This window comes from Enoplosus armatus, chromosome 6, assembly GCF_043641665.1.
Source record: "Enoplosus armatus isolate fEnoArm2 chromosome 6, fEnoArm2.hap1, whole genome shotgun sequence".
Classification (NCBI taxonomy): Eukaryota; Metazoa; Chordata; class Actinopteri; order Centrarchiformes; family Enoplosidae; genus Enoplosus; species Enoplosus armatus.
Window position 1 is genome coordinate 13,030,120 of NC_092185.1, and position 56,101 is coordinate 13,086,220.

The 56,101-nt window shown below is 40.8% G+C and overlaps 6 protein-coding genes across 6 annotated transcripts; 5 read left to right on the forward strand and 1 right to left on the reverse strand.

The window, feature by feature from the left end:
- Positions 1–2,282: 2,282 nt before the first annotated feature.
- Positions 2,283–15,224, forward strand: LOC139286397 (potassium/sodium hyperpolarization-activated cyclic nucleotide-gated channel 3-like). The gene is made up of 8 exons (XM_070907158.1): positions 2,283–2,938; positions 6,959–7,382; positions 8,136–8,297; positions 9,000–9,218; positions 10,306–10,452; positions 11,237–11,477; positions 12,580–12,744; positions 13,675–15,224. Exons 1-8 carry the CDS (start codon positions 2,283–2,285, stop codon positions 15,222–15,224), a joined length of 3,564 nt encoding a protein of 1,187 aa, XP_070763259.1.
- Positions 15,225–18,563: 3,339 nt separating this feature from the next.
- pkmb (pyruvate kinase M1/2b) lies at positions 18,564–25,480 on the reverse strand. The gene is made up of 11 exons (XM_070906684.1): positions 25,462–25,480; positions 24,123–24,301; positions 23,888–23,979; positions 22,426–22,557; positions 22,105–22,291; positions 21,719–21,989; positions 21,482–21,632; positions 21,241–21,393; positions 20,107–20,273; positions 19,038–19,219; positions 18,564–18,924 (listed from the first exon to the last, which is right to left on the reverse strand). The coding sequence occupies exons 2-11, from the start codon at positions 24,271–24,273 to the stop codon at positions 18,818–18,820; spliced, it is 1,593 nt and encodes a 530-aa protein (XP_070762785.1). The 5' UTR covers positions 24,274–24,301; positions 25,462–25,480; the 3' UTR covers positions 18,564–18,817.
- Positions 25,481–28,800: 3,320 nt separating this feature from the next.
- LOC139286285 (protein mono-ADP-ribosyltransferase PARP6-like) lies at positions 28,801–36,489 on the forward strand. The gene is made up of 23 exons (XM_070907027.1): positions 28,801–28,866; positions 29,059–29,121; positions 30,379–30,456; positions 31,363–31,457; positions 31,552–31,612; positions 31,719–31,809; positions 31,918–31,984; positions 32,104–32,253; positions 32,346–32,475; positions 32,619–32,750; positions 33,898–33,993; positions 34,111–34,203; positions 34,287–34,412; positions 34,517–34,582; positions 34,715–34,782; positions 34,912–34,960; positions 35,132–35,244; positions 35,347–35,419; positions 35,656–35,725; positions 35,851–35,930; positions 36,022–36,085; positions 36,173–36,257; positions 36,381–36,489. The coding sequence occupies exons 1-23, from the start codon at positions 28,801–28,803 to the stop codon at positions 36,487–36,489; spliced, it is 2,025 nt and encodes a 674-aa protein (XP_070763128.1).
- A 2,049-nt stretch (positions 36,490–38,538) lies between these two features.
- On the forward strand, positions 38,539–39,210 carry rpp25a (ribonuclease P and MRP subunit p25, a). Its single transcript, XM_070908166.1, has one exon. It carries the CDS (start codon positions 38,539–38,541, stop codon positions 39,208–39,210), a length of 672 nt encoding a protein of 223 aa, XP_070764267.1.
- A 1,231-nt stretch (positions 39,211–40,441) lies between these two features.
- On the forward strand, positions 40,442–44,245 carry LOC139286566 (cytochrome c oxidase subunit 5A, mitochondrial-like). Its single transcript, XM_070907409.1, has 5 exons — positions 40,442–40,574; positions 41,448–41,564; positions 43,369–43,490; positions 43,601–43,718; positions 43,825–44,245. The coding sequence occupies exons 1-4, from the start codon at positions 40,502–40,504 to the stop codon at positions 43,712–43,714; spliced, it is 426 nt and encodes a 141-aa protein (XP_070763510.1). The 5' UTR covers positions 40,442–40,501; the 3' UTR covers positions 43,715–43,718; positions 43,825–44,245.
- A 1,687-nt stretch (positions 44,246–45,932) lies between these two features.
- On the forward strand, positions 45,933–55,887 carry LOC139286975 (AT-rich interactive domain-containing protein 3B-like). Its single transcript, XM_070907927.1, has 9 exons — positions 45,933–45,986; positions 46,645–47,250; positions 51,847–51,921; positions 52,030–52,102; positions 53,249–53,432; positions 54,259–54,509; positions 54,686–54,952; positions 55,046–55,135; positions 55,748–55,887. The coding sequence occupies exons 1-9, from the start codon at positions 45,960–45,962 to the stop codon at positions 55,885–55,887; spliced, it is 1,713 nt and encodes a 570-aa protein (XP_070764028.1). The 5' UTR covers positions 45,933–45,959.
- The last annotated feature ends 214 nt before the right edge of the window (positions 55,888–56,101 follow it).

Sequence of the window (56,101 nt, forward strand, 5' to 3'; positions counted from 1 at the left end):
CGAACTTGAGTGTGGTTGAAGCGACAGTAATAAAATCCTTAGAGCTTCGTATGCGATAATTTTCTCTTCATTAAATTCGGCCAAACCCGCATATATGGTATATCTCTATTAAAGTTACAGGAGATACAAGTACCAAGAATAGAGAGATCAACCTACAGCGTTTTGCTGCCTGCAAACATAATGGAGAGTGATGACTGGAGTGTACTAAAATAAGGCACAGAGTGTGAAATCCTAATCTGAGCAATTCATGATCAGAAGACTGAAAACTTGAAGTGCTGATGCTGAAACACAGATTATTTTGGGGCTCTGTAGGATGATTACTGATGGAAAGAGCCACAAATAACAAGCAGCAATAAAGAAAACAGTATAACATTTTCTTATTTTAACTTCTATGGTATTTTATTAGATCCGTGCCATTTTATGCCCGATGTTACGTGACCACTGGTGTGAAAATGAAGAGAAATAAATGAGGTGACAGAAAAGTAGCCTCTGTTGCATAAAGTACCAGACTATCAGCATTGCAGGAACTCTGATAGATTAACATTTGCATTCGTTTATCACTGTACCATGAAAGTATTTTGGCAGAAACAAACTGTTCACTTCATGCTGTATGGCATTATGCCATATGAAATTGCTGTTTGGTTTAAATCAATTCGGTGGACTTTGCATTGAATCATACAACAGTAATGCAAACCAGCTGTCAACAACCTCTCACCAAATTAAGTTGCCGAGTTTGTCAGTGCCAGTCAAGTGTTTCATCACTTTTCTTTATGACTGGAAGTGTCTTCTTCAGGGAATAAAAATGAAACACTGCAGACACAGAGTATTAACGCATCTGCCATAATATAAGGAAGAGGTGGCCAAACAGCTTATAGCTCAATGTAATATCATCACAGTAAGTGACGAAGGTTCAAACAAAATCCACCATTAACAAGAAAAGTCTTGTTATTAAGTGGTACTCACTTTGACCTCTCTTGAGTGCTCAAACTGTAGGTTCAAGGGTTGGTCAGAAGAGGTGGGGATGTTCAATTTTATACAATCAGTTCCTCTGTTCATTGTAGATGTTTCGGGCCCCTGTCTCATATTAGTGAGAAAGCTCGGTGGCTAAAGGTGACTGGAAGGAGGCAGTGTGTTGGCTTGGAGGGCTGATAGATTACTGGACATTTATTCTATAAAACCCATGTCTCTAATGCAGTCCTACATACTGTAAATGCTTTACCTGAAGCTTTTAATGAGCTCTCATAAGACCTCAAGAAGGACAGTTTTAAGCCTTTTTGTGTAACTGAAACCATGATGATGGACAATATGACTTCAGCACCTTTTTATGCAAAATTATAGAGCAATTATAAGCAATTCTGAGAGTATTATGGCCACACTTGTATTGTCCTCTGGCTGTTGTTTGTCTTAAAAGTGATAAACAACTCTTATAATATAGGGTATCTGTCTGTATCTTTCATCAGGCCACATGTATAAGCTTCATAGAAAGTGCCTGTCAGAATTTCAGGTTTCAGCGTCCAAAGTATAGATTCCAACAGAAGTTGGCAGAGTACGACACAGTACTGTTTCTTCTTCAGGCCCGTCCACAAACATTATACGAGGGTGCATAAATATTAGATTCTCTGACATCCCGTCGCTTTCTCCCAACTAGTGAACCATCAACTCCAAGGCTGGATCGCATCCTTGAATCATCCTCTCCTGTTGTCCTGACTGGGCGGGGTGAGCGCATGTGCCATCCTGGCTCCTATGGCAACCCCGATAGATCAGCTCCATCAATATTCACGTTATTAGAAAGCGGCAGGCTGATGGATCAGTGATGTCAGCGCTGTTTGGAAGCAGCTGCCGGCTGCGTGCATGTGTGTCATCACCTTGCACTGACAGAGAGCTCAGATATTTTGGGGAGGTGGAGATCATGCTTTGTCATTGAGGAGCTCAGCAGCAGCAGCAGCAGCAGTCTTCTCCCACTCCGACACGTCCGACGCTCAGCATGCTGCATCCTGATGCGCTCTCGTCTGCACGCTGTGGGGTTACCTGGATTTACACGCATTTCCCGTTTGCCGCTTTTACATGACCGTCAGATTGAAGCGGACACGTATTGTTGACGCACCTCAATGTTTGAACCGGGGGAGAGAGGCACGTCCCAAGTGTCACACAAGATACAACCTGTCCTGCGGATGCGCCGTCACTGTTTTGCCTCCAGTGGCACCCCAAGTGTATGAGATTCATGATTCATCCCTCTGTTTTCACGGGCTATCCTTAGAGCGCATCTCTTCTCCTTCTTCAAAATGGAAAGATTCCAGTCTTCCATGCGCAAACGGCTGTATAGCTTGCCGCAAAACATTGGGCAAAAACCCTTCGTGATTGACGAAGGAGACAACGGCGACAAGGACACTAAGAGGAAAAGTATTCGGCTAAAACATTTGTCCTCTCCGTCTCCTGCAAGCAGTTGCAAGAGCATTGAGGAGGCCAGGAGCGAAGACTTGGAGAGGGACGTTATTGTGAAGACCAACTTGAACGGGGACTGTCGCTTGTTTAGGGGCAGCGTCTCCTCCATCACCGGGCGGCATCCTCCGGGGTCAGATCCAGCGGAGCAGCGGCGCCTCATCCCCGAGGCTGATGCCGGTGTCAGCGAGAGTTTCCCCGGTGAGCACGGCCCCGGGGCCCAGCAGCGGGCAACGGGTGGTCTGAGTGGCGCAACCGGGCAGGCGTCTATGTTTGACCAGTCAAGTTTCATCAAGTTGGAGGGCACCGAGCAAATAATACCTGAGGACGACCGGCTGTACCAAGCCGGCTTCATGCACCGGCAGTTTGGGGCGATGCTCCAACCGGGAGTCAACAAGTTCTCCCTGCGGATGTTGGGGAGTGAGAGGGCCGTGGAGCACGAGAGGGAACGAGTAAAGTCCGCTGGCTTCTGGATAATCCACCCGTACAGTGATTTTAGGTAATTAGTGTGCAGAAACCCTTTCTTTACAAGCAGTGGTGTCTTACAGGAAAGTGCAGCGGCGGTCCTGTCACACGTCTGGCTTGTCTGATCATTTTAGAACAGCTTCATCTTAATGAGACATAAAATGCCATCAGATATGATAAGGTCACTGTAAACTTAATATCATAGACGCACACTAATCCCCTATATACCAGGAGTGTTTTTTCTTTGATCGCTATGATGATTGATGATAACACCATGATAATCAGGAGTGTGAGCCTGTGCAGAATATCACAACCTGAATGTGCCTCAGTAATCCACACATCTTGACAAGATAAATGGCTTCATTTCTGAAAATGATCCTTAAAGATTTAAAAACACATAGGCTACTGTACAGGCCATTCTTACAGGGAAACATTTGGTGTATCATAAAGGAGCTGACTGGCATACAAAGTCCCCTTATAAGCACAAGGGAGAAGTGTATATGGTTTCATTGTGGTAATCTAACCAACCAATTTTCTTTGCAGATTTCTCCATCTATAAATTGAATTTGTGCACCAAACTAAGCCAACCTGTAATTCCCTAATTTGCCAGCCATGCTGTTCCATGCGCACATGCACGCTCTACATTTCATTGCTGCATGCAAACCAGCATTCTGTTCATCACCGCCATCAAGGGATTTTCATGACATTTAACCTTGAGGCTCACTGTCATCATATTTTCACCGGCCAGTTGTACGCCAATGTGTGCCACTGCAGTTTTTTTTCCACTCATCTGAATTACACTTTTTTTTTTTATCATTTAGTGAGCGCAATGGATTACAGAGTGCAGCAGGGGCTTGGAAATGGGGTAATCAAAATAGGGTAACATGACCATTCAAGATATTAGAAGCACACATCAGTGGGGATTATTACAGTACAATTAGTCTAATGGTGCAGAGATGGTGTGGACGGGGATGGGACACACTGCAAAACACTGAACACACACAGAAAGAGAGAGAGAGAGAGATTGAAATGAAAATGATGTGAGGAATCAGGACACCCAGCTGTTAACTCTGTGTAAGAGGTACGAGGTGTCATTACTTCATGCTCGGTTTGGGTCACACTTTGAGCAGGTGCCTGGCATGGGCCTTTTTAAATGAACACTTTATCCTGCTGATCCCATTTCAAGTTACAGGTGTAAACCTTTGCACCATTTAAAGATAATTTGGGTTTATGTTGGGAGACACTGATGAATCCCATCCTAATCCTGCAAACAGTCAACTTCACTCCCTGATATCTCTAACTGTTGAGTGTTTACATGACCACTGTGCATCAGTACAACTCTCTTTGTATCTTTTTTTTAAAACACAGTTTCTGTGTTGTTTCTACCACAAGTAACTGCTGTCTTTTATTACAGCTTTCCGTGGATACAGCAGCAGACATGCTGAACTGGCACGCTGCGTAAATATGGTTAATATGATTGCTGGTGGGCCTGAGCCACAGTACAGGTGTGTGTTAAGCCACTGAGCTGCATGCAGGCTGTTGTGCTTCAGCTGCGCTCTGGCAGCAAGAGATAAGTATCTCTAGTACAAATGTGATCCCTTTTTCAGCTGTCCTGATTGATCTAAGCTCCTTTCACCATTTTAAGCCTTTTTGTGTTCACTTTGCTTGTAACTCCCCTCTCTTTGTGCTCTCATGCTCTTTAACGTAGTTGCACTCTGACCCAAATAGTGCAAGATTCCTCTCTCGACCAGTAAAGGTCCAGAGACCCCACAACTGTAAGCTTTATTTTGATGGTAGCACCAGATTACACCCACAAGTTGTCTGATCTTTGTGGTCTGAATGCTGCGTGCACAGTCAGCTGATGAGCAAACAGGATGGTCTGCAGGGGACAGCAGTAATGCACTGTCCCCTGCAGACCTTTTTTTTTTTTTGGTCCAGCTGTTCCAGTGTTCTGCAGCACAGTGACGTGTGCAGAGCGGTAATGCTAACTACTCAACATCTGGCTGATGGGAGCTGACTTGTGGAGATGACATGGATTCCCAGGAGATAACGGTGGATTTAGCTAGAGAGGGGAAGTGCAATTAGGACCAGTGTGTCACCGCAGAGACAACAGGCAGATGAAGAGGGGAATGCAAATGCTTTGTTTGGCAGAGAACAACAGAAAGCTGATTAGAACAAATGGCCAACCTGCCCTCACTGGTTCCTACTTTTTGTAATGTTCTCCAGTGAAGGTTTGGTGTAAGTAACTAGAACAGGTAAAACTATGCTTGTAGGTTGTGATGTATCCTGGTCTCATCTCTACTGGTGGTCACCTCTTTCCTGGACAGGAACACAGTTTAGTTTATGGATTTTGTTTGCAACATCCATAGATGTCCTCCTCAGCATCACATACTACTCACATTGAGTCGAATACTCCTCTTTTCTCTTTTTTTGAGTTGAGTTTTGATTGATACCTGCTGACAAGATGGAGAGGCGTTGCATTTCTAGTTAATGTATGCTGCCTCACATGCCATGAGTACCCCTAAGTGGTGTAATGCATGCGCCCTCATAGCCCCCCCCCCCCCGGTGCTGGCCCTGTAGGTGTGTCAGGCTCCTGTTGGATCGATCAGTGGTTAATTAGGACTCTGAAATGGATTGGACATGCAATCACATGCATGCATGCTTTCTCATCTCACATAAACAGGCACACTCTGGATGGTGATTGGTTAATAAACACTCTCCATATCTTGGCTGGCCTTTGTGCGGCCAAGCTGCACATTACTGTATGTTTCCTGTGGATTGTAAAGTGATCCGATATTGTCCTTTGTTCTACATCAGCTGCTTGCCATGACGATTTTAAAGCAGTCTGTAAAATCAAGGGAATAAACACATCTGACGACATGATGGCACACAGAGACCGAAACTAGAAGCTAGATATGGTGTCAGACAGCATGGCTATTTTATATTTGGCTTATAACAGTTGCCTGTAATTTGCCAAATTTGTTAATGAAGCTGTGAAATTTAATGAAAATATTTTGAAATACTGGTGACGTTACTGTAAACAACAACTACAGCAGCTAGTTGTGAAAATCAATATTTCCTCATGAGCAATTCAGATGAATTCCAATAACCCATTTTCCTCTCTGTCCCTGTGGCCAGAAGCCCAGTATTGAACTGTATTAGGGAACCACTGTTGTTTTCTAGAATCAATGCATTTCTTGCTTTGTTAATGTTTATGCTCAAGCAGTTTGTTTGCATTGTTTCTGCTCGTTTGAACATAAATCTACTGGATTTTGAGTAACAGTGTGAGACTGCAAGTTGCAGAGATTAATTTCCATTTGAAGTTCCTACACGTCCAGAACTGCTTTGAATATGCAGCACATATTCAGTAGACACACACACTCAGACTCTTGCTTTAAAAGTCCTCTGTGTGAACAGAAACCATTGATAAAATTGATATCTATTCATAATCTGTTCCTGTGTCTATGATTTATTTTCTTACTTAAAGAAAACAGGCCAAAAGGTTTAGCTGCAATAAATGATTATTCATTCATTTTTTTATTGCAGATTATTTTAATTTAGCGTTTTGTCTGTAAAATGTACCAAAATAGTGCAAAGTTATAATCCCAGAGCACAACATAACATATTCAACTTACTTGTTTTAGACCAAAACTCAAAGATATTCTGTTTAATATCATATATGATGCCATTTTTTCTTTAAAAATAACCTAAAAAGTAAATTAAATTATCAAAATAGCTGCTGATGGGGTGCTCTGGTCACTTAAGGCTTTGAGGCAGAACTTCTGCGTCCCTGGTTCGGGTCCAGCTGTGGACCTTTGTTGCATGTCATTCCCCATTTCTCTCCCTTCATTTTCTGTCGTCTCTCTGCTGTCAGGTCTCTAATAAAGGCACAAAAATGGCAAAACAACTCACTTATGCATCCTGACATAAAATATTCAGCTGAGTTATTCTGTCAAAGGTGTGAGTGAAGTTTATGATGATTGATCTAAAGACTGTCTGGGCAGAAATTACTTTGGCCTGCTGTTCTCAACAACATGAGTTATGTGTGTTTCAGGTTCTACTGGGATCTGACCATGCTGCTGCTGATGGTGGGGAACCTCATCATCATCCCCGTGGGCATCACCTTCTTCAAGGACGAGCACACGCCGCCCTGGATTGTCTTCAACGTGGTCTCGGACACCTTCTTCCTCATGGACCTGGTCCTCAATTTCCGCACGGGCATCGTCAAGGAGGACAACACAGAGATCATCCTGGACCCGCAGCAGATCAAGATCAAGTACCTGAAGACCTGGTTCGTGGTGGATTTCATCTCCTCTATACCTGTGGACTACATCTTTCTCATCGTAGAGACACGCATCGACTCAGACTTTTACAAGACGGCCCGAGCCCTGAGGATCGTCCGCTTCACCAAGATCCTCAGTCTGCTGCGGCTGCTGCGCCTCTCCAGACTCATTCGCTACATCCACCAGTGGGAAGAGGTAGATCCTGCAGGGATAGGTTCTTCATATAAGACATATAAGAAAAAATTGATAATAATTTAAGTTATTTTTAGTCATTCTCTGCTTCCAGCTTTTAAATGTGAATATTTTTACGATAGTAAAGTGAATATCTTTGGGTTTTGGTTATACAAAACAAGTCAGTTAAAGACACCACCTTGCTCTGAGAACATGTGATGGGCATTTCTCATCATTAGTTGCAGTCTTACCCTTAAATGTTCCTCTGGCTGAAGTGCTGCACATAGTGAGATTTCTCTTGCATTAGCAGATTTCTCCGAACTCATAACCTTGTCTGCATTACTATATTTTTTTTATATCAGGGAAAAATACACAAGACTGCTTATTGTAAAAAAACAAATGTTCATATTCTCAAAGCTGTAGAGTTAATTTGTTGGTTGCCCTCCGAGGCTCACACACAATCAACTTACTTAATAACTGATTATATCCTGCATTATCTTATTTTTATAAATCCAACTGGGGCTGCACTCCCTATAGGCCATTAATGTTTTCTGCAGATGGTTACGCAACCCTGAAACAGCCTCTAGTAATCTATAGAAGATTAAGAACAATGTGGTCTGGTATAGGACCCCTGTACCCATCAGCCCACACAGCACCTACTGTATATTTCAAATCCTCTGATTGCATGAGAGAGAATTGAAATGTTCTAGATTTATTTACAGAGAGATGTGTGTTTCATTGTTTCAGTTGCATTAATGCTGATAATCTGTGTCACAGGTTTTCCATATGACCTATGACCTGGCCAGCGCCATGGTGCGTATCATGAACCTGATTGGTATGATGCTGCTGCTGTGTCACTGGGATGGCTGTCTGCAGTTCCTGGTTCCCATGCTGCAGGACTTCCCTCCTGACTGCTGGGTCACTAGAAACAAGATGGTGGTAAGTGGGTTATTTATGAGTCACACAGCATCTGCAGGTGTTCCTCTTAAAGGCCCTGAAAACCCATTTTAAAACCTAACCTTCGTGCTATGAGTGATGGGGTCCTCCATGAACACAAACCTTTCTGCCAAAGTTAAAACAGTTCTGGTTGTTTCACAGGAGAGATTTTCTGTATTTTTTTTCCTCTCACTAGTTTGAAGTCAGCAGGTCTCAGCTGTAAAAAGGTGATCAGCCTCTCAAATGTGAGGATTTGAATCTTATTTGATAGTAAACTGAACATCTTTGGATTTTGGACTGGACCACATTTTATCGACCAAACAATACGATTGATTAAGTGAGAAAATAATCGGCAGGTTAAGCGATAGTGAAAATAATTGTTAGTTGTAGCCCTAATCATATTCAAGTATATATATATATATATATATGTATATATATATATATATATACATATATATATATTAATACGTATACTGGTAACTGAAATAAACGTACACAAAAAGAACCCAACCAGGACAGGAAAGTAAGTACATAAGTCAGCAGGTTATAAGGTGCTGGTTTATGGCAGACCCTTCAAAGCCAACAAAGCTGGAAAATAAAGGCATCATCTATTTAAATCTACAATCTTAAGTAGATAAACACAGATGTGCTGCAGTGTTGTGGATATTGATAAAGTTTCTCTTTCCTCCTCTTCTTCCCTTACAGAATGACACTTGGGGTCAGCAGTACTCCTACGCCCTGTTCAAGGCCATGAGTCACATGCTGTGCATCGGGTACGGTCTGTACCCCCCTATAGGCATGGCTGACGTGTGGCTCACCATCCTCAGCATGATTGTGGGTGCTACCTGCTTTGCCATGTTTGTGGGGCATGCGACTGCACTCATTCAGTCTCTGGACTCCTCCAGGAGGCAGTACCAAGAAAAGGTGGGTGTTTGTTCTCTGCTGCAATTTTCTTCAGTTACACAGGAGCTCTATTTAAGTCCAATTTTGAGCTACTTGTGCTTTACTGGAGTATTTCCATTTTATGCTACTTTATACTTTTTCTCCACTACATTTATTTAACAGCTTTAGTTACTTTTCAGATTTTATATACAAAACATATGATTAGTTTATAAAAAACGATGCATTGTTATAGATTAAACTACCCAACTGTATAAATTAGTTATAATTACAGTGAAATGCTACTGGTACATTAATGCATCAGTGTTAATATTCTAATAACTTAATACATAATAATATAACACTCAGATGGCCCATTTTTCTGCATAATGAGTACTTTTAATACTTTAAGTACAGTTAGCTGATAGTATTTGTGTACTTTTACTTAAGTAAGATTTTGAATGCAGGACTTTCTTGTAAGTAACTTTACATTTTTCCATTGTGGTTTTGTTGTTTTTGATTGAGTAAAGGACGTGAATATTTATTCCTTGACTTTTAAATGCTGTTTAAATGATGATAAGTGACATTGTGACAAAGTACTTCATCCAGGGATGATGTGAGGACTTTTTAAATGCCCCGCAGAGGGAGACTATACGTACATGAGAAGGGATGAAGGTTTTTGAGCTGCTGTTGTGAATTCTTTTAACACATAAAAAAAGACAGACATTGGAGAGAGGTGACTTACAGCAGGACATAACATACAGATTGGGTACACGGGCCATTCATATGTGGTTTACTGGTAGAGTACACCGCTGAAGGACACAGTAGTTAATGTTATTAGCTGCAGCCTGCAGAGCGCAACTGTATTTGTCAGATGGGACAGAGGCACAACATTGCTCTGTGGGCAGGTTTCACAGATGGCCTGACAGTTGACTGTTAACATAATGAGACACATTATAGTCCACCTCTGAGCCAACACATCAATCACTTTAATATATTCATTTTGACATGACTTTGCATTTTGTCTTAGACACAAATGCAGTTACAGTTACAGTCATGTGCATTTCTGTGCCGGTTCCCTTTTATCGATTTTGTAATTGTAATAATTTGACTTGTGTTGTTGTTGTTACAGTATAAACAGGTGGAGCAGTACATGTCCTTCCACAAGCTACCTGCAGATATGCGCCAGAGGATCCACGACTACTACGAACACCGTTATCAGGGCAAGATGTTTGACGAGGAAAGCATTTTGGAGGAGCTGAATGAGCCACTGCGAGAGGTCAGAAGTCATCGACTTTGTTGTTGATAATAATACTGCTGAGTCATCATAATGTTAAGACTAAAAGAAACACTTTAACTCCTCCTATTTATATATAAACATCTAATGGTTTATAACACAATAATGTAGTTGTACGCAGATATAATTCTATATTAATGTATTTCAACAACTATAACTCCTCCTGCGGGCATCCATATGTGGAGGCTGGTGTGTTAACAGATAATGAATGACAATATAGTAAGACACAGTTGTAATGATATAAAATAATATAATAATATTATATTATATTATATATATTATAATATGATATTCATGATAGATTATAATTATTGAGAAATACTGTACATTAATAACCACTTCAAAATGTAATGTGTAAAATATATGCTTACAACTACATTATTGTGTGTTATAAACCATTTATTAAATGTTTATATACTGCTTATATATGCTAAATAAATAGGAGGTTTAAGTATTTTATTTTATTTTGTCAAGAGTTTTATGCTTCTCAGCGTCAAATATGCGGATTAATGGAGTGTCCCTGCTCTAAATGGTTTACAGTTAATTATTTATGTCATCTAATATGGCTCTCTCACTTTGCACATTAATGTTCATGTAATCTGATTAGTAATGGCCGGAGACTGCATGAGGACAGAGAGCCTCATTAACAGGGCACTAAGCTGTTAACCACCCTGCTTTTATGATGATTGAAATGTACACATGTAATACTGCTGACTTTTGCCTCAGCTAAAATCTAAAGCACCTTTTTTTTGTGTGTCTTCTGCAGGAGATCATCAACTTTAACTGCCGTAAACTGGTGGCCTCCATGCCTCTGTTCGCCAATGCTGATCCAAACTTTGTCACCTCCATGCTGACCAAACTGCGCTTCGAGGTCTTCCAGCCGGGCGACTACATCATCAGAGAGGGAACCATCGGCAAGAAGATGTACTTCATCCAGCACGGCGTCGTCAGTGTCCTGACCAAGAGCAGCACGGACACCAAGCTGTCCGATGGCTCTTATTTTGGAGGTAATGTCTGCACACAACCTGCCGTGTGTGCTGCATGCTAATATATAGTGTCGCTGGCAGAGAGTCAGTTTGAATGTATGTGAAGGAGTGGTGATGATTTGTTTTGATTTATTTTGTTCCGGCACTCAGCAGATTAACTTCCTCGACCATTACAGCTGGGAAAAACTGTCCACATCATCTCCTTAAAAGGGCTCTGGACTAAGAGGAGCAAAGCTTTGTGATCTTTGATTCCATCTGTGGGTTTTTCCCTTTTGTTAACGCCATATTTAAAGCTGAAATCCAGAACTTTTGTCTCAACCTGTCGCTGTCCAGCTGTGTGGCAAAGTGAAATGACATGATCAAATGTCAACCAGGAAATATAAATCGATACCAAAGTATGGAGATTATTTCTATCCGTATTTTAAAGTTTAGCCATACGCCAGCATACGTTTTTGGTACAAGAGTGATATGCTAATCACGAAACATGATATATTTTGGCTTAAAGCTACTCAGCTCAGCTAAACACACACACACAGATGTGAAAATGGTAAATGAGGGCAGAAAATGTGTGTTTTAAAGCAACACATGGCAAAATAAATATATTAGAAATCCTGATAAACAGGACAGGAAAGAGAGAGAGCGTGTGAGTCTGTGTGTGTGTGTTTGTATATCCTCAATATGTCTGTCCTGAAAAATATGTCTACTTTTTCTGGGGGTTTTTTTTTTTTTTTTTTCAAATGGCGCATTATTTTATTTTTCTGATCTGGCACGACAGATGAGGTCAGGTCAAACTGTAAGCTGCAGAAATTGCATTAAGTGCTCCATCTGTGGGGTTCAGAGGCAACGGTCTTTTCATGTTTTATCGTCTCACACTAATGAAACTTTTTTTTTTTTTGCCTTTCCTTTTATGAATGGACCTAAAAATATATAAATGTGGTTGCAATGTGTCACACAACTTCTATGAGAAAAGTGGAAAACCATCTTGTAACACTTACACTTATAACACTTATTAATTCCCCATTTTTAAAAATCCTGTATTTGAATCTCTGATGTGCTCTCGGCAGGACATGTTTTAAAGAAATGGTACAAATAATTACATTTTCTTTCCTCCTTCAACCTGCAGAGATTTGCCTGCTGACCCGAGGCAGGAGGACAGCCAGTGTGCGAGCAGATAACTACTGTCGGCTGTACTCTCTGTCGGTGGACAACTTCAACGAGGTGCTGGAGGAGTATCCCATGATGAGGAGGGCCTTTGAGACTGTGGCTCTCGACCGCCTGGACCGCATCGGTGAGTCCTTTGAGATAAAACCCATCTATCGGAGCCAATTTCAAGTTTAACAGTTAAATATTACTCATTATTATATGTTGATATTTCATTTTGTTTGCTCTCATTTAATGCGGGTCTAGTTATGAATAATACCAATTATATTTATCTGTATGTGTTATTGGTAGCACACTTAGAAACTGAAAAAACTACAGTGATTGTGGTGCACATTTAAACACAGGACAGCAAAGTCGTTCCAACTATTTACAGCACAATCATCAGAACACCCACATTAAACAATGGACTCAACTTGATTGGTAAAGTAAATCATTATTCTTTATTTATGCACGTTCTTCAGACTAAACATAGGAATCTAATATGAATGCAATGCCGCACAAATCCGTGAAATACTAACCAAATTAAATTAGATTACTAACGTGAAAAGTCCATATTTTAACTCACATATGTTGTGTCTGTGTTCTGCACTCTGCAATGGTTTGGAGGAATGACGGGACTTACAGGTGGAGTTTTTATAAACTTCCTGGGAGTATCTAATCGGGAGTGACAGTCTATGCAGGGAACTGGGTGTGATGCTCAAGATTTAAATGTATAGACACACACCGGCATTTTCTATTGGAATAGTTTCTGTTTATTCTTTACGAGGGACAGTGGATTAATAAATCCTTTCATTACTTTCATCTACAGCAGTTGTGTGCGTAGAATAAGAAACGCGTGTCATTTTATGGTTTCTACTGCTGTGGTGTAACATCTCACGTAACAACTTAACATTCATGTAAACTGGTTGCAGATATGTTATTCTATCACATTTAAAGCTTCTAGTTAAGAGAGGCAAGGATGTGGTGCTGCTGAGTTGTCCTAATAATATGTCGTACGTGCTCATTAATGAAGAAAAAGAAAGAAAATAGCATGGCCTTATTTGTATTTTCTTAACAGGGAAGAGGAACTCTGTTCTGCAGCATAAAGTCCAGCATCACCAAAGTTCTGGCACACTAAACTTCCAAGAGAGCGAGATCATCCAAAGAATAGTGCAACATGATCGCGACATGGCCCAATGCACGCAGCTTATCCAGACCAGCCTAAACCCTCCCCCTGCTCCCCCATCACCCACCCCGGTCATCTGGGCCCCGCTGGTTCAGGCCCCGCTCCAGGCTGCTGCAGCCACCACCCCACTGGCTCTGGCCTTAGCCCAACAATCCCAGCTACCTTCCATCCTCTTCCACCATCCTCTGGCACCAGGGCCCCTGAAGGACCCCATCAGCCATCCGAAGAGAGTCTATGTGGGAGCGAATGCGTCCAGCAGCTGTGGTTCAGGGCCCGGTTCTCCTGCTAGCTCCACCAAATTCAGATTTGGGGTTGAGACTCCCACACTGGCGTCCCTCAGGACACACCATCTCTCCACTGGGCCCATGTCGCCCACGCTGACGTCCCAGCCCATCTTTACCAGCAGTCTGCAGCCCCTGGGCCTGATACCCTCACACCAGGCCCCGCCCCTTCCTCCCCACTCTGGCATGGCCTCAGTCTTCCCCATCAGCCAGGCCACCGTCTCCTACACCTGCTCTGCTCAGCTCCACTCTCAGCCCTTCCATGGTGCTATGACCACCCCACCACACCCCATAGGTTTACTCCAGCAGGGGGTGCCAGGGAGGTTCACAGGGAGATTCCCAGCCCCCTCGCTCTCCACCATAAGCCCTCTGATCTCCAGCTCAGTCGGTCCCATACTAAGCCAGCTGCAGCCCACCTCTCACGCCACCCCGCAACAGATGGGGTACAGTCATGACAGAGCAGGCAGGACATCCAGTGGTGTGACCTTCCCTCATTTTCCCTTCATCACCAGCACCCAGTCCTCCAGTGGATTTATTCAGCCAGGGTCTGCAGTCGGAGCTGGGGCCGCAGCCTCCCTGGCACAGCACAGCCTTGCAGGTCTTCAGTCTGTTTTCCTCCCCCAGGTTCTCCCCGAGCACTCGGCCCTCGCCTCCCTGGCCCAGTATGGCTCCGCCGATGCCTCTCCCTGCTACACGCCTCCAGTCCACAGTCCCAGCATACAGAGCCCTGTGAGGGGAAGGACAGTTTACCACAGTGAACTCCCCAGCACCGTGGGCTCTCACAGCCCTCTAACCCCTCAGACCTCATGCCCTGCCAGGGTGGCCTGTACCTTCAAAGAGAGGGCCGAGTCCTCGGGGGATCTCTTTACCCAGGAAATAAAGACTATCTCAGGCTCTCACAGCTCTATACACCAGGAAAGGCCTTTGGCCATGATCGGCTCCTCAGAGGGGGTAGCGGGGGCAACGATCCCCCTCTCGTCCCCGATGGCTGTCAATAAACCCTACAGCCCGATCCCGGGTCAAGCCACTCCTGTCAGTCGGACACATTCAGGGCCCGAACGTCAGAACCAGTCCGTTGGTGTTCACTCTCCTCACGCTAGATCCCCTGCTAAGATGTTAGAGACTGAACTCAAACAGTCCAAACTTCCATCCAACTTGTGAGGTTCAGACACACCCTCCTTTGATGCCTGAACAAAAGGGAGATCACCTCCTTCTTGGCATTGTTTTAACCACCACTTTGTCAAATTTTTAAGTAGGAGGGTGTGTTATTCTAATCCGATTGGAGATCAGTGGTTTCATTTTTAATCAGAGTGAATGGATCGTGGACAATAATGGACAATGATGGATTTTTTTTTTCTACAGGATATTGCATCTTTGAATATAGTAATAAAATCCAAAACCTATTGATGGGTATATATAGCACCTCATGAAAATATCAATTGTTCTATGTATTGTATTATAACCACACTCTGTGATTTGTTATGAAGTATTTGTTTAAACCCCATTGTCCAGGCAATTTTGTGTAACCATTTAGCGACACCTGTTTAGTTGGAAATTTGTTCACAACTGTATCCAGTTATGATTGAAACCAAAAATTATTGTCCTTTTTTATATCCTTTCCCAGCATCGAGTGTGTCGTGTGAATGCAAGGTTTACCCCCTTAAGAGATTCGAGGAGAGACAGACTGTGCACTTTGCTCGTTTCAGAGATCACCTAATGTAATGGTTTGATGACGGCATGTCTTCCAAGATAGCGTTTCAGCAATATTGCACACCCAAATGGGTCACACAAATCAGATCACATTCAAAAAAAAATGAAGTAATGAATGTAATGTTTGTCTGTCTGAGTGGGAGAAGTGGGATTAAGCTTTGAATGTGTTGAACTTGAGGCCGATGATGGTTTTCTGTAGAGGCGCACAACTCATTACAGTCTGACAATAACTCTGGTACAGAACATACACCTGAGCCAAGGTTTGTGTGCCATCAGCATAGTATGCAATAATCTGTGTTGTTCTTTTTTATGGCTATACAAAGGTACTGTGAATCAAAGCACTTGAGTCAATGAGTGAGATTCTGTTTGTAGTTAGAAGAGATTAAAACAAGGGAATTAAATGACATAAAAAGCAACTGTGGATAATCAAACATCCTGAAACCAGCAATGCACTAAGACTGATCTGAATGTTTCTTGCACCAGTCAAAGGGCTAAAAGCAGTTACTTGGACACACGGTTAACAAGAAACCCTGATGGGTCATATTGCTGCATATTTACCTCTTTCATTTTACGTTATTTGATTGTAAAAATTTGACATCTGTCGTTGAACAATTGCTGCTTTGTGATGCTATGCTGAATCAATAAGACGTGTATCACTGACTGCTTTTTTAAAAACCAGACTCTTAAAATCCTTCTACTTGTTAATAAGTTCATGTGTTTAGATGATACTTCTCTCTCTCTCTCTTGGACCTGTGGCCGGCGAGGAACTGTGGGCAGCCAGCCGGTCAGGATCCTGTCCAGTGGCTTTAGCTGCCTGGTTACTGAAGCTGAGGTTTGCTGTGACTCTGACCCCCCCGAGGGAAGAGAGATACTATCAGTCACTAGCCAGTCACTGCCTATGGGCTCGATCAATCCCTCATTACTATTCTCCTCCAACCCCGCACCACCACACCACCTGCCAGAGGCATCGGATCGCGTTACTTTTGAGTGCATTCAACTTAAAGGTGTGTGTGTAGGAGAGGAGGTGTCAGTCATTCATGTATTTATATATTTATATCTCATTTTGCTGCCTTTTAACCAACATATCTGAGGACTCCATCACCTATGTATGTTAGGCATATTTTATTTTAGCTACTGAATTCAATGCAATAAAATACCATATGGTCAATGATGCTCTCCTAGCTGTTGATTTCTTTTCGAGCAGAGCATGCCATGAAAGGGAGTCTTATAAAACTGCTGGTGAAGTTTCAGACTTTAATCGGGATTATGAATAGAGAATTGCGCAGTGTTGCTTGGTGCCAACGTTCAAAATAGCCAGGATTATAGTCTGCCAAGTATTCGACTCGTCAGTACAAAGAAAATGATCTGCCCTGTTCATGGAATGGTAACTGCTGGATTAGAGAGTAAATATAGACAATGCTGCTGCATTTGATTTAAAATAAGATGTGTTTTTTCTTTGAGATGAAGCTGCCGAGTTGATCAAAAGCAGACAAAACTTGATGTTCCCTGTCCTGTAATAACTCCACTAGATGGGCCAGTTTTGTGAAGATTGCATTATTAATATTCTGATGTAATTTTTCTGTTGACGTATTGCAGCTTTTACCAAGGTACAAACTTATATTACAAACATAATAATAATAATAATAATAATTTCCAACCACTGCTTATCAACAGTTTTAAATACTTTGTTATATTTGGTATTAGCATATTACAGTGTTCAATATTGAATAATTTAATAAGTAACAAAATATGACCATGTAATGAAAATGTAAAATAATCCAATATATTTTAAAACTTCAGCTCGTTATCATGAAATGTTATTTTTTTGTTGCTTTTTTTACCACTAAAGTATATTCATTATTTATTTTTAGAAGTTTTTATTTCAAAATTTCCTTTTTCCAAAACGCACAAAGCAGAGCCAGTTATGTGGTTGGCTGTCCGCTCATTCACGCCAAAGCAACAGCCAATCGCAAAACTGTCTCTGCTCTGTTTGTCTTGACTGACAGAAGAATTTATGAAAGGTTTTAGCAATATTAAATAAAAGAGGGAGAAATTACATTGAGTCTTGGAACAGGACATTTTGAAATAACTGTTGGAGTTAAATAGAAAATGACCTGCAATAAACTGATATTGTGAAAAGAAGCAGAATGAAAAATAATAGCAATGAGCTATGTTTTATAATTGGAACATTTCTTATTTCTATTATGGTTAATTTCTTTCTGTAATTATTCATAGGATTATTCATTTCATAATGTCTTATTTAACACTGTAGGCGTCTGTAGGGGCCTTTAGCTTCTTACTCAAGACTTTGTCTCGCACCCATCGTCCTTGGATTGGACCACGCTTGTCCTGCTACATAAACTTACTGTGTGAAAATGAATTTGTTGAGTGTTGTGGTGTTCAGCTGTGATCTTGTTTTAATTGTCTCCTTTGCCACATTAGAATAATTATATAATTTAGCTTTTTTACTTTAGTAGTATGTACCTCAGATGTTTTTTAGTTTAGGGTTAAAGTCCTTTATTTTGTACAACCACTGCACATACAATTAGTCAGTATGTATGTTTTGAGGCGCTCTTCGGGACGTAGGGGTTAAGACGCCACCGACCATGAATGGCAACGTCCCCAGTTTGAATCCAGCTTCATTGCTTCTATCTCTCCACTGACGCTTTCTGATGGCATAAAAGAAGAAACACTGGAATGCTTCTCATGGGAATCCTGAATGAAAAAATGACTCTTGTGTCTCAGTGTGATAGTGATTACAAGAGGAAGACAAACACAGTTGACCCAATAATTCCTTTTAATGGATAGGAACACACATGACAGAAGAGTTTCCACTAAAAAGTTGTGATTTCAGTCTCTGGCAGCAGGATGTAGACAATAAATAACACGATGAACGACACCATCAAAAGTCCTTTGAAGGTGCGGCCTGGTTTTGACTTTCTGTTGGTCATGAAGACCAACAGGACAAAAAAGTCCGACACAGGGGGGGAGGCAGGTTACAGGAGAGGGGAGGGGGAGCGGTAACTAATGTCCTTTGATGAAGTTCAAGGCACCAGCACAATTCTCATAGTGTTGGTGTAACCGGAACCGGGGCGCCAGCCGGTCACAACAATGACCACGTCACCAGACTTGAAGAATTTCTGGTGCTTGCCTACGGATAGAGAAAAGAGAGGTGTCTTGGCTTTTCACGCCCGCCTAATAATTTTTCTTTACTGTTAAAAGCCCTCGTATTTGAGGATAATTTCAAAACACATTAACACTCACCAACTTCCAGAGCAAAGTTTACACGCAGGTCAACGTCCTCGGCCCAGACGTCGTTGGCGGGCTTGGTGTAGAGCACAGGGTAGATGCCGCGGTACAGGTGGGCCTGGCGGGCGGTCTGGCCACAGCGGGTCACAGCAATGATGGGGGCACGGGGCCTGTACCTCGCCAGCATGTGAGCAGACCTGCAGGTAACACGTACAAATTATTACAAAGATGTAGAAGAGAAATTATCTTTCGATTTCAAACCCAATTCAAAAAATGTGTGCCAAAACTTTTACCTTCTTTGGCTACTTCATTGACACATTATCACCTTTTAAGTTGATATGGAGAACTTGTTAGCAAACAGCTGCTTTTTACACATCCAGCGTTATATAGCAGCGTTGGCATTCATTTGAAGTTGTGTTTGTGTTCACCTGGCGATTGTAAGTCCAATATTCGCTCTCTTTTAGACCTGTTTTAGTCTCTACCATCTCCTGAGGTAAATATGTGGCTCTTAAGTTGCTAAGTGCTCCACTATATTCACCAGCTAGTTGCAAACACTGTCTGTTGTAAGTTTGGTCCTGGGCAGGTAGTGCATGTAGGATTTTTAGAGCTTTTTCACAGCTGAAAAGACGCTATAAAGCTCCATAGAGTTGAAGGAGATAATTATCAGTGCGACTATTTTCACATACAAATATTAATGTGATCCATTGTTAATACAGAAATATTACATAGCTGCTTTACATGCCATTATCATTATAAAATCCATCCAGCTGACAGTAGTACGTCTCTGTATCATGTGTTGTGAGGATGAACTCCCAAATGGAGAGGAATGAACAGGGAGTTAAAATTAACTTGTGAAATGTCAGGGTTCAGATATCTAAAGGTCACAAGTGGAGCACAGATTGTGAGCGCCGGTAAAGTTGGCACACTTCATATAAGCCGAGGGCTTGTGTTCGGGAGGGAGCGGAGGCGGAGGGATAGAGGGATATTATAATGCACCAGTTTCTTTGCTCACAGTGGGCGTCGTGGAGGATATTATGAGTCAGAGCTTTACAGAGGAGATCTGGACTTCTTCTCGGAGTCTCACCTGCCAGACTTGGTGAGCACGATGATGCCGCTGGCGCAGCACTTGAAGGAAGCCTCGACGGCACCGATGGCGGTGGTCTCTGTGGGGTCACGGGTCAGATGAGAGGTGCGACGCAGCTCCTCGAACATCTGCCTGTGGAACATGGCTGCCTCGGCTTCACGGGCAATCTGAACATGTAAAAACGCAGTGGAGATGATTGCAGTCGTGTCAGGCTGCAGTCACACAGCCAGTTTTAACTGCTGGAGTTAGTTTGTATTTCAAAGGACGAAAGAAAGGGGCAGTTAACCTCAGTGCAGAGGTCTTCATACCTGAAAGCACACTGAGACATGAAGCTAAACAACAGCGGCGGCCATGATGTCCAGGGACTGTGGCTGTGCACTGCAGATCATCAGACACATGCTAATTGAGTAATATGATCACACAGTTAAAGCACAATGCAAGAAGACAAGGAGAGATGTTTGGTAGCAGATGGACGGAGGGAGGGGCGGTGCAACAATGATACACAAAGCAAGTTGAACAAATACTAAACAAGCTGTTAGTAAAACCCAAGCTGATACCGACGATGTGCTCACAATGTCAAAGCTACTTTTCTCTTCATTCTACATGAAATACAACTTACACCACAAAGCAAACATCTTCAATAGAAGCCTTCTGTCTTTCATGCACTGTTTATATTTACTGCTGCGAGTAACAAATAATGATCAGACCAAAATGCACAGCTCTTGTAAAAGAAGCTGAAACGTGGATTATTGTGTATTTTTCATGGTCTCTACATGATCAAATTAGACTGATATGACAATCACAAGAGCAGAATTCCTCTTCAGAAGTATTGTTTTCTCTTTTAGGTGCAAGAAGCAGCTTCAGGTCTCCACAGTGGGCCTGTGTATATAAATCCCCGACAAGGAATAAGAATGCAAAGCCATTAAGTTACCAGGACCAATGTGCTGCTTGATCATGTGTCTTTGGTAGCTTTTGTCATTAAAAACCATTAGTACAATTTTCATGTCAGATCAAAAAACTGAAAATGCATGCAAAAACACTGGAATAGTGTTTTAACATTGCTATGAAAGATGCCAATGTTGTGCACACGTGCAGTGAACACGATGCAACACTTAAGGAATGGGTTGCTCTTACCCTGTGCTGCGTGCGCACGGCCTCCAGGGGGTAGTCTCCCTTGGCGGTCTCACCACTCAGCATGATGCAGTCGTTGCCGTCCAGCACGGCGTTGGCGACATCACTGGCCTCAGCGCGAGTAGGGCGAGGTTTCTTGGTCATGCTCTCCAGCATCTGAGGAGCAACAACAAGTGTACAACACGACCCTCTGATACACTCTCAATGTTTTCCACAAAACGGTTGTCCTTCTGATATCACAGACCTGTGTGGCACAGGTGATGGGCTTGCCGATCCTGTTGCACCTGCCAGTCATCATCTTCTGGGCGATGAAGACCTTCTCTGTTGGGATTTCAATGCCCAGGTCCCCACGGGCAACCATGATGCCGTCACTAGCCTCCAGGATCTCATCAAATCTATCAGACAAATAGAATGAGTTTAACAATTCTCCAAAAATTCAAATCTGTCCAGATTCAAGTGCGACCGCTAGGAAACCGCCCACCTGCGCACGCCCTCGTGGTTCTCCAGCTTGCTGATGATCTTGATATCCTTGCCCTTCTCGCCCAGCACTTTCCTGACAGCTTGAACGTCAGCAGCCTTACGGATGAAGGAGGCGAAGACCATGTCAACGCCCTGCTCCACGCCAAACTGCAGGTCCTGAATGTCCTTCTCAGACACAGCAGGAAGGTCAACAGCAGCTCCGGGCAGGTTGACGCCCTTCTTGCTGCCCAGCATACCGCCATTCTCAATCTCACACATCAGGAAGTCGCTGCCTTAGGACACGCGGAGAAGAGAAACTTCATTTCCACCAGTAAGCAGAAAGGTGAAAGCAAAATCTGCATGAAAGAGCCAAAGATGAGCCAAACATATGATTGTTTGTGCGCTTACCAATTTCTTTGACCTTGAGGGAAACAAGACCATCATCAATGTAGATGTGGCTTCCGTTCTGCACAACCTTGGTGATGTTCTTGTAGTCGAGCCACAGAACTTTCTCATCGCATTTCTCCATGAACTGGTTATCGAGTGTGAGCTTGATGGTTTCGCCCTTCTTGAGCTCAACCTCAGCAGTGCCACTCTAAACAAGAGCAGGGAGAGAGGGCTTGTTCATTCACAGGATGGAAATGGCTGAATGAAACCTTCATACAATTATTTGTGCAAACTATTTAAAAATGGCCTCCTTGGAGTCTCTGTCATTTGGCCAGAACTCACGCCCTTGATAAGTCCGGTCCTGATTTCTGGTCCCTTGGTGTCCAGAGCGATGGCCACTGGTCTGTAGTCAGCAGATCCTGGCACGAAGCTCTCAGCTGCATCGCGGACATTCTTAATGGTCTCAGCATGGTACTGTATGGGGTGGGGTGTTAACAAATGTTATCATATTGAAAACCTCGACACAGCTAGCATAGCATAAAAAGTTAAATAATCTACATCAGTGAATTACACTAATTCATTATTACTAAGTCATAATGCCTTGTTTTATTTAGGCGGAGAAAAGATTATATCTAAATGTGTCATTAAGTTAATACGACAACAGGTGGACAAACTTGGTCACGCAGTCACACGAACATCACGGCACTGGTTACATAACTACATGTAGTAAATCTTCAATGACAGCTGCAACACATTTTTAGCACATGACATTGTCCAGTTTCACTGTACATAAACAGCTGCAGGTCTTACATGAATAGTGTCCAATGTATTTGATCCTTTAAAGAAGGGTGTTTGACAACCAAATACTTTTCATTTCCTACATTTCCCTCTACATACAAATTAAAAGTCTAATCTGTACACTGAATAATGAACGCCTCACTGTGGTGTCACTATATGCCTTCTACTCGTACTGTTGCAGCGAGGCTGACTCTCAGAGAAGACCTATTTATAGCTGTACAGCCACACCAGTGAGACAGAGGTCAAAACTATTCTTCCCTTCTCATAACAAACCATATATCCACTTTGTTATGATTATACATTCTATTATATTTTGTTGCTGACAACTTGGTTTAAACACAAGACATGTTTTATTTAGCAGTGCTGAACAACCACGTCACTGCAGCAACAACTCAAAAGCCATCCTGAGAGTTGAGCGGCATTGGAGGGGGAAAAAAGCACTGCTGTTAACCTTTGAAGATCCACATATCAACTGTGGGTGTTCATACTACAGCTGATGATAGATGTGATGGCTCATCCGCTCAGGTGACAGAGAAAAAGGTAAAGAGGCATGACTTTTAAAGGCGAGGGGTCAGTAGTATAAGGTCGGCCAAAGAGTTGGCCACGATGCAGTTGGCTCGCCAAATCACAAGCTACGACACAGACCCGGCTCTGAGGGGGCAAGTACAAGCTCATGGATCACATTACAGCCACAGACAGTTACCAGGCCACAAGAGTAATGCCACACTGACTGGCTGTAGCTGTAAAGGGTAAATCCACACTGAATCACTTACAGAGGGTAAAGAAGCTACCGCTGCACTGCTCTGTCTGGGCTCAAACTCTCAAACATGCTGCACTTGAATCAGGGAGGTCACAGCAGGTGTTTCGACTCTGACAGCCGCTGTGATGTCACCCTTTGCAATTGTGTAGTGCAAGAGGCTGGAAAGTTCAAGTGAGGCTTTGGAGATGCAAGCTAAAAAAGAAAAGGCTGGTACAAAAAATAATTTGGTGAATATTTCTGACTCACTTCATGTGTGCCATGAGAGAAGTTCATTCTTGCAATGTTCATCCCAGCCTTGATCATTTCCTTGGCCATTTCCACAGATCGGGAGGCAGGTCCTGCATGGAGACAGGTGAATGATGGGGTTTTAAAGAGAAACACAGAGCTATATATGAAGTTTGTAAGGTCTGTTTTAAACCCAGATACAATGAGATCATTTTTGAATGTAGATGTATCGACAAGGTTTGTTAATGAGTCTGACCGATTGTGCAGATGATGCCGGTGTTGCGAGACACAGCAGGTTCAGAGTCAATGTCCAGCAGGCACATGTGCTCAATGAAGGTGTCTGCCATGGCAGCATGCAGCTGCTGGGTGTGGATGATGGAAGAGCCCATATCTTTTGACTTCGACATGACTGGATCTGTGTCTGCAGGAAACTTCCTGTGGAGACAGAGAGGGAAACAACACCTGACTACTTTACCTCTGATGTGTATTATAGGTTATATGTAAGGTAAGAGTGTTCTTTCATGGGCCACAGACGGAACACAGTCCAGGTAAGTACTCTGAGATGTGGTCTAAGTGGTGACACAAAGCTTGTAATAAAATCTACCTTAAAGTAATAAATTATGAAATAAATGTGAGCACATGCATGTTCAAAGAGTATGGAAAGTAGATCAGACGCGATGGTGAGATTCTGTCAATTACCTCAATGGAAAAGTACACACTGATAGTAAGGTGTGACCTCTCCGTGGATTAATTCTAAGTCTCCACCAGTGGAGAGTGACTGTGCAAGCTGACTGAACAGCCTGTGCATAAAGCAACAACGGCAATATGTGCCTGCCTGACTGCACTCTCCCACATTCCAGTGGGAGTTTATGTGCAGCTGAAGAAGAGGAGCTGGTCACTTTTAACAGAGGCTAAAGGTAATTCACACACACACAAAGAATAACTCCGGGACTCCGGGAGGAAGCTGAAAAACATTATTTATGTCGACCGAGTTGCAATGCCGGTTAAGAATCCAAATAATGAACATTAACAGGACAAATCAGAGTTTCAGCTTACAGTCGGCTACAGTAGAGGTATGCAACATGCATGACAAGTGTGTGTTGTCAGTCAGTGCATGGAAACATGGTGTGTGTGTGTGTGTGTGTGTGTGTGTGTGTGTGTATGCTGGGACACAATGCCCACAGCATTCACCTAAAATAACATTCCCAAGGAGGGAAATTTAGCATTACCGCAGCACAAGAAGCAGAGATGTAGTATCAGAACAGGAGGCAGATAAATAGATCAAATATATACAATTAACAAATCAAGTTAGAGAGCTATATGGGACTTTACTGTAGTACAGTGTGCATAAAGGAACTGTATGAGCAAAACTAATAGTGCACCAGATCAAAGTGACATTTTGGATACAGTGTAATATTATATTATATATAAGCATTTATTATTAAGTAGTCTAATGTAAAGAACTTCGAAGGAAACATTTGTTCAGTGATTGACATGACTTTTTAACTTTTTGACAGGAAATAATAATTTGATTTAAACATTCAATCAGAACTAATACAAACTCTCCTCTCCAGTCTCGACTTGCTGTTACTCACCTACTGTGTGAACTTTGCAGGGACCAAGGCGCCACTGGTTCTGCTGGAGCGACAGTTTTTATTCCCCTCTCTAACCGGGACTACTTTCCTGTGTGAACGACACCCAGTAACACAGGATATAGGGCGCGACAGTTAAGGCCCGATTTACCGTTTGGACAGCGAGTTGAACGCATAGAAGTTGTTTTCTATACCTAAATATCAAATCCAATGTCAAATTTACCGATAAAAGCACAAACGTTGGACAAATATTGAGGGAGGATGTAGCGCAAATGCGTGTGTTGTTCGCCTGGCCAATCACAAAACTCTCCGCTGAGACTTAAACATGAGCCTGGTTTACCAAGTTTGGATCTGAGGCACCTCAAATTATAAGCAACATGACCTTTTAACTGTAATTTCGTCTGTGCTGCTTTACTTTGTTTATCTCGAGGACCAAGGAGCGGCTTCATTGGTATATTGTAATATTGAATGTTTTATACTTGTCACAATATTTGTATTATATGGGCTACTTGTGAGGACCAGCCTTTATTTCCTGTCCAGACGTCTGACCTTTACTCAACCCCTGCTACAACACAGATCTGACATGCACTGACACATTGCCCTTGTTTTTACTTGAACTCTGAACACAAACCACACATCTATTAAAGCTCTTTTTTTTGTGTGTAAATAAGTGTATTGGAAATTGTATTGGGTTTGAGAGATCTCACTTTTCTGTTCTTGTGAGGACATTTTGGTGAATACAGAAAAACAAAAACACACATTTTTGATTTGGTCCCTTTAGCTTCTTATCCAGGATACATTATCATCAACGTCATGCAACATCTGATAAGAAATGCCACATTGCTTCAGATGCACACTTGGTCACAACTATGTCAGGACTTTTTTTTTGTTTTATTATATATTGTTTTTTTCTTTATTTCATTCACATGCAATTTATTTTCTTTATTTACTGTTTATGTTATATATCTATCTATTTTGACTGTTTTCCTCTCCTTTTATGGTTGCACTATAATCTCAAATCACTGGACACTGGCTGTATAATTTTAGGTTGTTTCATAAGCTCTGCAGGGGTGGAATTGTGTCCAGATTCTTGCAGCATGATATGACAGTTCAAATGCATTCATGTAGAGCTTGATAGTAATGGAGTTTCAAAATGAGAAGAAAGGTGCAGCCAAGCTGAAAATTACATGAAGTGGAGGATATGAAGCAACAGTAGATGTTTGCAGAGATGCCAACCTGCTAACATATTATACAGATGCTCAACTGCATTACACTCAGTCAGGTGTAGACATGACACACTTTTACCAAAATAAAGTACAGTACAGTAGATACACTGTAGATGTGCAACCCCACCATATATCTGGTTGTATGTGCCAAGGTCTATTATGGTATACGGATATATAGTTGAGCCATGCTGGGCTCCATGTAGCATGAGGAACATGTTAGGAACATACTGTACCACACCATACAACTAGATCCACCCAGTGCCATGTTCAACATGTTCACTCTCCTAAATGTTATTTAATACCATCGAAATGCGCTGTCTCAGCCCTGCCCAGTAATGCAATTTTTTCTATACTTCTACTACTATACTAATCTTTACTATTCTCCCACAATGCATTGCACAAAGGAATAGGTTACTCACAGTTACACTGAAACAAATTGTAGCTGTGAGGCTGAACAGCTTTGTGAACTTCCCAGATAACTAAAAATAAGTATAAAATCTGTGGGAAAACCTTTTGATATCTATATGTGAACTTTAATCGTCAGTGACATTTAAAAGCTACAGTTTGAATTTTTTAAAAGATAATTAGTATAAAGTATACGGGACGCACTGTCTGTCTGTGAGTCTCTCAATTCAATTCAATTCAATTCAGTGGGCTTTATTGGCATGACAGAACAATGTGGCCAAAGCATCAAAATATAATTTGTCCAAATATTTAGACAGTACACAGTAACAGTAATACATTGTGTCATGTATAATATCTCTGTCTCTCTCTCTCTCTCTCTCTCTCTCTCTCTCTCTCTCTCTCTCTCTCTCTCTCTCTCAACAACAGCTCTCTCTTGTGGACAACTGGATGAAGTGTCTTTTCGCAGAAGGTCTGCAGGTTGAGAGTGTCAGCTGAAGTACATCAGTAGCACGCTGCCTCGCTACCTCGGCTCATATCAAAACACAGTATTTACAACTTCAGGTCACAAGACCTTTTTAACTTTAGCTGCAGCACGTTTTCTTTACTGTAATGTGAAACTAATGTGGAAGTTGTGTATGTGTTTTTGAATTGTGTTTGTTCGTCTATATGATTTTGTGCTGTGTATGTAAAGTGCTCGAGTCCTAGTGGTTAAGACCCAAAACTGCAATGTCCTTGAGATCTTTATTACCATCCCTCTTTCTGTCTGCTAATCCTTTCTGCATCTCTACTGTTATTGAAAACAACATGTATTTAAAAGGAGAGAGAAAGAGATGTTGATCTCAACTAGACGGCCTGTTTAAATAACCAAGTTGTTTATATTTCAGTTCACTCCCTGATCACTCTCGATGTTGACTGTCTGTGGTGTGCAGTAGATATTGTCTAGAGCTGGTTTCTGTGGAAATCTAATCACTAAGAACCCGTTGTTCATTTCTCTTGTGGGTCTGACAGATAAGGCCTGAAAGTGATGATATAACAGTTGGTGTATCAAATGAGAAGTAGGTGGATACAAAGACTGCATGATATAATACAATATTAATCAATATCCCTGCAACAAATGCTGGCTTTGTGGAGCTCATAGTGTTCTGACACTGTGTCAGTTCAGTTCAGTTCAGATCTTTATTGTCCAACAACAGGAAATTCTTTTTGCAGTAAGGCAGCATAAAAACACAATACAATACAAAACATGAAACATAAACACAGCAAAAACATACTAAGACAATTAAAGACTTTAAAAGTGCTGCATTATGTAAGCAGAATAAAACAAAGGGCGTATGATAACAGCAACGAAAGTGCAACACGAAGAATAAAGATAAATACAAATAAAATGATTCTAGTGCAGCAGTTTCTAATGTATTAGAGTTAGAGCAGTAGAGTAGAGTTAATAGCACTTGCTGCTCATGGGATGAATGAAAACTTAAACCTGCTGCACGTAATGTTTGGAAACCTGTATGCGTTTTGTTGCTTTGTATTTGATTGTTTTATATTCTTATTGTTCATGCACAGCCTTGAAAATGGCGGTATACAGTATACAGAACAGGGGTCCATGATATGGTGCCCACCCACTATAAATAAACACCGCCACAACAAACCCCCACTCATGTCTAAGTGGATTACTCTGAGAAAAGCACTTGTTGAGAGACAACTTGCACAGATGTATGCAGTCCTAGAAGTGTCTAATCTGGCCAGACTGCAGAGCAGCAGGCGACAGCTAACAAGGGTAACTGCCGATTAAGGTCAGACTGCAGCACAGCAGGCAGACAGGGAGACTAATAAATACCAAACATCGCCCCTATCACCATCCTGCAACTCCACCAAGGATCTTTGCTCTCATCATAGTCTTAGAACAGATTCATGAACTTCTAGAGGAAAGTATGATACATAGATTTGTTTTGTTTCTCTCCTCTTTTAGGAATATATCATGTACGCTGTGGAGAGGATGGCACTCATATCATACGAGCAGGACAGAGAGACTGTAAGTGTGCATAAAAGCATGGACTTAAAGCATTGGTGCTGCAGCTCTCGTCCTCAGCCTCTCCTCTGTCTGGACCAGGTTCAGCTGATCCGGCTGCCAGTATCTGCAGCCAATCATGTGACGCTGAAGTCCGAGAGCTGAACATGTGGGACTTCCTGCTGTTCCAATACCAGAGGGGGAGAGCTCAGCCAAACGCAAACAGCCAGCCGAGCCATCAAACAGGAATATTCATTAGTTTTTGCTGTTTCAGGATCAAATATGGAAATAAGACTTTCTCTTTTGTTGGTGATTTTTTATATCAGTTCATTGTTTGTTCACTTGGAATATGTGGAAACTACAAGTGTCACTCGGGAAGGAAAGGTAAGGACTTTTTTGGTTTTGTGCCACTGACACTAACACTTTATTACCAAACATTTTCCTGTCTTTTTGGTAATTGTATGTGCATTTTCAATAATGTCCCTGAAAGAAGCTGAGATAAAGGGAAGCAAATACAAACATAGTTTAAATGGTGAAGAAAATACTGACAGCTACGTGTTTATATATGTATATTGTACAGGTAGCTGAACTAATTAAGTGACACGTTTTTCCAGCGGAGTGTTTAATTGTGTCAGTGGAGGGAACAGACTGTTGATTGCTGCTGAAGAAGTGCCAAAGAACTGAACACATGGTGAGTCTATGAGCCCCAAATGTCCCTCTACTATTCACATTAAATTCTTGGAATCACACAGTCTGGATATGTTTTTAGGCAGTAAGATTTCTGCATTACATCTGAACTTATCAGCCGATTGATTGATTAGTTGGTTGGAATTTATCAGCAACAATTCTGATGCCAGATTCACTGGTCATAGCTTCCTTTCTGGTTCTAAATATGAACATTTGCTGGTTTTCTTCTACAACATTAAATTCAATATCTTTGGGTTTTGGACTGTTTGCATCTGAATATGCCACCTTGGGCTCTGAGTAACTGGGCAATCAATTAATTAATGTAATTATTTGATGAAAGCCTATCTTGTTTTGCAACCACCAGGTGTGACATGGCAAAGAGATCATATCATACGTATATCATATCATATGTACCATATATCCTGTATTGAAATGTTCATACAGTAGATGCAGTGTTATATCCTCTGAATGACCTAAAAATGTGTTGAAATTAACTTTAAATCAAATTAAACTTTGTTTGGGTGGACAGAAGGAGCAAATTAGATGTAAATAAGAGGACCTTTTGATTGACAGCTCTTCCCGTTAACCCGACAGGAGACGGAGTGGGAGCAGTGGACAGAGAGCCAAACTGATGAGGACAGTGACACAGAAGAGGTCCTGTGTGGAATCCATGTAAGCATCACTTTGTATATTATTTTAGAGTAAAGACAACTACCTACAGAAACGGCTGCATATGAAGTTTTGATTAAAAAGCACAAGTTATTATACAGTCACTGGATGTTGGAATGGCTCCCTTTGGCTTTTATATGTTGGAGTAAAGTTTGAAGCTTTATAACACTATAATGCAGCTGTAAGCAGATATAAGGACAGTTTAATATAATTGATATTATTAATGTATTTCTCAACAATTTCTCCTTTGAAGCATCCGTAATATGTATATAAACAATTAATAGCTCTTTCCACACATGTACAGATCATTCACAAGCAGGTTCAAAACTGTTTATAGCTTCAAGGTTTCTAAACTCAGAAATAGTAGTTTGACAAAAAATTCTTAACTCAAGGTACACTTACCAGATTTCTTCAGGGTCCTCCATCAGAAAAAGTTAATGAGTTTATGAGGGTAAAGAAGTATTTATAAAAGAATAAACACATGTCATTAATTATTCTAATTGATTCAATTATAAAAAGTCTTAATCATATTAAACGTGATTTGATTGTTTATCATGCTATATTAATATTATATATTATACCTCCTTCACAGGAGGAGTTATGCAAATACAGTTGACAGATACATTAACAAACACCAAAAAATGTCCTTATATATGCAACCACAGTATAATGTGTTATAGTAAGTTATAAACAATTTATTAAGTACGTACTGATAACAGATGCTAAATAGAAAATAGAGGTAGATAAAATATTATTTTTTATTCATACATTTTATATCTTAAGAAACGTCTCGTGTCTTCATGATGGGAATAATGCCTTTGTTAAAAATCTGAGTGGTTTAATCCCTCGGCCCCCTGTGGCGCTGAGCTGTTTGGACCATAAGGTAAGTGTTAGTGTTTGTGTCGGCAGGAGAGCTGTGCCACTGACCTGCATCACCACCCCCAGCTGGATACTGACATAGAGGCAGTCAGGACTTTGTATTCAGACTCTGCTGTCTGCATCAGGTCAGAAGAACTTTTCTCCTTCATGGCCTTTAAAGGAAATCATCTCTGCTGCTTTTGTACATTGTCAAATGTCCCCCTCCTTTTCGTCTGTCAGGGAGTATCGGTCCATTGATGATGTGGATGTTGACTTAAATATAAATGCCAACTTTCTGGATGTAAGTTAAATTAACAATACACTCAATTCAAGTACAATATATTGACATGTTTGCCGCCGTGGCATCTTGTTCTATTTAATATGATTACACTGTTTGGTGTCCACAGGACGAAGTGGCCAAAGCCTGGAGGGTTAATCCATCAGAGCCCATCGTTATCCGCCTGCACTTCTCGCTATCTCAGTATCTGGACGGACCTGGTGAGCATCAACACCGCTGCTGCAAACCAAACTCACCATACATTTAATATCTAATAATATAATTGTAAGTCAATGTGGCACCTGACTAAGTGAAGTTTGTCACCACAGCACCTTCAGTCGAAGTCTTTCAACCATCCAATACGGATCATTTCAGCCTTGGGAAGCAACTACAGAAGTGAGTGTTCATACTATCATTTTTATGGCAATGATAATTAGATTTCCACCACATTATTATAGATGTCACGTCAAAGTTCTACTGATCGCTCAGATTAACTCTTCATTTCTGTCCCCCAGTATTCTCACAGTCTTCTTGTCTCGGGAGTGGAAACATCTGACCAACGAGAACATCGTAGTCCGACAGAAGAGGAGACACAGCTGGTTCAGGCCAAGTGGAACCATCAAGAAATTTCGTGCAAGACTCAACGTCTGGCTCCCGCTGTCAAAGTATGTGACAGTTTAATGAATTCAGCAGTTTCATTGCTGATTCGGTCTGTTCTTGAGTCTCTATTCACTGCTTGCTCACTCACCGTGGCCAGGTCCGGTGAGCTCCAGGAACCAAAGATCATTTTGCCAGCGATGAAATTGAACCGTTTCACGAATCATACAACTTCCTACAACATCAAGAATCCCGCAGGAGAGCTCTTCACCTACACACCCAGTGGAAAGGTGAGGACTCCCTCTTCAGCTAAATTAAAGATAATTCAAAACACCCCTCTGTGACATTCACTTGATGCTGCTGTGTTTCCAGGTTACTTAATAAGTTCTGTAAGTGTTTATTAATAATAGTGTTTGTGTCACTTCTTCCACAGAGGGTGGTGGTGTCAGCAGTCAAGTCATCAGCACAGCTCAGTACCAAACAGCTGATAGAGCTGCTTTTCTCCTCCCAGGCCATCAGACACTGTAAGACCACCCCGACTCTGCAGCACGGCTTCTTAGTGCAGGTAAACCAGAAGAAATCAAGAACTATTATATCACGTCAGAGCGGAAAATTTAAAGAGTAACTGCACCCAGTCTCATAGTCCAGCTTGCACTGACAACTAGTGATGACCACATGCTCTTTCCACATCCTGTGCAGCAGTGATTTAGCATGCCACTATAGTACAATGCTAGTTGTGTTGTAAAAGGAGAAGTTGAAACTGAAACGCACGCAATCTCAAGTTTGCAGCAAATGGAAAGAATTCATTAACATTTCTGCATTTTGCACCATTTGTAACAATGAAAAATACCAAAAGAAATATTAAGTATAAAAACAGTTGACAAAACAATCTCACCACAAGGCCCACTCAGGAGCTGTTCTGGAGCTTTCAGTCATATCACAAAGTCTTCCTCAGCAGGTGGAGTTACCCAGTTGTCATGGAACTTTTAAGCATCATGTTGGCTTAAAGGTTTACCTTTGATTTGTTTTATTGTATGACATTAACGCTTTTATCAAAAGCAACGTACAAATGAGGTACAATCCAAGCCACAGTAGATCAAGGAAAAGCCTTTGAGAATAAGTCCCACCACAACACTCACTCACCTGACACAAATGCCAAAAGGTTGTGGGTCGGGTAAATAAAGCAACACATTTTTTATTTTTTTTGAAATACTGTATAATCTTTATCAATATCACAATAGGTTACACAAAATAACACCAATCAGGGTATTCAGGGGTTCCGTGTTTTGATTTGTCTCTTCAAATCTGATTCACACTTCACAATCCAGAAGGTGGGACCTTCTGTTGAAGCCCTTGTTTGTACAGAGTCGATGTGATTGGCCACTTATGTGCTAGCTAATCCTGATTGGTTGTTTGATTCAAACCTGGTCCAGTTTTTTAAAATACTAAATACAAAGTGATATCATTAGTGACACAAAATGGTCAACATTTGTTATCTCAACTGAAATTATAATTCAATAATATTGCCTACTGTAGCTTTAAAATAATTTGCTTGTAATTTATTTTGAAATTAATAATAATACAGAAAATATACATAATGTAATTTGTGTTTGACAATGGGCAAAATGTTGTAAAAAGGTTTACAAATGTTAAATAAACATTATGAATATTCCGGTACTTTTATTTTTGTATGTTTTTCATTGTGTACACAGATAATGAGGTATGCGAAGCAGAGAATCCCCACGCTGAATGAATACTGTGTGGTGTGTGATGAGCAACATGTGTTTCAGAATGGCCCTATGTTAAAGGTACACTCCTGCAAAGAAATTAGCTGGTGGTTTAGTGGCTAATCTACTGAAGCAAAACTAAAAAATACAATTGCCTGTTAATATACTGTTGCTATTCTGCTTTGTGTGTGTTTCTAGCCAGCAGTTTGCACCAGAGAGCTATGTGTGTTTTCCTTTCATACGTTTGGGGTCATGTCTGGAGCTACAGAGGAGGTTGCCACCGGTGCAGAGGTTAGTAACACTCATACACACTTTTATAGGTAGTCTGGATGATCATAGTATACGATTACTGCAGTAACATGTCTGTTCTGCAGGTAGCTGACCTGCTGGTGGCCATGTGCAGAGCCGCCCTTCAGTCTTCACGCAAGAGCATCATATTTAAACCGTACCCTTCTGTTGTTGATCCGTACAACCCCAAAACCTTGGCCTTTAGTCCTAAGGTATCAGCTGAACTAATCTAACTGACTTGATTTGTAATGGATTATTCAATTTGTCATTTCTTTATTCTGAAGAAATCGTGTATTGTTTTGTTTTGTCATGGCAGAGAAAGAGTTACGACAGGCTGCAAAAAGCTCTGGACAGCATCTTGCTGATCAGGAGGATGGCACAGGTGACTGATCTTAAAATAAACCCTACACTCGTGACACCATTTTCAAGATGCACGTCTGGTTCTCTGACGAATGTTTCCTGGACATTTTGTTATTCATATTAGATGGATGAAAATGTATTTTATCATATCCAGGGTCCATATTCTGAAATAAAGAAGCAGATGGACAAGACAGACCCTCTCGCTCATCCTTTACTGCAATGGTGAGTGAAACAATCTAAACCAGCATTTCACTCATATTTTTATTCTATTCCATAAACCTGATGTGTCATCAATCATCCGAATGTTTCTTAGATTCATATCCAGGTGTGTGTTTGTATGTTTGACAACAGGATTTTAGCGAGCAACAGATCACACATTGTCAAGCTTCCGCTGAACAGGGTACGATAGAGTAGTTGACAGTTAAAATCTGATGTCTTAACACAGTAGTCTTACGGTAGTAGTTCATTATTGGCAGCCAAATATTAGATGATATACTGTGTTTTATACTTTATATGAATTGTATTGTTGCTCTCTTGTTTATTTTATTTTTCATCACGTGGTGCACAATAGCAACTTAAGTTCATGCACACGCCCCATCAGTTCCTGTTGATCAGCAGCCCTCCATCCAAAGAGGCTCGTTTTCAAACTGCCAAGAAACTTTATGGCAGCACCTTTGCCTTCCAGTGAGTAAAATCAAAGCTGAGACACTAACATAAAACCTTCATATCAAACACTGTATATGATCCCTGCTTCATATGCTTAGACCCTATTTTCTCTTCTTTCAGTGGTTCCCACATCGAAAACTGGCACTCCATTTTGAGAAATGGGCTAGTTAATGCCTCTTATACAAAATTACAGGTAGAGAATGAAAATAATTTTGTATGTAAAATGTTTTGTATTCTTATTCTTAGTTAATTTAAGCCTTTAAATCTAATGTAATTTCACAGTGGATATTTCAACAGACTTTATCTCTATATTTTGTCAGACTTATATGAAGTGTAGTTATACCTATGAAACGTTTTAAATTAGATTTTAAATTAACTCAAGTTTTCATTTGCTACAAACTTACATTTTTGGCCTGCTTCCTGTTTAAGCTTCATGGAGCTGCATATGGGAAAGGCATCTATCTGAGTCCTATCTCAAGCATATCATTTGGATATTCTGGTATGAATGCACACTTAATCTTTTTTTCATAATACTCTGCATGCAAAATTACCTATTTATACAAAGATTACTATTACTTACTGATGCTAGCATGTTTTTGAAACATGTCTTCCCTCTTTTTTCAGAGATGGGTAAAGGGCAACACCAAATACCCACCAAAGAAGAACTCATAAAGAAATACAACCACATAAACAAAATCAAACAGGTAGATTCATTCACATTTGTCCAAAATCTGCCTGGATGCAATCCTTGCACTGTTTTATTGTATCTCATTCTGTGTTTTCTTCTTGTCTTAGGAACAGCCGGGGCAGGCCAGGTTTCTGCAAAACAGCAACCTAAACTGCATTGCTCTCTGTGAAGGTAAATTTCAGATAATACGTGCATGTTGATAAGACAAGGACTGATTTTGTGGCATTGTTGACAAAAGTCATCTGTATGTCTTGACAGTCATAACTTCAAAGGACCTTCAAAAACATGGGAACATTTGGGTGTGTCCGATATCCGACCATGTGTGCACACGTTTCCTCTTCGTGTGAGTGTAACACGAAGCAGCAGAGACGTAGCTTCCTGGAAAACCTTTCTGCCTCCCAGTATAATAAGAAATGTCCAGATTTTATTTCAGATCTCTACAATGTTCTGCTTTTGTCTTCCTCAGGTATGAGAACGGCCAGGTGGGAGATGTCGACATCAACACTCAGGAAGGCAGGATCCACAGGGAAATTTTACAAGTGGCCCAATTGCTTCAAAGCCGTGGTGAGGCTTAGAAGCAAGAAAAAACACTAACCGAGGATGAGTCTTACTTTGTTTGTGGCAAAATGTATTACGTTTTGCTTTTATTTATTTGACAAGTGAACATAAAACAATGAGCTGCTTGAACGCTTACTCAAAAGAAGGAAAACACCACCACAAAACTGAAGAAGGCATCTCTTCTTTCTGTTGTCAATTGCAATGATATTAGATGGATGAAATTAGTTTGTTGTGTCACGTACCTGTCAAAGCTGGTTTTGCCTTATATCTTAATTTACAGTCTGGTGTAATTTAAATATGTGTCTACCACCAGTGTCATAACTCTGTACTGTAAGCATATATTTTATACATTTTTATAACCAAACATTTCTAAAATAAAGTTTTAAAATATTTGCTTATTTTGTTCAACAGAACAAAACTTTTTCCTTTTACTTGTTAATGCAGGTTGCCCACAGCCCGAAGGCCCACTTTGTTGTTTGTGTAATACGTGTGTTGTACCACAAGATGGAAGTGTAACCCATAACAACTACTTTCAGAGCCATAAACACTGCATGATTGTTATGTTTCGGCAGTTATAATTTATAATAAATGTCTGTAAGCAGAGACTGCTACAGATGTTTAAGTTAGACAGCATAGTGAGCACATTCAAAACTTGGGTGTTGACGTGAGCCTGTGTTATATTCTACTTGAGGGAAAAACAGCACTAGGCAACTGCATAACACACCAGATGTGTCACAGGAGTCACACACAAAAATAATCATTGAAATTGAGTTTTTTTGTGGCTCATAAGGGACTCCAGCCGTTATCCAAATGCTTTACCAATATTCTCTTGATGGGAATATATCCACTGATGAACAGTTAATGTGCATTTAATTGACATTCATGGCCAGTGGATTATTCTCCTGGGAACCAATTGTAATTTTCTCTGCACCACATCTTTGTGCTCATTGTTTGAGTCGGTGAATATCATGGGGTGCATACCATCCTGTGAGGCAGAAATGCACCATTATAACAGTGTACTGGTTCCATATGAGCCCCACAGCTGCCTCCTGACCTCCTCCCTTGGCTCAGCTCCTCTAAAGACAGCATCTAAGAAAACACCTCTGTTTGCATCTGGATACAGATCTTTTCTTACATGTTCTTATGGTTTTATGCAAGTTTGGTAAAATAAAAGCAGCAGCTCCAAGGTATGTTTGTCCTTATAAATGTCATTGATTCAAAATAGGCAGAAAGTATGTAGCAAGCATTTTCTGGGTCAGCCCAGCGGGCGATGGACTAAAAGGAGGAGAACTGTGAAGTTGCTGTAACAGCCCAAAGGAAGACATTTCTCAAGGACCATATGGCTCTCTGATGATAGTGCATGTCTTAAAAACCATGATATACTGTATGTTGCCACAACTATTATATTATTTTCAATTATTTCTACCCCACTGAGGTTGTAGTTTGGTGCAATATCTGCAAAAAGGCACATTAAGAATGTCAACAATCAAAACCAACTCGGTTAAAACAAAGGATTGTTTCAACTACACGCCTTGTTAAATCTCATTAACCCATGTTTATTCATCCATATAATTCAAGCAACCACATGGACAAATAAAATCTCTGAGCCCTCGAGGGTTTAACAAAAGCTTCCCTCCAAAACCAACAAACTAGAATGTGACAGACATTGTTAAATGTTGTATGTGCCTTTAAGAGCACTATGTCCCACGCTACATGTCTCTCTCTGAGCCTCATATGTGTTTGTTGGCATCAGCTGTCCTCAGCGCTGAATAGAGCAAGGACATCTTTTCCTTCACGTCAATGGGATTAGAGGAAGAAATACCCTCTTCACACTGCTGGCTGTCATCTCAGTGCTCAGAAGACAAAATGGAAATGCAGTATGCACAGAGGACAGAAAGAAGAGCAAGATAAGTCACAAGTTTGGATTACATGGCTGGTCAGTTTTTAGTTCCTTATACTAAATTAACAAGAAACGTGTTTCCGATTTCGAGGGAGACATGCAAATAATCCGAGGCTGCGGGCTCCGAAACAGCATCCTGCGCTGTTATTTCACTGCTTTGTAAACAATGTATGAACCCAGGGGTCAGATGAAGAGTTCAAATGGTGCAAGCAGCACTGTAATGGAACTGCAGTCTGCTTCGTTCAACCCTGATGTTCCATCTTCATCTTTGTCTCCAAAACTTGGCCAGAGCAACTTCAGGAGAGTCAGCCGCACAGAGGACAGCAGCCCCTACCCGATCCCGGGCCTAGCAGCAGACATCCTGCACATGCGAGTGAAAGAAGGAAGCAAGATCCGCAATTTGCTGCGGTTTGCAACAGCTCGCATGCAAGGGGAGGGAAAAGGCAGCGATGGGGCATCACTGAGACAGGTGGTCTTCACTGGCTCAGGTAGAGGAGTCACCAAGACCATCACCTGTGTGGAGATTCTGAAACGTAAGGTGGGAGAGCTCCACCAGGTGTCCAAGCTCTACTACAAGACGGTGAATGAGGTCTGGGAGAATCCACAAGCGGGAGCACCAGGTATAACCATGCAGAGGACAGTCCCTGCTATCTGTATCCTGCTCTCTAAAGACCCTCTGGATCCCCAGGAGCCTGGATACCAACCCCCCCAAACCCCGGGTGTTTCCACAGAGGATGCAGAGAGAGGTAGAGCTCTGCTCAGGCCAGCTCACAGTCCCTCCTCACAGTACACAGCCAAGAGAGTCTGCCTGGACGACTGGAGTTCATGTTCTCCATGAACGTCTGACTGCATCATGAGAAATATCAGAGAATGAACATATGTTATTTTATCATGTCTTTTTAGCAGCATCAACTTTGCCTAAAATATGAAATACCTCTGAATTTCAACTTTTATATTGTAATTATATTGTTTATGGAAGTTATTCCGCCACAAAAGCTAAAAAATGCCTCTGCCTCTCATTTCATTTTCTAAAATTCATAATCTACTCTGAATGATGTGTAGCAATACATGTGCATGTTGAAATTCAAATCTGTCTTTTGCAACACTTAGTACCTTTGTTATGAAAACTAATATGTGTTTAAATGATTATTAGCAGCAATATAAATGATCACATTGTTAGTTAATTATTAGTAATATCAGAGCTTATTCTGATGAAAAAGCAACAAAGCACTGGAAAGGTAGAAAAAGTTGATCACGGTCATTGTAAATATGAACATCAAGGTCTTCATTCTGTTCTCCTTTTTTTTCATGTACATTATCATGGGTCATAGGACCAGAATGTTTTGATTAAGGGTTGATTTTCATAATGATGCCGTCTATTTATGGATGTAACATCACTGGAATAAAAAACGCATCTCTTTGCTACTATGATATTTTCGGCTGTGTTGGAGAGAGTATACGCATCTTTTATTTGAATTAAAGTAGAAATACCATTATAGAAAAGAAGCAGTTTGTGTTTGTGGGTTACAATCTGACCTCTAAAACATGCCATCTGGAAGACTTTTAATTCTGCATTATAGTGAAATGCAACAAAAATAATGGTATCCAACACCACAAGCTTTGGGACTATTTAACTCCCATTCTGTCACTGTCATCCTGACAGAGTATAGCCTGTAAGCAACCCTTACTGAAAAATCTGATATTGCTTTTTGGACTAGTGTGTGTGTTACTTATTAGTGGGGTCATACGTGAGGGAATACACAGGTTAATTCAATTTGGTGTCTTGCTGCAACTGCATTATTTCTTTGGCATCCTACTAAAATATATCCCATGATTACTGAACTTTTCTATGAGAATAATAATGCATGTATGAACATTGATCCATTTTCCATTAGGGGCAACTCGTCTTAAAATAAAGACAGAAAAATAATAAAAATGTTGTGCACTTTACAGTATTATTTTGAGGTCAAAGTCAGACCCAGTAGGTCAACAAAAAAGACTAAACATCAATGAGCTGCAGTTAGCACATGCGCAGCACGGGATCGCGTACGTGACGGGCAACGCAGCAAGTTAGCGTTAGCTTCTTCCTGCCAAATCTCACCGGTTCGTGTAGCTGGCTGTCCCGCATCATGTTCAGAGCCGCCGTCCGACTCTCAGTCTCCGGTGTCCGGAGTTTAACCCGTACGCAACCGGGGTGCCAAGGTATTTGTTCACCTCTGAATGTTATTTTGTAATTTGGTTGCTTGCGCTACTGTCAGGGCGAAGTTCTAGCGGAAATCAAGTGTGGCTGTCGGCACATTGCGGTGCCCGCACCTCTAAGCTAGCTAAGGCTAGCTGAAATTATCTTAGCCAGTGTAACTATCACGTATAAATACACGCCGCACTGTTAAACGTATTAGTGTTTCAGTCAGATTATGTAGACTTCGTTCAATAGTGCCATTACCCACATAACGTGAGTATGAGCGGCTATGAAAATGTCCCAGTGTTCAGCTCAGTGGTGCCTGTGTCCTTGCCATGACCCGTTTGGAAGGCTGAGTCTGGGGCCTTGTGGCTCTGCTGCCGATGCTAGTTGCTAACATGCTAACTAGGTTAGTTAAATAGTAGCTGTGTTCATTGTACTTGTCGTTAGGGTTCTTGACATCAAGGTATGGTTTGATGCAGACTATAAGGACCAGGAAACACTCGTTACTCTGATGTTGTCGTGATGTTTTAGCTAAAATTGCTCTGAGTGCTAATTTACATTATCTTTATCAGGAAAGTTAACCGAGGTAGATGTACGTTATTGGGCGATTCCCACATTATCTTACTATATTATAAGAACCATAGTATAAATAGAAATGTCTTGTTGGTCAGAGGGTATTCCGGCTGGTAGGTGCAGTAGGTAGGTCATGTCAGGACGTTGGCAAGGATCCAGCTGCATTAAATTACTAGACAGCATTTGTCGTTTTCCTACTTCACTCAGTGTAGATATCCTTGACTGTGTTTGCCCTTCAACATTACCTGACACTAGATGCCACTGTAAGTGCTGTTAGTGGTCATAAGATTGTCCAACTAAAAGATGTTTTGATTGTGCAGCTCTTTTGGCCTCAAGGTGTTACTCACATGGGAAGCAAGAGACGGATGAGGAGTTTGATGCCCGCTGGGTCACCTATTTCAACAAGCAAGACATTGATGCATGGGAGCTGAGAAAAGGTACGTTTATGGATGACTGTGAAACTGAATCTCTAAAGTTATTTGCGTTGTGAAATTTAAATCTGACACTGAATACATATGTCCAACAGCTATTGCCATATATAGCATAAGGAAGTTATTATCCCTAGTTTAGGCTTGATGGTTGTACTATATTTACCACAAGTCAACAGAGTTAATAGTTACAACTAGTACATTTATGGTCTGATGTGAGATTTGGAGCAAATCAGTGAGGATGACTGCTTCATGACAATATTGGATTTACAGGATTAGTGCAATACTGTGATGAAATTAATTTTTCATTAATTTCCTGGGTACCTTGGTATCAATAACAGATAACAAACAATACGCTTTCAATATCTTAGTTTTAGGTATGTACACGCTTTGCTATGTTTTTAGCAAAACAATTCAATCCTTTCAAATGTTAAAGGTCAGACAAGTACAAGAACATGTATAAACACTTGTCAAGATGATTAAAATCTGAGCAAGCATTCAGTGCCAGCTTTTGGTACTTCAGTTTTCAATACTTTATGCTAAACTTTTTGGTTACTTGATACCTACCCTCTTAGTTGATGTGTTTGTACCATTCTGATTGGTTAAGGCCACGCTCAGGCCGAAAATAGCACTGTGTGGAAACAATGCTGCGCTCTCATTAATTTGAATCAGACCAGTATGTTGATGCAGTGAGGGTGCCAACGCAGAGGAGTCCAACAAGAAAAACACAGGATTGTCCAGCAAAATAAAGTTGAACCAGGCTCAATTTTGCTGCAACGCAACATTAACTAGCGAAATAAATAGGTGCAAGCGCACGTTTCTGGTGATTTATTTTATTATGGGAACACTATTCCTACTGTTACCTCACTATTTTCACGTCAAAAGATAAAATGATTGACACCATGATAACTTTCCAGAGAAATAAAATCCTGTCACAGAGTATTATAAACAGCTGCGCAGTGTTTTGACATCTGATAAGCCTTCAGACGCATTCATCTGTTACTCACACTGGACCTCCTGGATTATATTTCTCAGTGGTACCTGGATAATCACACATTCTTTTAATACAGGGCTGTTTTTTATCTGAACGCCCACTGAGAGAAAAAGAGATGTTTTAAGTGGCATGAAAGAAAGGGGAATAGGGAAAGACTCATTAACAGGTGAGAAATGATAATTAACATAACAACATTTAAGGATATGGTAGGGGTTATTCCATATTTGTAATTGCAACAAATCCAATGAAATGACCGAACCCAGCAGTATGTGACTATCCTACCCTGTGGCTCTCAGTCCGAAGCTCATTGGCTCCTACTGAAGATGTAAACCTTTTTAAAACAGGCCACTGATATCAAGTTTCATTGTTTAATAGTCTTAGTAACTTCCTAAAACAGCTGTGCAGTGTAGCTTTTAGCGAACATTACTCATATAAATGGTGCAATTATTGGGGACTATTTTCAGCCATGGATTAATACACATTTACACACATGCACAGTATTTTTGGCTCCAGGATGGTGTGTGTGTGTGTGGGATCAATTCAAAATAAACTGCAGTGCCTGTGTTCATCATAATGAGGGGAAATGTCACCCAGGAACTGTGTGGAGGTCTATGATACAGAGGATAAGATGCAGTTTATCAGACTACACAGAAAGTACCTTATTTATTGGGATCAGTTTATTATTGGGTTTGGTCTATATATAGAATATCAGCCTTACCCTTTTTAATCAACAGATGAAATGAAAGATATGTGTCCTCTAGTAAAAGCATTGATTTCTATCTCTGTTTTCCAATTAAGAAATGTAATTCCTTCTTTCAGGGATGAACACATTGATTGGCTACGATCTAGTACCCGAGCCAAAGATTGTTGAGGCAGCACTGAGAGCCTGTCGGAGGCTAAATGACTTGGCCAGTGCTATCCGAATTTTGGAAGCTGTGAAGGTGAGAGAAAAGGGCAGCTTCTGAGCTTGGTGCATTGCCAACCAGCATATTTTTCAATTGGTAGTCATAAGTTAATGATTAATGGGTTTTACCATTTCTCATTTCCTCAGGACAAAGCCGGCCCTCGTAAAGACATCTACCCGTACTTGATCCAAGAGCTGAAGCCAACATTAGACGAGCTTGGCATCTCTACACCTGAAGAGCTCGGCATTGATAAGCTGTAGATGAGTATGTATTACAATTCTCTGATTAGTCGCATGTGTTGTTGCTTTTTTTTACCACCAGGTTTGCCACAAGATGACAGTCTAACAGAAATGTTGTTTGTTTGTTTCAGATCTAACGACGGTGGATATCCCCGGTACACACAACCCTTGTACTTAAATGTTTGCCTCATATAATACATGTGATATTTAATTTGGCCTTTATTAAGTTCTTTTGCTTGTAAAATATTGGTGAACCTAATAAAGGAAACTGTATCTTTAATGAGTGTCAGGTATTTTGGGATATTTTGAGTACTTGTTGAAGCAATACATTCAGTGCATTTCAAGTTGCTTTGATGGAGAGCGAAGCGTCATGTTGTCAGTGTGTCTGGACGTTCTTGTGAGAGTCACATTTTGCCACCAGGGAGCAGCGTTTTCACATGAATGTAAAAAAACAAAACAAAAATCATTCTACTGTAATCAATCGATATTACATCTGTTTTCATTTCAGGGAAATTTAACATGCTGGTAAAATAAACTTGTTCAAATGGCAAATGGTGTAATGTTATTATCAATATCTGGATTATTGCCTGAAGGGACACTAAATATGACAGCTTACATTATTTATCTGGCAGTGGGAATTCTTACAGTCCATTGACTTGACAGGATTTTAAAAAATAATGAAATTTATATATGGATTGTGTTATATGGAGAATACTGGCGTGTTACGCTTACAATCACCATGAATGCTACCTTTAATGGGGTGAACAGGAAATGCATCCAAGGTGTATCAGTTAGCAATCAACAATAACTGGTTAAACCAATAGGTGTACAGTGTCAAACTAATTGTAGTTGAAATATGCACAATTACTAAAAACAAACAATATATACTTAGAGTATCCTAAGATACTCTTTGACTTGGAGTGGGAGGATACAAACATTTTCAATAACTGATAAAAAAAAACAAGCTACATCTATTTTTTCAAATTTCAACATCTCTGATACTGCCTGAGATTTATAAATCAGTAAGTAAACCACTGGTTTACCAGACAAAATAGGAGTAATTGATTATACATATTAATTGAAGTCACTGTTCTGCATCCACTCCTGCTGCGAGGTCACTTTGACTGAATCTATATAAGAGGAACAGATTACAGAGAAGTTTAGGTATTTGAGAGGAATGACTTGAGTTTAGGTCTTGTTTGCTTGCAAGTGCCCTTTTCAAGTCACAACTTGACTGCCAGAGTGTGTTGATAGATTATGTGAAGTAATGTTTCTGCCTCTCAGAAAAAGACATCTTAAACTTAATGAAAACAAATTATCGACTATGATGATCTGCTCCTATCCTACGAGCAATCCGGTCGTGTGAACAGCCTGTGCCTTGGGCTTTTTATAATGGGTGGGAGTCACTATAACCACTGGTTCCCATAGAAAACATTTCCAGCACTGTCACATATGGTATTGGGCTGATCAAAACAGACGCACACTGGATGTCCAAACCGCTGTTAAAGTTGGTTTTGACCAATCAAAAGTCAAAAGTGTTTGTTTTGTTTGGGCTCCAAGAATCCAATTAGAGTGATAAAGTTAATCAGACTACAACACATAAGCTACGTGTTTACCTCAAACAGATGACCTCTGCCAGCCTCTGGGCACTTTTACACACTTTCCCTTACATTTACTTCATCCTGCTCCCAAAGAAAACAGCAGGACAAAGACTAATAAACCATGACTTTATAGCCAGAATGTGTGAAATGAAACCAATTGAACAGAGGAGACTAAAGAAAGTGTCCTGTGGGTGTGGAGGTCAGACCCAGGTGCAATGTGAAAGAAACAGCTCCAGACTAGGATGTGTTTTGGTTGTATTTTTAGTGGAGGTCGTGTTACCTTAAATGTACAGGATAATAGCAGTGGGTGGGATTTCCTTGTGAAGTGGGTGGGTAGTTCCACCGAGATGCAGGCAAGAAAACCCACTTTACGAGCTTTACGCACGGGGCGGGCCTTTCATTCATCCCAGGTTGGGGGTGTAGGCCACTCAGTCAAAGACAATCAGAGATGTTTGAGTTTCCATGACCAGGGAGGTAGAGCAGTACTTTACCCCTCCTCCAGCTCCGATCACTCCGGCCTCCACACCACAGGGTCTTTTTTTTTTTTCATAAATCACGTTTGATCAGAAAAATGTTTTCTGTTTAAAAAAAACCAAAACTGGTCATGCGACGCGATTTATTTCCGCCGGACGAAAGAAGGAAAAACTAGATAAGACCTGTTGGCGATGATGGATTACTCAAAGGCGCAAATGGTGAGTGTCGACGACTGTTTGTTAACGCTGCCACTCGTGTTTGTTACAGTAACAAAGCGAATGACGATTCGTGGAGACATTTACAGGCACATTTTCACTTTAACGATCAAGTTTTCGTTATCAGGTTAAGTGTTTTGTCGTCATGATCAATATAGGCCTTTTGTTCGCATTTATCTGCACCGTGAAATAAAGTTAATTTTCCATTTGTTAAGCTGAAGACATGAAGGACGTTCTTTCATATTGAAGTAGCTTTTAGGAAGCGAGAACAGAAAATGTTGGTGAGAAATATTTGTATCCTGCTTCTAATTATAAACTATTCTCAGCTGAATTAATGTGGCCTGTTTTCTGCTAATAATCGTCTCAAGCCGTCAAGCTTTGGTTCACTTTAAGCCACCAATAATGTGCTTTCTGAGGCCTCTTTCAAAACGTTTCACTTCAACTTGAATATTTGTTCGGATCCAAAAACAAATAACTTTATTCAGACACACACACCTAGTATTTAAACATCATCTCCTTTTAGCCCGTTTGTACTTGTTGCAGTTTCTATCACGTGTAACTTCATCATTTTCTGCAGCATATGAAAGCCAAAACACAGAATCTAACTGTGAACACTGAAGATATGAAATTTGATTTGTGTTTGGGTTTTTTTTGTTCATAGTCAAGCTTATCCGAGGAGGGCAGCTCAGCTGGGTGTCCACCCTTCAGTCCTGCTGGGGTGAAGCTGGAGGCGGTGATGGAGCAGCTGCAGAGACAACAAGAGGCTAAACTGGAGATGAACCTCCAAGAGAAACATCTTCTTCAGGCGCAGCTCCTGTTTGCTCAACACGCTGCTGCAGCCAGAGCCTCTGGCTCCAGAATAGACTCTGCATTATTTGGCAAAGCAGATGGACAGACTTATCAAGCAGCTCAACAAGCTTTGAACAGCCATCTGGATCCAGATGAGGAAGACGAAGACTCGGATGAGGAGGAAGAGGAAATGGTGGAGCCAGAAGAGAACGATGAGGTGGAGGAAGATGATGATGAGGAGGAGGAGAACGGGCCTCATCAGCAGGCGAAGAAGCCTCGACTCCAGCAGGTTGCAGGCTTCCCCTTCCCTCCTTATTCCACCTCTCAGTCGTCTGCTGTGAAGCAAATGTCCGACTCTCCACCATCAGCAATAAAACAGGAGCATGAGGAGAAGGAGGTGCTATCTCCCGCAGGCCAGCAAGCATTCACATCACCCAATGGCTTCACTGACTGGGGCTATGATGAGCTCTGTAAACAAGTAAGTTATCTTTGATTCGACTGCCCAAATCAAAGCCATGTTGTCTTTTCCTCGCTGTATTGTATTGTACCATCTTTTCTCAGAGATCACAGATAAATCAAACCCCATTGTGATGTCTCTGTCCACTCTTGGATATATTATAGTGATGATAACCTCAATTCATCTGTAACCCTCCTTTGTTAGCTGCTGTGTTCCAACTCTCCTTATTAATTGTTGCCTATTTCCTGCTGAGAGTCGGGCTCACTGCTGCCTGCTCTGCCTCCCGTTCTCTCACATGTGGAGGAAGGAGCGTGTCCCTTTGGCAAGATGCCCAAACGTGATAGTATTTCATTACTGGCCAGGCCAAAGACCTTCTCCTTCTCTTATACTTCACCACATGTCTCACACTTTGGAAGACGCGTTCTGGCCACCGGCCGAGCTAATTGGTCTTGGCTGCGATCCAATCCCAACTGTTCAAAGCAGCCAGTTCGGCTCTAAAAGAGATGGAATTAAAATGAGAGCAGAGGATTAATGAAATGGCCTCAAGTGTGTATTCATGCGCAGGGTTTGCTTCGACTACTGTAAGGAACTGCTGGGTAGGGAGGTGGACTTTTCTCTCTTTCTATCAGATCTCCTTTAACATGAAAAAAGATTAAATATGAGATCTAAAGCTAATATTTATGTTTTCCAACAGATGTTTGACTACTCGTAGGAAAGAGAGGGTCTCCTCATAGTTGTTTTTCTTCTTTATGGATTCTTCTTTAATCTGAGTGGTTCCTCTGTGCGTATGTTTCCCTTGAAATGGCCCCAATTCAGTACAATACATTATGATTAATGAGGCGAGGCCTGTGGGCAGAGGGACAGCTGGGTTAGAGCCTTACAGCATACCAGCAAGTAACTACCCATAAAGTTTACTTACAGTAGTTTCAGTGGAGCAGAATGGGCTTTTGGTATTTATCAGATGTTTTACACACGTTCATTATTTTGTGCTTTTCTTTCCCCTCTGTTGTCTGAGTTTTGTTAAAGGTTGCTGGTTCTCTATAAATTTAAGATCCATGATCGTTCAAAAACCTGTGTGTGTAGCGCCTTTTAAAACCTTGACAGGCTCAGAAAACTCACTGCTGACGTAGCTGTAGCTCTGTGGATAGCTTTGCATAATTTAGCGGTCGCTTGGCAACACTAAATGGCAGCTTAATTCAGCTGCAAGTAATCAATACATTATATGGCTGCTGCAGTGAGAATGCATTTCCTTTTCTCAGGCCGGCACACACACACACACACAACAGCCGGGGCAATGAAGAACATTTCTTCTGCATAGTTAAAGCACAATAATGAGGCTGTTGTTAAAGAACTTAATCGCATAGGTGTGAAATGGTTTTGATTCTGTTTTTCCATTAAAGCACAAGAATTAATTTATTATTGGAACATAAATTAAATGGTTTGCTGTGACGCCATTTGTGTCCAGATTTGTTAACATCAGATTAACTTTGATGCCGTTTAAATTACTTAGGGAGGGATTGCTTGTGACATTTAATTTAATCCAGTTTTCTCTTATGTTAAGATAAAATAACAGTTATGTTTCTTTATAATTGCTAGCTGGTTTGTAGGGAACATTATTGAGCTTAGCAAGCTATAGAAAAATGGTTTGCAGCCTAAAACCAGACAAAGTTGAAAATGCTTTTGCCTAAAATGTAGATGTGTTGCTGTTTATTTTATTAATGTTTGGGTGAAACAGGACTCTTTCTCAGTAGTGTGTAGTGAAGCCGTCTTATGTGATAACGTGAATAAGTGCACTTTGTTGCATATAGTTTGAAACGGGGTCTTTTGCAAGTAAATTGGTGGCTGGTTGTAATGATTTACTTTTGTTGCCCTTTATTCACCCTAAAATGGCATCCTCATCTAATTCTTTAGCTTTTGCTTTCATTAATTTCATTAGTCAAACATCTGTTGAGGATCTGGACATGCTCTACAGCCATTGTTCACTCCTTGTGTGCGCTCTCACTGTACATCCTTGAATGTAGCACGAGGCGGGGATGAAAAGCCCCCGCTCGCTCTCAGTCCCAGCTCACAGCACAGCGAGGGGCCAGATAAATGATCTTGACTTGTTCGGGTGACTAAATGCCCAATAATTTGATTTGGATTAAAAATTTGCCCCCCTCGCCGTGACATTGAAATTTGGAGAGGGAGAAGTTTTCACTGTTGCTCTGCTGGAGCAGCTGAATGATTTTAATGAAGCTTATTATGAGTGGTAGTTTCCGGTTGGTGTTAATGTTTGAGTATTTTAATGGGACAGTCATTTTTTATTTTATTTAGCTTTATCTTGACTGGTTGAATAGACATACTTTTACATGGTACTTTAGTGATATGCATTAACCGGATCATTTGTAATTTAAACATATACAATCATCTAAAACCCTAATAAAAACTAGCCTTTTTTAACAAAACAAAAGAAACCTTTTCCTGACCTACATACTGAATACTATCAGGATTCCCAGGGCTGGATGTGTGAAAACTCTGTGAGCAATTAACTGAAAGGTCTTTGTTAATAGATCCGCAGTGGGTCTCACTTGCTCATCAATAAGGGGGGAAGGGTTTTATTTCCAATTGATGGTGAAAAGACTGGGATGTTTATCTACCTTCACATCAATAAGCGTTCTGGTGGGGGAGTAGAAGTCCTTTTATTACAAATTCTAAGCTGAAGCCATTAGATGTGTCGACGGCTCTGCCTCCACAGGGGCAGAGATTCGTGTGTAAAGTGGATACATATAGTTTTACTGTTTAACCAGTTTAACAGCTAAACACAGAGGAATAGAAAGTAATTTTCCAAAGGAAAAGTTTTTTGTTTACAGGGGTACAACAGGGATTCCTAACCACTCTCTCTTTGATTGAAAAACTGTGTGTGAAAGTTAGCAAGCGAGCAGAGAAGTTGAAACGGTTAGCTGAAAGTAATGTGAAAATGGCTGAAATACCTAAAAGTGATGGATAAGAAGTTGAAGTAGTTAACCAAATGTAATGGATAAATTGTTGAAATATGGTAAAGGTTGAAATTGAATAAATAGATAACATTATCTAAAGGTAATATATAAATGGTTCAAATATCCAGCTTCTGCCATTACAAGAGTTAGTAGTACACACGCAAATCTGACTATACATTGTATAAAAGATTACTTTAACAATGTCCACTTTAAATGTTAAATATCCAGTTTTAAATGTAAATATGACGGGCGTATGGGGGTATCTGACAATGAAGCTTGTGAACCACTTGCGTTACAACATCATGCAGCTGTTGGTGTGTCAGCATTTGCAGTTTGAATTGTGTTTTTACTGTAAACACGAGGAGAGTTACAGTTGGACTGGAAACCAGCAGATTATTAGCTGTTATTTTATACCTCAAAGGGTGAAATGTTAAGGTCATTAAACCCAGGTCGTACCAGGTTGCCAAGCCAAACATATAGTGAATGGGATTATGTTTTTAAAGTACAAAAAGATACATTTAAATGCAAATATCAGGTAAAATCATTATGAGGGAAGACAAGGAAAAACAAAAACAGTATTATTTTGATAAACCACAAGGTATGGCATGGTAATTGAAGCATTTGATCCTGTCAAATACAAAAACATGTTTTGTTGTCTAAAATATATATATATATATATATATATATATATATATATATATGCTTGTTTTAATATAAAACATGTAGCATGAACTCACATGGCATGTGCGACTCATATGCCTACAGAAAGCAAACCAATAATAGATATCCAAGAAGAAAACAAACATTTCATAAGCTGCAACTAAATCTACAATAATCAACAAAAATATGTTGTATTGTATTAAAGTTGTAATGTCAGTTTTGAAAAAAGATGAAAGAGATGATGGGGGAAAAAAAACATCATCTACTCAATGTTATTGTAATGACAGACCATTCTCAAGACACGCATCATCATACAGCTCTCTGTGAGCGTTGGCAGGACAATAACCTCTCAGCAGGCTTTTCCACACAGTTGCACACAAACTGCCCTCCTCTCACATTTTTAACCTTTAACTGTTATATTAGGGGGGAGGTGATGGAGGAATAACATGTCATATCAAACTACCTAATGAGCTTTTACTGTGCCCTGCTTTAAACGGACACAAATGCATAATATAATATAATGTGTACATAACACAGCAGTACAGGCAGCCAGATACTTACAGTGATCAGCTGTTTACGTCTGACTGTCCTGCAGTCGACTATGTGTTTCAATGCTGGGGGGGGGGGGTGCAGGTTTGGAAACAGGAGGTGGGAAGTCCAGAGTCCTTGAGGAAAATATGACAAATAAAGAGAAGCTTTAAATAGGAATGATGTCTCACTGAGGATACAACATCCCAGTGTTAGTTTGATTTTTAATAATCCTGTGTCTTTATACTGCATGTCTGGTCGTCAGTATATAAAGTAACACCACCCATAGCACAGTACCGTATGTACATCAATTTTTAGTCTGAAATTAGCAATTGGAAATTAACTTCTAAACCTGCCGGTGTTTTTTGCCATGCTCTCCTCTCTACATTCACCATATAAAGCAGACAAAGAGGACAAACTGTTCACTGATGTTTCTCTCTGGGTGTTTTTACAGAGAGGAAATGCCATCTGGGCTGAGGAGAATGACGGAGGAAAAGTAAGGGGAGAACCGTCCAGGGATTTTGCCAAGGTCAGTAGATTTGGTAGATGTGTGTAAACAAGAAAATAGCCTGAAATAATCACAGAGTAATAGTTGACTAGCTGCTTGCTGATGGGTTTTTACTTTTCCAACTTACAGCTTTACGAACTGGATAATGACCCCCAACGGAAGGAGTTTCTTGATGATCTCTTTGTCTTTATGCAGAAGCGAGGTAAATTTTCTTTGTACTTGTGAGTAGCTAAGAGAGCTCCTATTAATGTTCCTGTCTTAATTTATCAACCCAAGTCTTTTCAGCATCAAATATACAAAGTAGTGGTGCTCTTGAGGTATTGCTGGTAGGATGCTTATTTGTTAGTAAAATAGCAATTTGAGCTGCAGGGCTGGTTTTGTAGCTGACATTCAAATTCTACTGCAAGTGAATGCAACAACACACTTTAAACCCACAGTCATAAACTGCTGGTCCAAGTTGTAGACTGACTGATATGTGGATGAGCTGCAAAGTGTTTTTGCAAACCTTTTTAGAATTATTTACTTTTTTGTTTGTTTGTTTTGTGTAGAATAAAAAAATGTTTTTTAAATGATGATGCATTTTTATCTTTTAAGTTTACTGTATTATCTCATGAATTAACCTTATTTTATACAGTAACTGAATTCAGTTATTTTCATAGATTTACAATATCAACAAATCAATCAATCAATCAATCAATGAATTAATTGTTGCAAAAATAAATGCTGATCCTTTGGGGTTTTTTCTTTTACTGGATGTTAGTTTAAAGCAGGGGAAACAGATTATATTATACATTCATATCAAGTAAACTTGAGGCCTCGATAGCGTACTTTTGTCTCAACCTTCAATCCTATAGTTGTCAAGCGGATTAAGAAGTATATGTTAAAGATTAATTTGGTCCAATGAAAACAAAGCAGATGCAGCAGGACACTGTCAACAATCGTTTGTGCCACAACAAATGTTTGTGTCTGTGGCCTGAGTTCATCTTAAGCACAACGTAATCTTGTTTCTACAACTGCTTTTTAGCCTCCTTCATTAATTGGCTTTTCTCCAAATCGGGATCGGAAGGGTTAGCTGTCAACCCTGTGATTGGCAGGCTCCGCCGGCTCTAAAAGCACGCTGCGCTCAAATCAATGCAGCAACAGAGCTGCTGTTGTGGATTTATCCCCACCCCCATCCACACACAGATTATACATGCTAAGCCATATTACCGAACATTAACCTCAGGTGGATAAGTCATCTTCCTCTGTCCTTCGTAGTGCTTTCACAAGACCACTCTTCTTCTATGCCAACTTTTCAGAAGTAGAATTCATGTTTCATGTTGTTGTATTTATGCTCACATTCATTCAGGAACTCCTGTGAACCGCATTCCCATCATGGCGAAGCAGGTGCTGGACCTGTACCGGCTTTATAAACTTGTGACAGAGAAGGGAGGCCTGGTGGAGGTTATTAACAGGAAGATCTGGAGGGAGATCACCAAAGGTCTCAACCTCCCCACATCCATCACCAGCGCTGCCTTCACCCTCCGCACCCAGTAGGTGTCTCTCTCATTTGTAACAGAAAACGCTCAGAAAGTTGACAGAATAATTCTCTTCAGGAATAAAACGTGCTCCAGTATGAAGAAGTAGAGTAGCTGATAATCTAACTGGTGATTTAATAGTCCAAATGTGAAACAAACGTCTCTTTAAATGATGACTGATGTATAGTAGTAACAATAATTAGAATAATAATGACAAATAAATGAAATATATTCAATATTTGTACACCATGTGGTGCTCCCTTTTATAGAGTAATGGTTGCATTACAGTATCACATTAATAAATATCTATTTTCAACTTTACTAAAGAGACATCGATGACATTTTGAGAAACTATTCAGAGAAACTGCTTCTATGATGAAATGATGAAAAAATACCATTTCATGATGATGACTATATTTAGGTGTTTCTGTATCATTTAACCCAAGTGCTGCAAATATGACAAAATCATTTAAAAATCATTACTGTAAAGTAAACCCACCAGCTTTCACTTCGTTTCAGATTAGTTTGGTCAAAATTTTAGCCTATCTGCTTAAACATGGACATTTCAGTAATAGTGAGCCCAAATAGTGTTTACAGTTACTGCAGGTGACATTTAAACTCGCATGCTTGACTAAGTAAAACACAAACATTTCTTAACACTGAAATGTTGAAGTCATGCTGTTTCAAGTTAAGTTCTGCTTGTTCGTCAATTGAGTTAAAAAGTGAACCCACTTAATGTATGCATTAAATGTTTGATCTGTTACACCCAGATGATCTTTGTTTTAAAATAGTGCTCATTTGTACCAGAAAAATGAGACTCGTATGAAATTTTCTCATGCAGGTATATGAAGTATCTGTACTCGTTTGAGTGTGAGAAGAAGGGCCTGAGTTCTCCAGGTGAGCTGCAGGCCGCCATCGACAGTAATCGCAGGGAAGGTCGGCGTCCCAGCTACACCAACAGCCTGTACCGATACTCTCCCTCCCCGAGCTCTGCTCCCCACGCCCTCGTCTCTTCACCCACCATGCAAACCACCCCTACCGGACACAACGGCCTGAACACATCAGCTAGCCCAAATCTAAAGAGAAACACAGGTATGACAGAGTGTGTGCTGTGTTACATTTGAATTAATGCAAGTTATACTGACATGATTATTTTTCCGGCATATTATGAACTGCTACCATTTTATCTGCCATTTTCCTTTGTGCTGCTCTTCATGATTTCATGACATGTTTAAATTAATTTTCACTTTGATTTTTTTTCCAATCAGATGAGACTTCCACCCCTTTATTACCCAGTCGGCTGCCCATGGCTATGGCACTGGGGCAGCAGCAGCTGGCACAAGCTGCCACATTTGAGCATCTGAGAGAGAGGCTGGAGCGAGGAGCAGGAGGAGCCGCAGCCGACGGTCCAGAGAAGAAAATGATGCGGCTGGCGGAGGAGCAGCAACGCCTCATGCAGCAGGCCCTCCAACAAAACCTCCTGGCCATCGCCTCTCACTTCAACCCCATGAACAACAAACTTAATAATGGACATGGTGAGTTGCCTTTGCTCTTATGATACAGGCCTTCTCATGACTCATGATTTCAGGAAAGTCCATTAATTGGAGTATTTTCCTTTTCACCCACAGAAAGCAAACAGGATTTGTCTCTGAGTATCTCCACTAATGGAGCAGCCAGTATCAGTGTGTCTGTGGAGGTCAATGGCACCGTTTACTCAGGTGAGTAATTCATTGGTTTTCTTACCAGGAGTTCGATGAGAAATTGGAATTCAATCTCATATCTGTGTGTTATATATGCAGCTAGAGAAAGTAGGCGCCTGCTTAGTGTAGTAGTGACTTCCTTCCACAAATTGTTTTTACACTTCAGGTTTATATGGTTTAAACACACTAAATATAATGTGTTAATTAGTGAGCTGTAGAGCTGCTGCTAGACGGATTTGTTACCTTTTGGACAGAGCCAGGCTAGCTGTTTCCCTTGACCTCCAGTCTCTATGCTAAGCTAAGCTAGCCCTCTGGCTCTGAGAGGGGCATTGATCTTCTCATCTAACTCCCAGCAAGAAAGTGACTTAGTGTCTTTTCCAAAATGTCAAACTTTTCCTTTTAATACGACTGTATTTTATTGTCCTTTTTACATCTGTTTTTGTACGTTTCTTTATTGTGTACACTGCTGCACTAAAGGATTTCAGTCCTCTGTATATGACGTACTTAATGAGACTAAATTGTCCCCTGAAGCTGATCTTGAAATTTCTGCAAATCTGGCAGGTTAATCATACAATACATGCTGTTTATTGTCTATAGTTTTTAACCTTTTCTCTGATCTCTGCATTGCAGGAACGCTGTTTGCCCAGAAGTCTACTGCTCCAGTGGTGTCACAGGCTGTAACTCTGGCAGGAACAAGTGGTTTCAGTGCCCTCTCCTCCTCACACAGTCCCTCCTCTTCATCTTCTACCTCCTCAAAGGGACTAAATTAAGGCTGGCTGTTAAATCTGTTCTGAGCAAAATGATAACGCATTATACCTCTCGTCAGAGAAGGACTGAATGAATTCTAGGGAAAATCGCAACACATGAAGCAATTCAATAAAAAAAAAATTCTAGCATTGTTTTTCCATTACTTGTACAGTGTAATGTAAATTAGTCTTTTCAAAAGGACATTGATTTTTGACCTCATAAGCTTCCAAAGTGACT

Coding starts and splice junctions, on each gene's coding strand:
- LOC139286397 (XM_070907158.1), top strand. CDS start 2,283: ATGGAAAGATTCCAGTCTTCCATGCGCAAACGGCTGTATAGCTTGCCG. Junction 8,298..8,999: donor TCACTAGAAACAAGATGGTG/GTAAGTGGGTTA, acceptor CTTCCCTTACAG/AATGACACTTGGGGTCAGCA. Junction 12,745..13,674: donor CGACCGCCTGGACCGCATCG/GTGAGTCCTTTG, acceptor TTTTCTTAACAG/GGAAGAGGAACTCTGTTCTG.
- pkmb (XM_070906684.1), bottom strand. CDS start 24,273: ATGTCGAAGTCAAAAGATATGGGCTCTTCCATCATCCACACCCAGCAG. Junction 23,980..24,122: donor CGGCATCATCTGCACAATCG/GTCAGACTCATT, acceptor GTCTCCATGCAG/GACCTGCCTCCCGATCTGTG. Junction 21,394..21,481: donor CCATCACCTGTGCCACACAG/GTCTGTGATATC, acceptor GTTGCTCCTCAG/ATGCTGGAGAGCATGACCAA.
- LOC139286285 (XM_070907027.1), top strand. CDS start 28,801: ATGTATGCAGTCCTAGAAGTGTCTAATCTGGCCAGACTGCAGAGCAGC. Junction 29,122..30,378: donor ACGAGCAGGACAGAGAGACT/GTAAGTGTGCAT, acceptor TTAACCCGACAG/GAGACGGAGTGGGAGCAGTG. Junction 36,258..36,380: donor TGCACACGTTTCCTCTTCGT/GTGAGTGTAACA, acceptor TGTCTTCCTCAG/GTATGAGAACGGCCAGGTGG.
- rpp25a (XM_070908166.1), top strand. CDS start 38,539: ATGTATGAACCCAGGGGTCAGATGAAGAGTTCAAATGGTGCAAGCAGC.
- LOC139286566 (XM_070907409.1), top strand. CDS start 40,502: ATGTTCAGAGCCGCCGTCCGACTCTCAGTCTCCGGTGTCCGGAGTTTA. Junction 40,575..41,447: donor TACGCAACCGGGGTGCCAAG/GTATTTGTTCAC, acceptor TTGATTGTGCAG/CTCTTTTGGCCTCAAGGTGT. Junction 43,491..43,600: donor GAATTTTGGAAGCTGTGAAG/GTGAGAGAAAAG, acceptor TCATTTCCTCAG/GACAAAGCCGGCCCTCGTAA.
- LOC139286975 (XM_070907927.1), top strand. CDS start 45,960: ATGATGGATTACTCAAAGGCGCAAATG. Junction 54,953..55,045: donor CAAACTTAATAATGGACATG/GTGAGTTGCCTT, acceptor TTTCACCCACAG/AAAGCAAACAGGATTTGTCT. Junction 55,136..55,747: donor CAATGGCACCGTTTACTCAG/GTGAGTAATTCA, acceptor TCTGCATTGCAG/GAACGCTGTTTGCCCAGAAG.